At 35.5% G+C, this 72,089-nt stretch overlaps 1 protein-coding gene across 2 annotated transcripts; it reads right to left on the bottom strand.

The window, feature by feature from the left end:
• Positions 1–12,315: 12,315 nt before the first annotated feature.
• On the bottom strand, positions 12,316–60,659 carry EMC2 (ER membrane protein complex subunit 2). Of its 2 annotated transcripts, XM_003256107.4 has the most exons (11): positions 60,550–60,659; positions 51,510–51,623; positions 50,949–51,013; positions 48,293–48,378; positions 45,493–45,550; positions 31,450–31,535; positions 31,240–31,299; positions 25,487–25,568; positions 24,555–24,665; positions 22,295–22,399; positions 12,316–15,004 (listed from the first exon to the last, which is right to left on the bottom strand). In XM_003256107.4, exons 1-11 carry the CDS (start codon positions 60,587–60,589, stop codon positions 14,918–14,920), a joined length of 894 nt encoding a protein of 297 aa, XP_003256155.1. In that variant the 5' UTR covers positions 60,590–60,659; the 3' UTR covers positions 12,316–14,917. The 2 variants fall into 2 exon arrangements, with proteins under 2 accessions (XP_003256155.1, XP_030650932.1); XM_030795072.1 differs by lacking the exons at positions 12,316–15,004; positions 22,295–22,399; positions 24,555–24,665; positions 25,487–25,568 and adding an exon at positions 30,157–30,507.
• Between the last annotated feature and the right edge of the window lie 11,430 nt (positions 60,660–72,089).

Raw genomic sequence — 72,089 nt, 5'->3', positions numbered from 1 at the left:
ATGGGGAAAGGATTCCCTATTCAATAAATGGTGCTGGGAAAACTGGCTAGCCATATGTAGAAAGCTGAAACTGGATCCCTTCCTTATACCTTATACAAAAATTAATTCAAGATGGATTAAAGACTTAAATGTTAGACCTAAAACCATAAAAACCCTAGAAGGAAACCTAGGCAATACCATTGAGGACATAGGCATGGGCAAGGACTTCATGTCTAAAACACCAAAAGCAATGGCAACAAAAGCCAAAATTGACAAATGGGATCTCATTAAACTAAAGAGCTTCTGCACAGCAAAAGAAACTACCATCAGAGTGAATAGGCAACCTACAGAATGGGAGAAAATTTTTGCAACCTACTCATCTGACAAAGGGCTAATATCCAGAATCTACAATGAACTCAAACAAATTTACAAGAAAAAAACAACCCCATCAAAAAGTGGGTGAAGGATATGAACAGACACTTCTCAAAAGAAGACATTTATGCAGCCAAAAAACACATGAAAAAATGCTCATCATCACTGGCCATCAGAGAAATGCAAATCAAAACCACAATGAGATACCATCTCACACCAGTTAGAATGGCCATCATTAAAAAGTCAGGAAACAACAGGTGCTGGGGAGGATGTGGAGAAACAGGAACACTTTTACACTGTTGGTGGGACTGTAAACTAGTTCAACCATTGTGGAAGTCAGTGTGGCGATTCCTCAGGGATCTAGAACTAGAAATACCATTTGACTCAGCCATCCCATTACTGGGTATATACCCAAAGGATTATAAATCATGCTGCTATAAAGACATATGCACATGTATGTTTATCACAGCACTATTCACAATAGCAAAGACTTGGAACCAACCCAGATGTCCAACAATGATAGACTGGATTAAGAAAATGTGGCACATATACACCATGGAACACTATGCAGCCATAAAAAAGGATGAGTTCATGTCCTTTGTAGGGACATGGATGAAGCTGGAAACCATCATTCTCAGCAAACTATCGCAAGGACAAAAAACCAAACACTGCATGTTCTCACTCACAGGTGGGAATTGAACAACGAGAACACATGGACACAGGAAGGGGAACATCACACTCTGGGGCCTGTTGTGGGGTGGGGGGAGGGGGGAGGGATAGCATTAGGAGATATACCTTATGCTAAATGATGAGTTAATGGGTGCAGCACACCAACATGGCACATGTATACATACGTAACCAACCTGCACACTGTGCACATGTACCCTCAAAGTATAATAATAGCAAAATTTTAAAAAACATACTGTTTTCTCAACTTTAAGATTGATGCATAAGTTGCTCCCTCTACTGGGAATGCCAACACTCTATCTAAAACTATCTTGACTTTTGGCCAGGCGTGGTGGCTCACGCCTGTAATCCTGGCACTTTGTGAGGCAGAGATGGGAAGATTGCATGAGCTCAGGAGTTCGAGACCAGCCAGGGCAACATGGTGAAACCCTGTCTCTACTAAAATCCAAAAAATTAGCCTGGCGTGGTGGCACGTGCCTGTAGTCCCAGCTACTCGGGAGGCTGAGACAGGAGAATCGCTTGGACACAGGAGGCGGAGCTTGCAGTGAAGGGAGATCAGGCCACTGCACTCCAGCCTGGGTGACAGAGCAAGACCCTGTCTCAATAAATAAATAAATACTATCCAACTTTCAATATCAAGACCAAGCCCCTTCTCCTCCCTTGTCTTTACAGAATCCTCCAATCTTTAGTGGCATCTTCATCTGAAGATATACATCACAAACATATTAATTCACTAGGCAATTAAAAGTCACTCTTCCAGCCTGGGTGACATGGCAAAATCCCGTTTCCACAAAAAAATACAAAAATTAGCTGAGCATGGTGGCACCCACCTGTAGTCCCAGTTACTCAGGAGGCTGAGATGGGAGGATCGCGTGAGCCCAGGAGGCAGAGGTTGCAGTAAGCTGAGACTGCACCACTGCACTCCAGCCTGACTGGACCCTATCTCAAAAAAAAAAAAAAAAAAAAAAAGAGTAAGACCCCATCTCAAAAAAAAAAAAATCACTTTTATACTGACCTACTGGAAAGCTATAGGCTGATTATACTGAAGTAATTTTCATTCTTATGCATTGTCTACAAACTAAATCACAAGCTCCTTGAAGGCAAGATCTAAGTATTAGATTTTTGTCTCCATGCAGCCTTCTGTTTTGTACATACCAGGACCACTGGTATATTCATTTTATAAGCTTCCAGAAACCAGGAAATATAATTGTGTACCATAGAGCATATACAATGCTTTACATTAAGTTAGTAGATATTTAACTAAACTTTGCCTCTGAGACTGACGTTATTCAACAGATAAAAAGAAATACACAAATTACAATGAACATAATCTGCAAATCTACAAATTATGGAGAATATAATTTAATATGTGAGCATTTGGGAGTTCATTCCTCATATTTAGAACCAATACTAAGAGGGTGCTTCTATGTCCTTAATATTAAAAAGGCACTCTTAGGATGACTGAAGATAATCTTTATAAACATCATCAAGCATTATAGGTCAATGTAGTAGATGCAGATGAATTTAGAAGACAAGCTTGAGCTAAATGTGTAGTAAAATGAAATCTAAAACATATACTGAAAAAAATTTTAAGAAGAAATACCAGATATTTATGAGTTTACTTTTTATTCTGTTTCTCTCATAAAATTTGAAGGGAAACAATTTTTAAATTAGTTCATTTAGATTTTCACTTGTTCTAATGAAACTTACACAATGGTATAGGTGATGATAATTTTTCTTTAACTAAAAAGAAAACAAAAAACATCATTCTACATAGTTGAATTTCCCATATTAAAATTCCACTTGAAAAAATGCCATGTAAACTGACAAAGCATAATTAACTTTTGGGTTTTAACATTATCATAAAATTTTATTATACTGCAAATGTAGTCAGGTATATGTAGAGTAAGTATGGCACACAACTGCAGTTGCATTTCGTGTTCTTGGAATATAATGATGCAAGTAACAAGAAGCTACTGCTTCGTTACCAAGAAGTCAAGTTTAATTTGCTTTCTTTTCCCTTCTCTCTTCAACTGGCCAAAATACAAGTTCCACTGCAAATGCAACAACCAGAAAACACAGATGCCATCATAAATACATAATGCTGCCAAGTAGGAAACCCTACATTGACAAATAACAGAACTCCCCATAGCAACTGGAAGACATTCTAGGCAGCATATTCAGTCCTGAGGCTATACTATAAATAAAATTTATGCATCCCTTAAAACTGAAAAATACATTTTTTGTTTTTTGTTTAACACCAACATTTACTGTTACCCAATGGGTAATTTTTCTGTCTGCTTCATATTCTTAATGGATTGAGAAATTTCCCAAGTCTTTCATTCTGAACTGCTGGAATAGATAACTGCTATCACAAAGTTCCTGCTGAGCCTTAAATAAAATTGGCCACATTCAATTAAAAAACAAAACCACAAACAGCTTTCCAACTTTACTAACCAAATTCATAGTCTGATAATCTAATTTGAGTGTTAAAGTTTAGCAATTGAATGACACTCCTCACCATTAGCTGGCTTGGAGACAAAATATGAAATCAACAAATATTCATAAGCATTCACTGTGGGCTCAATATATGTTAGATGTTGTAGGGAAAAGGAAATTGAAGACAAGTTCCTCTCATGTACAGGAATTTTTCCTCTAGCTTTTAGAAATTATTAATTCAGGAGACACTAATAAATCAAAGCAGTACTTCCTCAGATAATCTGATTTCTCGTGGGCCATCTTGCAGGAAACAACCTTTGCCTATAATTGTTCTAAAGTCTGAACATCTAAAAGTAAAAATTTCAAGCATTACATATCAACAGATATAAAAACCAGAAGAGAACAGAATCTTTTAAAGCAGGAATAAGATAAAGGCTGTTTACCTCTGCAAATAGCTTTGGTTTTAAATCCAAACAAAGTTTTACATTTTTTTCAATGATATCTTTCTCCATCATAATCACTATAACATCTCAATGCTTGCTGACACTGCCTAGTTGAAGAAGCCTATAGGCTTCAACATCTTATTCATTATCTTCTCAATAAAGATATTTAGGTCTATGGATAAATTATAAAACCAATTCTTTCTAGATTTTTTCCCAAGAAATACGCATGTATCATGTCCACTTGAAAACCATAAGAAGCCAAATAAAAAGTTATTTTCATCCACAGTTTATTAGCATTTGAAAAACGTTACTTACTGGTATGTTCGCATCTCCAGTATTTAAGCTTACTCAATGGCTATGTCATCTGCAACTAAACTTTTTAAAAATCCATTGAACACAACAAGGTTAACATACACTGTGACTGTATTTTTATACATATATACAATGCTCTGTTTATATCTTTCAAGTATTTATATATATTTGAATTGGCACAGATAATAACATATTAAAATTAGTCCTAATATCATTGAATCAGACTTTAAAATTCCTGAGCATGATTTATTATCTATCTTATGTGGGCATACAGGTGAATTGTTTAATCTGGAAATATTAAAAAAAAAATTCTATCCCCTGTACAGCAATCTCGAGAAAGTTACATGTAAAAACCAAGAATACATTTATGATAAAATTCCACGATTATTATAATATTTGGCTTGATTTTGATTAAAATATGCTACTTTTAGTTTACAATAACAAACCAAAAAAAAGAAGAAAAAGAAAAAACCAGCCTGCAGTTTCTATAATTTAAAAAATTTAAAACTCTAGGTGGCGCACTTCTACAAGCTTGTAGGAGGAAAATTATCCAATTGAAAAATCAAACTTTATTACTATTTCTAATCAATGACTGTTAAAACTTTGAATTGAAAACTTGTCCACTGACATTTGAGGTTTGTTAATAGAAAAAATTAAGTACAAATTCATGGCCGGGCATGGTGGCTCACCCCTGTAATCCCAGCACTCTGGGAGGCTGAGGCAAGCAGATTACCTGAGGTCAGGAGTTTGAGACCAGCCTGGCCAACATGGTGAAACCCCATCTCTCCTAAAAATTTAAAAATTATCCAGGTGTGGTACTGCATGCCTGTAACCCCAGCTACTACTTGGGAGGCTGAGGTGGGAGAATCACTTGAACCTGGGAGGTAGAGGTTGCAGTGAGTCGAGATTGTGCCACTATACTCCAGCTTGGGCGACAGAGCAAGACTCAAAAAAAAAGAAAAAAAAAAGATAAAATAATTAAGTACAAATTCAAAGCCATTAAACAAAATTAGGCCATAATTTAAGCCACAAAATACCTCATTATGAGTCTTTTTAGACTAGTAAATATTTCCTTGTGGGGAAATCTTTATTATTTAGAGAATAATAAAGTAAAACAATGAAATATTTAGCAGTATACACCCCCAAATTAAAAGAATATTGTTTTAAACTATTTTTACATCTTTAATGTTTATATTTTCAGAAATTCCTTCTCTAATATTTGAAAGACTGTGTTTGTGTAGGCATTGAAGTCCTTTGCAAATATATGTATTTCATTGCCCTTAATATTTGAGAACAATTCTGCATACATAAAAAGACAGCAATGTTAAATCTGCCAGGTGACCATCAGATTACTCTCCCCAGAGCCAGCTGATACCACAGGGCCTGTTTCTAAGTACAGCTCTGACTCCTGGGTACCACTTAAGAGGCAACCATTTGTTTGGTACCATGTCTATGTCCCAACTGCTATTACTTTCCTTAAATCATCATATCAGTGGTGCTATTTGAAGTTTGTTTTAGTAAGACATTCTTATACAGTCTTTCCCAATGCTTTTATTTGGAACTAACCAACTTTTATTCCTCTCATAAGAACTAGAGGCATATTTATCTGTGCAGTTTGGTTTTGGTCAGAGTAAGTGGGCTATTAGAAAATTGCCAGTCAATGGGGCTGTGTTGTCTCCTATGTTCTCTGGCATACTACGTATGACAGGTACATCAGTATAGTGAAACTAAATCCAAAATCAGCTGTCATTTGAGTACAACTCTTGAAATCACTGGCTATTGTTACCACTCTGGAGACCTCCAATTTCATTTCAAACAGATATGATGCTGATAGTACACATTTTTACCTATGGTTTTCAAAAGATACACATACATTTTCACATAATTCTTACCCATGTTTTCATGTAATATTTAAGTTGCCTAATTATATCTCTCAAATTAGTTATGCATAAGCTCAGATTTCTTCAGTTATGAATCCATTCTGTCGGTTTGGAAATACTCACCATTACTTGGTCTATTGCAGATAGATGTTTCCCCAGTAGTGACTTATTTGCAAGATTAATGTCTCCAAGTTTATTGTTGGTGGCATCAGTTTGTTGAGCTGAAAACATTTTTCAGGGTTCTAAAGATTTGAATACAAATCTTATTACTTATAATGTTTACACATTCTTATATGGAGTAGTAGAGATGTAATGACCCTATTGGAATTCACCTATTTATTTGTGGCTGCAAGTGGTTTATAGCAATATGCTTCTAATTTAACTTTTATTGGCATCCAAATCTAATTATTAATCGGTTTTTTATATTAAAAAAACAATTTGTATAAAAGTCTTTATATTAAGACACATGCACACGTATGTTTATTGCGGCACTATTCACAATAGCAAAGATGTGGAACCAACCCAAATGTCCATCAGTGATAGACTGGATTAAGAAAATGTAGCACATATACACCATGGAGTACTATGCAGCCATAAAAAAGATGAGTTCATGTCTTTTGTTGGGACATGGATGAAGCTGGAAACCATTATTCTGAGCAAACTATCGCCAAGGACAGAAAACCAAACACCACAAGTTCTCACTCATAGGTGGGAACTGAACAATGAAAACACTTGGACACAGGGGCGGGGAACATCACACACTGGGGCCTGTCGTGGGGTGCGGGGAGCAGGGAGGGATAGCATTAAGATGAATACCTAATGTAAATGACAAGTTAATGGGTGCTGCACACCAACATGGCACATGTATACATATGTAACAAACCTGCACATTGTGCACATGTACCCTAGAACTTAAAGTATAATTTAAAAAATAAGTAAATAAAAGTATTTATATTATTCTTGTCTTCTACTATGCTCACTATAATACAAAGTTCCTACTTTCTGTATCCACTGTGGTTATTACAATTGGGTTCTTAAATAAATACAAATATGCATATATATAGAGAGAGACGCATATATGAACATATGTGTATAGATAAAGAAATAATTTCTTTTTCTAAAGACCACAGGCCCAGCAGGGTGTAGTGCCTCACACCTGTAATCCCAGCACTTTGGGAGGCTGAGGCAGGTGGATCATGTGAGGTCAGGTGTTCAAGACCAGCCTGACCAACATGGTGAAACCCCATCTCTACTAAAAATACAAAAATTAGCTGGGTGTGGTGATGGGCGCCTGTAATCCCAGCTACTTAGGAGGCTGAGGCAGGAGAATTGCTTGAACCTGGGAGGTGGAGGTTGCAGTGAGGTGAGATCATACCACTTACACTCCAGCCTGGGTGACAAAGCTAGACTCAGTCTCAACAACAACAACAAAACAAAGCAAAACAAACCAACAAACCACTGGCCCACCTTCACTCCCTTCTCTTAAGAATTATAAGTTTTTTTAAAAAGCTGTTGAAAGCAGTCAATATAAATCAAGTGAATTCACCTTGGCTTCTGAGAAAGAAAATAATAGTATAATTCTCTGTACTAATTTTAAAATTATTAAGAGAAAGATATTCAATACACAAAACAAACATGGGTAACTCAGTTCTTTACTATAGCATCTAGGGAGAATATTGCTGCCCCCCACCAAAAAAATAGAATAGGAGATGGGGGAAAACATATAAATCAGAAGAGGGGACAACTTAAAAAATGCCACACACAATCACAATGTAAGAAACAAAGTAACATGCAGATCTCCACGAAATCATTTGCTTCTTTCAGTCATTGTTTTCAAAATACAGTCTATTCGACACCAATGGTTCTCAAATTTTAGCGGGACTCAGAAACACTGGACAGGCTTATTAAAACACAAAGTGAACCCCACTCAAGTTTCTCATTCAGTAGATATGGGGTGGCACTCAACAGTTTTCATTTCTAACAAGTTTCCAAGTGACCAGACTTTGAGAACCACTAACCAGACCTTTCTATAGTCCATCAACTTCTCTTGGCATTCACATAATCTTTAGAGTTGGGAAAAATTGGGGGCTAAGAATGGCTCCAGTTTACATTTCTCAAACTAGTCAAATTTCTAATAATTATTTTTTCCTATTCTTTATGTGTTATATATATGATCCTCTTAGTAGTTTTACTGTGTTGTTCATGATATGCAGATTAGATTTTTTTTTTTTTTTTTTGAGACAGTCTTGCTCTGCCACCCAGGCTGGAGTGCAGTGGCACGATTTTGGCTCACTGCAACCTCCGTCTCCCAGGTTCAAGCAGTTCTCCTGCCTCAGCCTCCTAAGTAGCTGGGATTACAGGCATTAGCCACCATGCCTGGCTAATTTTTGTATTTTTAGTAGAGACAGGGTTTCACCATGTTGGCCAGGCTGGTCTCAAACTCGTGACCTCAGGCAATCCACCCACCTTGGCCTCTCAAAGTGCTGAGATTACAGGCTTGAGCCACCACACCTGGCCTGCAGATTAGATTTTTGAAGTGACTTCCTGATTGCAGTTTCTTTTACTAGGGAACTAAGTGAAGAAGTGGAATTAAGCTACTTCTGGAAGTAGGGTTTGTTAAATAAACTATACCTAAATGTGCATAGTATTTTTAATTCATTCAAATACATACCATATGCAAGCATCATGCTAGAAACTAAAAAGGTAAACATGGACAAAAACATATAGGGTCTCTGCCCTCATGCAACTTAAGAATCTACTGAGGGAGACAGATAATCACCTGAAAATATAATTAAATGATAAACTCTCCAAATGAAAGGTGCATGATGGCTGTAATATAAAAGTGTATGATAAACTGATTTCCAGGGTAGCTAAACCTGTGTAATAAGTAATTCAGTAACTCTTATAGCTGTCTGCCTTAGTTTCACTTTTTTCTTTTTTTTGAGACAGTCTCGTTCTGTCACCCAGGCTGTAGTGTAGTGGCGTGATCTCAGCTCACTGCAACCTCCACCTCCCAGGTAGCTAAACCTGTGGTGGAAATGTAAAATTTCCAATTTCAGACAAAATGTCTGAAAGTGGCTCTGCATATCTCAGCATGTGTTATTACCAGCTATTCTAATGGGTGTTCAATGGTATCTTGTTATAATTTGCACTTCCCTATTAATAATGATGCTGAACATCTTTTCATGTGCTTATTAATCTGTACAGCTTCTTTGATGAAGTGTCTGTTCAAGTCTTTTGCCCGTTTTCTAATTGGATTATTTCTTCCTAATAAATTTTGCAACTTCTTTATATATTCTGGACATAAGTTTTCTGTTGAACATGTGTTTGCAAATATTTTCCATTTATGGCTTGCCTTTTCATCCTCTTTAACAGGGTCTTCTACAAAATGTTTTTATTTTTTACAAAACTCAATTTTTTTTAAGGAATTTTAATGTCAGTTGGCCTAACCCTTGCTCAAGATTTCCTGTTTGCTTCTAAGTTTCAGTTTTATATGTTACAGTAAGAACCATGATCCATTTTGAGTTAATTTTTGTTTTAGAGACAAGGTTTTGCTCTCTCACCTAGGCTGGAGTGCAGTGGTGTGATGACAGCTCACCACAGCCTCAAACACCTGGTCTCAGGTGATCCTTCTGCCTCAGCCTCCCAAGTAGCTGGGACTGAAAGTATGTGCCATCATGCTCAGCTAATTTTTTAAAATTTTAGAGAGAGGTTCTCACTATGTTGCCTACCCTAGTTTCAAACTCTTGGCCTCAAGCTGTTCTCCCACCTCAGCCTGCCAACTAGCTGAAATTATAGGCACGAGCCCCCCATGCCTAGGGAGTAAAAGTTTTTATAAGGTAGAAGTTTAGGTTAAGGTTTTTCTTTCTTAGCTATGACTGTTCAATTGTTCCAACACTCTTTGTTCGAAATTCAATTTTTCCAACACATCTATGGAATTGCTTATGTACCTTTGTCAGAAATTAGTTTTTCATACTTGTGTAGGTCTATTTCTGTACTCTATTCTGCGTCTATCACTGAGCTATGTGTCTATCACTACCAAAACCACACAACCAGTACCAATATCACAGTCCCGATTACTGTACTTACGTGTCTTAATATCTGGTAGCATGATTCCTCCAACTACATTGTTTTCAAATTGCTTAGGATATTCTAGTTCCTTTGCTTTTTAATGTATTTTAGAATGAGCTTCATTCTGATTCTTTAGAATCAGAATCATTCAACAAAGAATCCTTCTGGGATTTTTATAGGAATTGTATTAAACCCATAAATCAACTTGGGGGCAACTTAGTTAATATATTGTCTTCCAATCCATATAAATGATTATGTTTCAGACTCTTTTAAGTCTAGACATTTACAATCTATTATCTCTCTGAAGCCTGCTACCTGAAGGATTCATCTGCATAAAACCTTGGTCTCCACAACCCCTTACTGTATCCCAGACATCACTTTCTATTGATAATAACTGACTGCCAATCAGAAAATCTTTGGATTTGTCTATGACCTGGAAGCCCCCACTTCCAGTTGTCCCACCCTCCTAAGCTACATCAGTGTACATCTCACCTGTATTGATTGATGCCTTATGTCTAAAATGTATAAAGCCAAGCTGTAACCCAATCACATTAGGCACATGTTCTCAGGATCTCGAGGGCTGTGTTACAGCCCATTAGTCACTCATATTTGGCTCAAAATAAATCTCTTCAAATATTTTAGAGTTTGACTCTTCTTCAATGTCCTGTAGGTGTTTTGTTGGATTTATACTTAGTATTACATTTTGAAATTGTAAATGGTGTTAGCATATTGAAATACAATTTGATTTTTGTGTGGTTGATCTTGTATTCTGTGATCTTACTAAATTCACTAGTTCTTATAAGTTCTTGGAGATTTCTTAGGACTTTGTATGTAAAAAATAATGTTAAATGCAAATATAGTTTTTATATATATGAATTTATATATATGAAATTTGTATATATGAAATATATAATTTTTTCATTTCCAATCTCTGTGCCTTTTATCCCCTTTTCTTACATTATTGCACTGGATGTCAAGTACTACATTGAATAGGAGTGGTGAGTGTGCATATCCTTATCTTGCTCCTAATCTTAAGAGGAATGCATTTAGTCTTTCATCATATTATTTTGTAGATGCTGAATGTTCGTGGAAGAAGGAAGTATAACAACTTCATGGACTTTAAGTGTAGCTGAATTCAAAGTGTGAGAAAGTGGAAGGACATCATTTACAATTAAAGAAATTCTCTCCTTGATTCTGATACTATACGGACCCTCGAAGGCCATGTTAAGAGCCAATAAATGGAAAACAACAAGAGTTTTAATGGTGGGGGCAGCGGGGGAGGGAGCAAAATGGCATTATATTATATTCTAAATATTTTGAAATCGTTCTCATATTGACTGTAAATGAAATAACATCTTAATTTAAACACAATTTAAATTAAAATATAATTTACCTTTTTATTTAATTAAAAATTGTTTTACAAATCAGAACATCTGAATGATAATCCCTGATCTGCTAACAGGCTATGATCCCTGCATATAACTGGTTCTCATTTTTGTCACTCTAAAACTGCAACATCACAAGACAGCCAGATGCAGCAGAGGATACCAGAAAAAATGCTGACTTGGAAACCCCTGACATCCTGGGTCTGGTCCATGCTCTGTAACACAAGAGGTTAATTTATCTGAACCTCAGATCTCCTCATCTTAAAATGAAGTACAACAAAATCATCTCCAAAGTCCTGTCTAAAATCCTATGGTTCTATGAAATGAATTAAAATGAAGTTACTTTGATGATAAGTGGGCTACAGTATATAAGACAAAAAGATTAATTGAAATATTTGACAATAAAAAGTTGAAGCATATGCTTGCAGCATACTAAAATACTGGTCTTCCTTTTATATTTTTCTCTACATTCTCTTGTGCCCCCAAATCAGTATTATTTTTATGGTTAAGCTGTGTAAATATGTCCCCTTTTCACCTCTGTTGGCTTAGAATGCTAGGAGCTGAGCTGCAATAAGACATTCCTTCTTTTGTTATATGTAATTACCTCCTTGCTTTAAATGATTAGATTCTGAAATAGTACTCCTGACATGTCTAAAATAAGTTTTACACATTAAAAAATGTTGAAGAGTGGATAAGTAGATACATTAGTCAGAAACATATATGGCTAAAGTAATAGGAAACCAAACAGTATCTTAAACAATCAGGAGTTTATTTTTTCTCATGTAATAATTGGGGAGTTTGGCAATTGCTCATCTTGGTTTGGGTGTTCAACAATGCCATATCAGGGACCCGGGATCCCCTTAATCCTCCTTCAGTTCCATCTCTGAAATGTAACTTTCATTCTCACATTTGCTGTTTCATGGTTGTTTGATGGCAGCTGCACCTTTAGGCATGTTGCTGGCCAGAAAGAGGAGAAAGAGGCAATGACTGTTACCACACAAAGCTCTGATTTTTTAATTTGAAAGGAAAGCCCTTCTCAGTAGGGTTCTGTTCATTTCATTCAATTTCTCAATTGCAGTAGCCACATATCAAGTACTCAATATCACATATGGTTAGTAGCTACCACAATAGACAGACTAGACGGTTGATTTCCTTCACTGCAAAAAGTTCTGCCTCGTACTAATCAGACCATATGGAATAAAACTACCACTTCTGTTTCAGATCAACGCAGGTGCAGCCTCTGGAGTTGGGGTAAGGTCCTAATCTCTTTGAGGAAAAGGGATCCTTGCCACTATTGGATCAAACTAAGGTACTGTTAAAGAAGAAATAACGGTAATAGCTGTAGGCAACTGTCTGCTGTAACGGATTATCAGTACATTTAAGTTGAAGTTTATAAATTACTACGGATTGGCAATGTGCTTAACAAATATAAAATCTTGGCAAGAAGTTATTAAAATTTTGAATAAATAAAGTGATACTGGCCAGGCTCAGTGGCTCATGCCTATAATCCCAGCATTTCGGGAGGCTGAGGCGGATAGATCACTTGAGGCCAGCAGTTCGAGACCAGCCTGGCCAACATGGTGAAACCCCATCTCTACTAAAAATACAAAAATGAGCCAGGCATGGTGGCACATGCCTGTAGTCCCAGCTATTCAGAGGCTGAGGCACAAGAACCGCTTGAACCTGGGAGGTGGAGGTTGCAGTGAGCTGAGATCACGTCACTGCACTCCAGCCTAAGTGACAGAACGAGACTGTCTCAAAAAAAAAAAAAAAGTGAAACTAAGGCAGACAGCTATAAGAGGCACTGAATTACTTATTACACAAATATAATTGCTAGAGTAAACACTAATCCAGTGACTGACGGGGAGGAGGTTTGAAGGGGAAAAGGTAGTGAGACAACGTGCAGGCACTATTTTCTTTACAGAATATGTAAATTTCAAATGGTTCAATGTTGAAAATGCAGTTACTAATTTCATGTGTACAAAGACGGGATCTTTGTGGTAACAAAGATTAGTAGAGAATTACCTTCAGATGAGAAGAGTTCTTTCAGAGAATATATTAATTAGCTGCCTATTACTCATGGCAGAATAAAATGAAAATGACTGTAATATGAAAGATTAGATATGGAGAATAATTTATTAGCAGAACTATTCAAAAGGTTAAAAGAAGCTGATATTGACAATACTTTTCTTTCTAAACACTTCTAGATTGTCAATTCCTCCACAATCCCCACTTCTCCAAAGCAGCAATGACAAGTCTGCAGATGCCTCTGTATATTTTTAGTAAAAATAAATTTAAATATATTTATTATAAACAAATACCATAAATATTTGCTGTGAACAGGTGCTATTTTAAAAACTGATTTGTGTCTAAATGAAATTTAACTTTCAAAGTCTCTTCTATTTTACTGAAACATGTCAAATACTGTTGAAGGTAGCATAATGGTTGTTTATTATGAAAAGAGAAAAATAAAAAATTCTAACTAAGGTAATGATAGAATAAGAAAATTTTATCATTTTTGTTTCTAAGGATAGTTTTAATTTTCTTATTTTTTCAAAATTAAGAATAACTCAGCCACTACAACCCCTTTAATCCCTACTCTATATGATTCTTGAATATTCTTTCATGTAATTTACTATTAAAGGGTTCAATAAATATAACTTGAATAAAAGTTAAATTTAAGTGTCATAACACATATTTACCTTAAGGCATTTTATACGTAAAAATCTCAATTATGTCCTATATCAAAACAAAAACTTTACAAAGAAATATTGCTGAACTTTGGAGAATGACATTTTAAGCAAGACTCATCAGAAGGATATTACAGCAGATAAAACAATTCAAATAGCCCACTGGAATGTACGGCAAAATCCAATTTGACAATATAAACGAAGTCAAAATAATCTGCTTCAGTCAGCTACACATGCTGTGTCTTTGCTATTACCAGTAAGGAGTTAACTAGAAACTGAGTTCTTAAACAATATATCCACTGTGAATATAACAAAATGAAGTTAGAATCTTCATACGCAAGTTTAATAAATCATCGTGGTTTATTTAACAAGGTTATTCTACATTAGAGTTTTTTATATATATATATATGTATATGTGATATGAAGAGACTGATGTACAATCAGTAAGTCTTAAATCTCTCTTCCATGGATTTACCCCATCTTCCCACTTAGCAGTAAAAGGCATTTTTAGGTTTATATAAACACATTCTTTACAACTGCCTTCTTAACAGAAAATTACTGTAGTATATAAATAGCACTGGGCATTTAGTAAATAAGTTACAGGCCAATAAGTTCAATTGTGCAGTTGTGAAATCTAATGTCAAAAAGTTTTTGAAACCTTAAGACTGGGTGATCTGCAATGTTTCCAACATGTCTTCAACAGCCTTAAGAGAATATTTGGTTTCCTTCTTACTTCGACCTGCAAACTAATTAAAAAAAAAAAAAAAAAAAAGCTCCATTAGGCTCAATTTCAGTGGCAGGTTAAAAATGACAATCTTACCTTCACATTGTTAATGAAACTTAACATTGACTATTTTATCACTAGTAGGAAATCAAATATATTCTTTGCTTTTTCAATAAGAATAAAATTTAGGTATTAAGGACATTTTCCTTTAAGGTCGTAACCTTCAGTTGAAGTGTACAGAGAGTTCACTGCACACTTGGCCAGTTTAAGCGTTTATGTAATATAATGACCTATAAAATCATGTATTTGAAACTATCCTATTCAGACCAAAATCATATGAAAGTGTAATTTTAAAATGCAATTTAGCTTATATTTATGTAGTGTAGGAGTATGAACCATTTCTACTTGTCTGATGTCTAAACAGATTTTTACAATTTCAAACAAAGGTACAATATAAATACAAGTTACTTCACTAAACATTCTAAAGTTGCAAGTACTCTCTAAAATTATTTAAAGTAGCTCATAATTTTTTTTAAGTTTCCAGATTTACTAGTTAACTAAATGATATGGTTCTGCAAAGAGCTGTCAAGTAAAAACCTATGCTACACATTAAAACAATGTAAACATGTGTTAAAATATGCATTTCTACTTTATTAATTGTAATTTATTTACATTATAAAACTAATTGGGGTTGGATTTTACTATGAAAACAAAATAAATACATCAATATATACACAAAATATACCCTATATTTGTGTATTTAAAAGCAAATTCCTGGCATATTAAATTCAATATCGTACACATAACTGCTGGAGGGAAACACTGGTGAATACCACATGCTGATTTCAAAATGAGTTTGTTAACTGGACTGAATTACCATCATTTATCAGTCTGATTTAAAACAAAAGATTTACTAGATAAGTAAGTGTTCCTTGATGGAGATGGGAGAAAGTTTATTGTGTATGTGTGTGTGTGTGTAACCATTTTCTCCCTGAGAAAGTTTATTTTGTGTGTGTGTGTGTGTGTGTGTGTGTGTGTGTACCATTTTCTCCCTGGTTAAATATGATTAAAATACTTGGTATTAGCAACATCTCCACTCAATACATTTTCAAGTGACTGATCATTTCTTCAAATAACAATGCTGTCTTAAGCACTTAGTACTTGATTTATGATGTGTTTCTTGTCTTCTGTAATTAACTTAATTTGGCAAACTTCTCATGACCTGTTCAGAAAGATTAAGCGATCAAGCACAGGTAACATCATAGAAGCAACAGGCTTTAGGAATTGGTAACCTGTCTCTGACCCCTCTGGCTACAGCTTAACATTATGATTCCCTCACTTCCTACACTCTAAACCATTAGATTAGTTTCTGTAGTTGAATCCTGATTTGAAAAAGTACATAAGGAATGTTTCTAGGGGAAATGCCAGAGGAAAAAAAAAAAAAAAAGCTTCTCATAAAAATCAAAATCACCTTGCCTTTCAAAAGGCATCACGAATTTAAGGAATTCATATGTTATTAAATATGGTAACAGCAATATCACATTTAAAACTTTGTCTTTTTATAATTTCCCCTGAGGACTAAAGGCTGTGGGGCATGCTTATTACTTCTGTTATCCAGTTAATAAATTCACTTACACAAGGATTTACCAGAAACAGAAAGCTTTTTCTTTTACCACCATTTATGAAACATAAATAGGAATGGTCCTAATCAGATACTTAAAGGTCTAATTCTGAGAAAAAGTTTTATGGGTTGGGGGAGGTGTACAGAATAGGACATCACATAGTAACATTACCACATAACATTTATTCTAATTGCTTTTAAATAGCAAAGTAAAAATAAAAAAAATTATGTAGAGCTAAAACCATAACATGTATTTTTAAATACAGTATTTTTCTTGGTTTATACTTAAACATAAAAATAATACAGTGTGATCTTTTAAAACTAGCTAATTGTAAAGAGTCACCTGAGATGGTGTCAACATTACTCACAACCAGTGCAATTTAGAATAAACCAAATGAATTTATTTGTGTCAGAACAAATAAAAGAAAGTTGGAAATACAAATCTATCACTTCAAATTTAATCTGACATGCAACTATTCTGTCTATTCCAGAATTGTATGGCAATTTAACTGATTAAGTCAGAATCATTTTTTCCCTCAAATCATGATTTAATTTTCTGTTTCCCAAAAGGATAGTAATAGAATCACTGCTGCAATCATAAATATCATATAAATCACTAGCACAGATTTACCAGTGCAGCAAAGAAGCATTTATCTAGAAAACCATTGTAAGTAGGTTCACATTAAAGTTTTTCATGTGCATTAATCAAATGTGTCTGCTTCTACCGAACATGCTAAACCAATTACCTAATTGAAGAGCAAATAGTAGCCATATTCTGTTTCATCATTAAGTGGAAACACAGAAAGAAAAGCAGTTCTTGAAACCTAATTTTCCCTAATATATAAATATCTAGAAAAATCACATACGAAATATTATATACTCTACACTGGTTTATATTCCTAGATACGATTAAGAAATTCTCACTGAGATCCCAAAGATTTACCTAGTTATCAAGAATGTCATTCTCTGAAAGTTATACTCTTTTACATTATTCACAAATACTGTATTTTTGTTTTCATACAGTTAGATTTTGCTTAAGTAAATCTTTCGTAATTCTCTGTAAGATCTATAAGAAAACTCACCAGAAAAAAACACAAAAACAACCAAATAATAAAAACTTGCTTATCAAATTCAGAGGTCAGTGATTCATGCATTGTAATAACTGAGATACCTTGCTTGGGCTTAAATTTACCTTCATATAATTTGTGGAAAATACACGGGTAGACAAAGTAATAGGAAAAATGAAATGGATTGTAAATGAATGAATCTCAAAAACATGCTGAGTGAAAGAAGCCAGACACAGAAGCGCACATAACCTATGGACTCATTTATACAAAGTTATAGTACAGGCAAAACTAATGTTTGGTGATAAAAATCAGATCAGTGCTTGTCTGTCTCCCAGTGGGGGATGAGGTTGACTGCAAAATGGCAAAAGGAAACTTTCTTGGGTGATGAAAATGCTATTTTGAGTGGGGGGCTGGTAAGGGGATGTACACATTTGTCAAAACTCAGACTGTATACTTAAAATATATGCACTTGATTACATGTAAATTATAACTCAATATACCTCAAGGGGGTCTTGTCACATTGAAGAGACAGGGAAAAGGAAAAACATAATAACTTATGTTTTAATTTCTTTAATTCTCAGAATATTTCATTATGGCCATCTTGCAGAAGAAAAGATATGGCGAGATGTTAGGTAATTTATCCAAGTTTGCATAGCTAATAATTATATCAGTCAAAATTTGAACCCAGACAACATGGGTCTAGCATCTGTAATCTTCTCTTTACTACACTGAACTAGCTTCCATGGACAGGACTCATGATAGAATACAAAGATGGACAGAAACACTGGATATCCATATGGGGAGCAACTGACCCCCTACTTCACATTATACATAAAAATCAATTCCAGGCCAGATGCGGTGGCTCACACCTATAATCCTAGCACTCCATTGGGAGGCTGAGACAGGATTACTTGAGGCCAGGAGTTTGAGACCAGCCTGTGCAATACAGCTGGACCTCATCTCTACAAAAAATTTAAAAATTAGCCGAGCACAGTGACATGCATCTACAGTACCAGCTAGTTGGGAGGCTGAGGCAGGAGGATAACTCAACCTGGGTGGTTGAGGGTGCAATGAGCCATGATCATGCCACTGTACTCCAGCCTGGGCAACAGAACCAGATTCTGTCTCAAAAAAATAAAAATTAAAAATTAAAAACAAATCAATTCTAAATGGGTTGTGGATTAAATACGAAAAGTAAAAGAATAGAAATTCTGAAGACACACAGAATTATGACCATGAGTAGCAAAAGATTTCTTAAACAGAGCACAAAAAACACAAATGACTGAGGCATTTGAACACATTTCATTTCAGAACTTCTATTCATCAAGATCATATGAGCAAAAAAGTAAAAAGTTATACATATTTGCTTATACATATAACTAAAAAAGGGCTCATAAGCAAAAAACTAAAGAAATAAGTCATGCAAACCAATGAGAAAAAGATTTCACGAAGAGGACATCCAAATGGCAACTGATCATCAGGGACATGCAAAATAAAACCATGAAGTACCACTCTACACATGTACCAGAATGGCTATAATTACAAAGACTGACAGAACCATGTGTTGGTGAAGATGTGGGACTATTAGAACTCTTACCGCTGATGGGAGTAAACTAATTTGGAAAATTGCCTTTAACTACTAAAGTTAAATATACATATATTCTATGACCCAGTATTTTCACTCAAAGGTATACAGAACTGCACACACATTCCACCAAAAGACCTGTACAGCAATATTCAGTATAGTTTATTGAAAATAGCCCAAACAGAAAATATTCCAAATGCATAGCAATAACTGTCTAAATTATAACATTCATACAATGAACTACAGAAGAAAATGAATGAACTACAGACACAAACAAGGATAAATCCCATAAACTGAATAGTGATAGAAATATGCAAGACAAAAATGAATACATACTGGCTGATTCCATGAACTATAGGGTTATAAGTGAGTACTCTTAAGGAATACTAAGAGAAGAAATTAAGAGGACTTACCAAGAGAGCTTTGGGATGCTGCAATGTTTATATTTATTAGCCTGGATACATTTACCTTATATTAGTCACTGAAAGGCACATTTATGACTTGCATCCTTTTTTCTGTTATAATTCTTATTTCTATGTCATTAATTTAGTAAAAATTGATTTTAAAATAGTTATGTCAAGAAAGCACTCTGAGTAGCTGTTTCTCATAAATATCTTAAAAACAATTATGTAGTAGGCATAGCGTTACTTTTATATTACGCAAATCTTTTTTTTTATATATTACATAAATCACACACACCCACACACCCCCAAGCCTACTCTGTGTGTAACTCCATTACAGATCTGAGCTATCCCAAATTACATTTGAAGAAGCACAGTCTCACTAATATTTATAAATACTCTGACTTACAATATGCCAACAAAACTAACATGCTCTATAACAGACAATAAAAATACACAAAGGTGACTTTCAATGATGTGATTATGGAGGCACTACATTTGTAAAATCTCCTCAATTTTCTCCAACCAGAAGGGCAAAAATGAACAACAAAAAGCCAGCACCAAAACCAACATAATAGAACCCACGCCCACAGATGACATTTTTCAAAAAAACTAGGTAACAGTCAATTTTCCAAACCCTAGAATGTGACTATGTCATCAAGAGCAGCATGACCTACAAAAGATTAACAACTGTGTGGTAGGAGAAATAGAAAGTAATAGAGGACAACCTGCTACTCTACAAGAAACCAAAAACCAAACAAATTATGAATTCTTAATCCACTAAACAAGAAAACCTGAGATGATGCATCTGCCAATGGCCTAGAAGTCTTCATAAGCTCCAAAACAAAGATAAGTGTAAAAAACTGCTCATAAATGTGAGATTGGACAAGTCTAACCGTCTAATATCTTAAAATCTCTAAAATATCTAGCAAACATTCTCTTCCAGAAGGACAAAACCTCACACCCTGAAGAAAAACAATTAAAAACTGAAACCAAACTCAACAGGGCAGAAACATCAGGGCAAGAAGGAGAGATGGTTCAGAAAAGGAGGGGTGAGGAAAGGAGTGATGCCCAGAGGCAGCAATCCCAGAAGAAAACAAAACAAAAAGGAAGAAACACAAACTGTAACAACAGTATGTAACATTTAAAGCTGAGAGCAACACCTCAGATTTCAAGATCTTGATGGCTCTAGAAATAGAACAGAGGGCTGAAGCCAGAAAATCTTTCTGAGTCACACTGAGTTCTAAGACAGACTGGCCATTCGCACTCAGTTCTAAGAAAGACTGGCTATACAAAGAGGTCATATTTGAATTCTCTTTAGCAAAAAAGGAGACGGCCATAGAATAGCCAAGCTGGGAAAGCTACCCTAACCTATCTCCAACTCCCTGCCATTCCATAAACATCGCCTGCTAATCGTCCAGGAAAACTACCTCATTTAAACATGGAGGAAAGAAAAATATGAATCAAATTCATATTTTTATAAAATACAGAAAATGACAAAATAATTTGAAAGAAAATGAATAATAAAGGACATAGAAAAATGAAGTCTAATATACTTACTACTGAAACCCTGAAAAAGAAAACTAAGCAGAGAAAAAAAAATTCGTAATTCTAAAAGCAACTTTTCTCAAATAAAAGGGCTAAATTGATGTACTAAATGGGTGTACTGCGTATTTGGGAAAACTGACCCAAGAATAATCAATAAAACAAATCATAGTAAGACTACTGGATTTTAAAGATAAAGAAAAAATTTCTTTGGGTAAGCAGACAAAAAGTCACTTATGATAAAAAGCAAGTCAAGATGGCATCATACTTCTTGACGGCAACATTTTATTCTGAAACAGAATGAAATAGCTGGGCATGGTGATGCCCGCACCTGCAGTCCCAGCTACTTAGGAGGCTGAGGTAAGAGGATCACATGAAGCCAGGAGTTCATGGCCACCCTGGGCAATATAGGAAGATCTCATCTATAAAAAAAAAAAAAAAAAAAACTGAACAGTATGCTTAAGATACTTAGGTAAAGTATCAACAGGTATATAAAAAGCCAAATTGTCCTTTAAATATAAAGGCTATAGACAAATAAGGCTAAAGACATAAGAAGATGTGTTTTCCCATGAGCAAATTTCTTATGAAAAATAATTTCCTAAAAAATCTGCTAAGGACGAGCTTTAGAAAACTAAGATACAAATGGAGAAGTCTCAGTAAAAGATCTGAAGTGTAAGCAGACTGCACGAACTTTGTTATGTAGTTTGATTAGTTTAAGGTTTTCTTCCTTCTTTTCTATTTCTTCAGATACCTATGATTAATAATACACTCCCATACCCAATCTGCTTCTGAAATGTGACATGATATTTATTTATCCTTTCTGAGTTTTTAGAATTACTTTGCGTTTGCCAAATGCAGAACCACTGAGATTTCCATATGGTAAGGCTAATTATGAAATAATAATACTAACAGATTCCTCTTGAGGGGAAAAAAAGGTAATCTTAAAACTACAAATTAATTCTTAACAACACATTTGATAAAGCCCCAAAGGCATATAAGTCCAATGCTAGACATACGACTTTGTAGTTTGTAGAAACAAAACTGAGAAATACATTAACTGACCTACATAGCAAAATGATCAATAAATACTAACCTGATAAGCTCTGTTTATTTGACTAGCTGCCCAACTAGCATATTTCATGTTGTCCTTTTTCGTTTTTGCACTTGCTTTTGGATTAGAAGCAATATGACTTGCCGACTAAAAACAAACAAATAAAAACATCAAAAGCAAAATTCATTTTTTGCTAGTCAAGATAATCAAAAACATAAGGGACATAGTTGCAATGGGATAATAAAGAATTTTTAAAAACTGTATTAAAATAATTTTTAATATAAACATAAAGTTGAATATTAGTGCTTAAAAATGAAAATATATTTTAAAATATAGTATAAATCCAAAATAGTGGAAAGGGAAAAGATATTTTAAATAATACCTAAAATTATTTAATTATGTACCTATAACAGCTCTTAAAGGTAAAATTCCATATCATTTAAATAAAGAAGCTATAGAAGAACACTTTATGAACCAAAAGCACTTTACCACTGTAGGATATTACTGGTGTTATTTCTTATTATTGAATTACATAACTTGCCTATGTCAGAATCATAGAATTACTGAATATTTATAGAAAAAGGAAACTCAAAAATAATTTAGCCTGACATCCTACATTAATAGGTAAAAGAAATTTAAGTCCAATAAGAGAGATTTAACTTGACCAAAGCAAAATAATGGGTCTTCGAAATAAAGAAGATCCTTATCTCTAATCCATTTCTCTTTTCACTATACCATGAGTTTTCAAACTGTGTTTCACAGAACCAATTAGTCCCTGCAATTTGATCCACCCTCTCCTTTTTAAAAATGTATTTAAATGAGCGGTTCTTAATCTGGGATCTGTGAAAGAATCCATAAAACCCCAAAATCATATGCTAATTACTAAATGTATATATTACTGTGAAGAGTAAGATATAACTTGATTCCTATTCTTAAATATATTTTACTCTTAAAAGAATATGACCATGGACCATGCGATTCAAAAAAAGGTTAAGCCTTTGTTTTATGCCAGCCTGTGCTATAGGCTCTTTCACCTATGTCTCCCTCTCTGCCAGTGAAGAATCTATATCCCCAAATCTGATTTTTATACCTCTATGACTTTAATGTTACCTTCTTCTTATGAATTTTAGCAGATGCAGTGGTTACGAGAAAAACTGTGGAGTTAACTTCCTGGGCTGGAAACCCAACTCAATCATTTAGGAGCTCTATGCCCATCTTTGGGCAAATTAATTAAATCTGTGTCTCAGTTTCACCACCTGAGGATAGTATTGCGAGCACCTACTCAAACAGTTGATGTGCGGATTTATTGATTTAAAATAAAAAACAGAGCTCAGAACAATGCCCAGCACATAAAGTGCCATGTATAAACTATTAATAATTTGTTGTATATTATATAGTTTTTAAAATTAGTATTTATTTGATACAGAGATACTTCTACTATAGTGTATTTTCAAGCCATTGCAATTGGCTTTGCTAGAATCCAGGAAAACTTTCTTGAAATTCATTTGAACCATCTTCTAACCATATTTTGCCATTCCTTTTGAAAAACTATTTCATTTTTGTTTCTTCCTATCTCCATTTCTTCAATCAGTTCTTTTTCACTGAGCTGCAACAAGAAGACACTCATCAAGAAGTCAAAGGAACAGGATAAATAAAAAATTCAAAGAACTAACTGACATATTAAAGTTTATTTCTCCAAGCCTTTCTTATTGTAGAGAGGTGCTCACTTTATATATATGTCTTACAGGTCGGCAAATTCTTCCTCTATTTCCCACAGCTCTTATTAATTGACTTTTCTAAGCTCTGCATTTGGCATACCTAAACAATAGGTCATTACATACTTCCCACAATTTCCAAACTGTTTTTCTACACCATAAAAAATGTTTTAATTTGATATGTTAGGGATTTGATTTCTAATGTATTTTATTGGCACCGTTTAAAAATACCTCATACAACTATAATTTAGGGAAGAAATACAATAACGTTGGGCATAAACCCAAGAATATCAAAACAAGAAATCATGTTTTTTTCCTGTCTGTCACTATTTAACTTTATAAGGGCAGATTTCAATTCTGATATGATAATAGATAGTTTACAAAAAAAGAACGTCAAACAGCTAGGCTGTACTAACATTAAAAAATAAAACTGGCTTACAAGCTATTGCTCAGAATTAATTACAGAAAAAAACATATGCTTATCAATAAAATATAAAAAACAGGAGAGGAGTGACTGGAGGGGATAGTTAAATGGATTTTAAGTGACAGATTTTTAAAAATAACATTAAACATGCACCTCAACTCACCATATAAAGCCCAAACAAAGCTCTCATATTTCTGTTGTTCAGTTTCAATGCCTGTGCAAAATACTTTCTTGAAAGTTCGAGGTTTTCAAGTCCACCTTGGGTATACTTAACCTGTTAAAAATTGCAAAGTGCTGAAAACTGTTTATTTTACTACTTTGAAATATAGCATGGTTTCATCATACCACAGGCATTAAGTAATCGAAACAGATATTCTCTGTAAACAAATACAAGATGTTAAAAGAATTCACCTAAAGGTTTTTAAAGCTAATCTAAAATTTCAAACACAACCTTCCCCAAAAAAGCTATTCTGTTCTACGAACATTGAGATGACTGAGTAGTTTCTAAAACAAAAATGCTGCCACAACAAAAAGCCAGGATAATTTCTATTTCAGCTGCCTCGCAAATGCTTCACCTCACATTGTATTTTCTATTACTGGCATTATAAATGTGGACTTAAATATTGAATAGTCCTTTTATAATCTGCACGGACATTCTTTAATAATGAAGTCCTTCTAGCCTTATAGCATTCAGTTGTACTGCTATTCTTAATAATATGCAAATTAAATAAATACTTCTTATGTCCCAATTGGCTTTAATACAAATTTCCCAGAATATGGATTTAACAATCATAATCACTATAAATGTCTCAGAAGCCATTAAGTGGTGACATATGTGATATAACTTATAATTAGGAAAGAAAATAGTACACAAATATAAAAATACAAGGAATTTCACTGTTTTAAGTATGTCTTAAGTCAGTATTACCACTGCAATGTTAAAAATTTTAAACTTTTATTGCCACAGTTCAATGCTCATCAGATGTTTTAAATATTTATACACTTGTTTAATATCAAGGAAATATTCTTAGTTCCATAATAACACCGAATAGTAACCAAAATAAAATTATATGCCATTGTTCTGAAAACACTTACTTCAGCATACTGCTGACAGTATAAGTGGTTGTGTGGATTAGTCATCATTAATTCCTCTAAACAAAAGGCTGCTTTTGCATAGCTAAAAACACATCAAGAGGAGAAATTAGTTTTAAAAGTCACAAATTTTTATCTTAGTTAAACCTTGAAATAATTTAAAAACAACTTTAGTCATGTTAAACAACTTATTCCCAAAATAATTTACATAGCTTTATTAATAAAGTATTTGTCATCTGAAATTCATAAATATCAATGACATTAAATTTTATCATGAAATTAATAAACACAGACTTAAATCGTAAAGCAGCCTGTAAACAATCAATAGATACTGCATTTCAAAAATTGGGTCACTCCTACTACATCCCATCACTACTAATAAGAAAGGCTTCAAGACCTTGGATCAAGTTGTATATAAAACAACTTCTGGAAGTTGACTGATCATTTAAAAAAATATTCAAACAGCTAATGTGTAAGAAGAAAATAAACATTTTATTAAATATTCTCTACTCACTAAAAATTCTTCACAGGCATATATTTACCAACATATTCTATTACAAAGATTTCTCTCATTACTTAAGTTTACTGTCAAATACCAAATTATAATGAAGTTATAAATTTCTAAGCCCATGAAAAACAGATCAAGTTGGTTTTGATATATACTGTACTACTATTTAATCCTGTGGTAGAATAAACAAAAATCTTGCTGAAAACCTAAGGAAAGAGAACTGCCAGAAGGAGCTCTGGAAAAACGTTTTAAAGCATGTGACTATAATTCACTAAATATATTTTAAACGTTTAATGCCATGTGACTATCCTCACTATCTACAGGAAATCCTAATGAACACAGGTGTTACAAGATTTCTTCCCAGTGAGGAAGCGATGACGCTACCCAACAAAAAGAGGTTACCTAAAGTTATTTTTGGCATTTGTTACCAATATACAAAGGTATCTACCTTTACACTAAAGCCTGATATACTTTTAAAAATTATTTTCCTGTTTCACACATGCATACTAATAATAGCTAACTTTTACTAAATGCTTATTACGTGTCATGCATTGTCCTAAATGTGTTACACGTATTAACTCATTTAATCCTACCAAAACCCTAGGAAGAAGGAAATTATTATCACCATACTAGAGCTGAGAATACTGAGGCACAGAGATGTAAACCGAATCCCAGGCTGTGCCACTCCAGACAGCCTGTACTCTTTAACCACTACATATGCTGCTTATATGCATTACACATAACATTGAAAAACTGAAGATGTCAATGGTAACATGAAAATGTGTACAGCAGTCACACCCGAAGGGACTGAGGAAAAAAAAATACACCCTGCAGATTACCTAATAATTACAGCATTTTAGATTTATGAAGGACCGTATATATACGTATATATACACATATATAGGTATTTAATAAGACTGAACAAATGATTGAATAAATGTCTAAAACAAATGTATTATGACTATCTACCTAATATATATTTATCACTCGAAAAGGGAAAATTTGTCTCTACCTTAAACACTTTATCAAAAGACAGTTCTCTTCTAAATGTGTTCCTTTAATTATTAACAGTATGATGCCAAAAATTCATACTGAGACTAAGAATAAAAGTTCTTAGAGATTTAAATGGGTTGAGCACAACTGTGACACTGGTGCATAAAGCAAGATAAAATGGGCAGGTAGTAGCAGCTCTTAGGGTAAAATGAATACCAAGATATTTTCTCAAAAATCAATTAGCATCATATGAGAAAAGGATTCCTTCCCCCAATTTTACAAAGTACGGTATCAAACTAATTTTGTGGATAAAATATGGAATTAAATAAAATTAGAGTTAGAAGGAGCTCAAGAGATGGTCTAGTCCAGCTTTTCTAGGCCATTGTTAGGCCACACAGAAGGTGCCTATTTCCTCAGTCTTGTCAGGGATAATACATAGCCAGTACTATTCTAGGTGCATAGAGAAGTTAATTCATTATACACAGTGACTCAACAAGACTAAGAATAGAGAAGTAAAAATAATTTGAATCTACTTAAAACAGAATAACAATTGTTATTACAATGTTAGAGTCAGTACTAGAACTAAATAAAGTTTTCTTCTCTTCCTTACAAAAGTATATATAACTAAAGGTTACAGTATTTGGTACTGTGTATTACTTTACCAACATCACAATTTTTCCTTATAGAATTGTGGTAATTCCCCTCGATATGGAATTTTAAAAGGCTGGACCTATGAAAAGGAACTACAATCACAATCGTAATTAATGTATAATACTAACTGTAACTGTTCCTTGCTGTATAGTATCTAGTTTCAATTACAAATGAAGTAAAAAAATTTGTCTTTCATAATGTGAATGTATTTTTGCTTACAAAGGTTGAGTATCCCTTAACCAAAATGCTGGTACCAGAAATGTTTCAGATTTCAGAAGTTTTCAGATTTTAAAATATCTGCATTATCTTACTGGTTGAAAATCCCTAACGCAAAAATCCCAAATCCAAAATGCTCCAATGAGCATTTCCTTTGAGCATCATGTTGGCACTCAAAGTTTCAGATTTTGGAGTATTGTGGATTTCAGATTTTCATGTTATGGATACTTAACCTATAATACATATTGGTAGTGCTGACACAAAAAAATTAACTGTAGTTTTAAAACTTTAGAACAAGTGTCTCAATATGGTCAATGGATGTAACATATATCCCTGGAATAACTAAAAACAAACTATAAATCAGAAACAAACTTATAAAAGTAACTTAAAAATATAAAAAGTTTATATGGCACAATTCTATATCCCCTTTTCTCTCTATAGAAACATTAAATAGGGCTATATGAAAATTATACTATAGATATTTATTTGGAGTTAAAAATTCCAGAGCTGGGCACAGTGACATACCTGTAGTGCCAGCTACACAAAAGGCTGAGGTGGGAAGAGTACTTGAGCCCAGGAGCTCAAGTCTGGCCTGGGAAATGTTGTAGACTCTGTCTCTTAAAGAAAAAAAATAGTTCTAGATCTAGGCTACCAAAGCTGCCTGTGACCTATTATACTTAAAAAAGCTTATAACTGTTTATATGCAGAAAAGAATATCGCATGTTAAATATATCTAATATTTTCGAAACTGTTACATTTTTGCCACTGTGTTCACAAGACTGGTGCTAAAACTGATATCCTACGATAATTTAACATTCCTCCAAAAAATTCCTGCCTCCTATAATGACTTGCTCAGACATGTCAAATGAATCAAGTGAACTGATTGTAATTTTCAGTTTCAAAAAAATCTGTAGATATGTATTTCCAGTCACCTAAACATAAATATTCCTTCTAAGTGTTCGATTAGAAAAAAAAAAATGGTCATTTTGTAACTAACTAGCTTTAAGACCAAAAAGACTTTTGTGATACTAGATAAAAGGGTAGGCTGACCGTAATTATCATTTTCTCTAAAAAAATATTTTTTAGGTGCTCCTACATCTTTGTAAATCTTCATTTTTTGAGATTTCTCAGTTCATTTCTCTTAAGTGTACATTCACCTCTATTTCAATAAACTCTTTAGATTCCAAACAAAGCAAAACTGAAGGTGGTACCACATGGTGAAGAAAATAAGTAAATTTAATGGTAGGTTAAAAATAAGGTATAACCTAAATCTGATGATGAAATAAATATTAGAAACACATGCAAAAAAATAAAATTGCAAATGAAGTAGGGGAAAAAGGTGATACATTTTTAAGCTATTAAAGGATAGCAGACATGATAATGTTAAAAATTGATGAATCTGATTTTCTAAAAATGTAGTTTCTATAATTTTAAGAAGTCAGTATTTAAAAAGCATATAACAAGGATATACCTTTGACAAATGGTTGCTCTCTTTTATAAAAAGAGCTCTTAAAAATGAACTAAAAAGGTAGAACCAATTTCACCTATCAAACTTGTAAAGATTAAAAAAGAATCACAGTATCCAGTGTTGTTAAAGAGGGACTCTAGTAAATGCTGGTGTGCAAGTAAATTGATGTTACCATTCTAGGGAACAATCAGGAACTATTTATCAAAACCACAGAAAATGTACGTCTTATTTAATCAAGCAATTTTACTTCAAAGAATTTAACCCAAGAAAACAAAATAAAAATGATCACTACAGCATTATATATAAAAATATAAAACAACCTTTATATCTCCCTAGGAAACTGTTTAAAAATACTAGGGTAAATTAGTAAGATGAAATAATATAAAGCCATTCAAAACACACTGTAGATTGTTATAGTGACAAGAAATTTTTGAACAAAATATAAGAGAAAGTATAAACTACGAAAGATAATTTTATTTTGGGCTTTTGTTTTAAAAGATAAGGAAGGATAAAAACCAAACAAACTATAGTTAACTTAGGATGCTGGAATTACATGTAATTTTTGTCTTGGTCTTTATGCTTTATTGTGTTTCTCAAATTTTCTGCATTAGGTATTCCTTTAACTTGAAAAAAAAATTTCCTTGTTGATTTGAAATGTTTTAAAATGCTTTTAGTCAGAAAATCTTTAAAAAGTACAAAAAATGTTAAATGACTGTCACCTGTTTTAGAAACAAAATAAAATTAATGCTAATTATTTTTACTATACTCTAAAAATTCAATTTCATGTATTTAAATATAAGTACTATATACTGTCTCACATGCATAAGAAATCATGAGTATGTTTACACATGTGTATATACAAGCATATCATCTATACTGAATGTGATTCAGGAAATAATTTCCTAATCAAAACCAGAATATCTGTTTCAGAGTATAGCAGAGAACTTGAAAAACAGTTCCTAGAATATAGTACACATTCATTAAATCACAGCTATTACTTTTATTTTAGCTCCCACTTTTCTTAGACTTATGCAAATAGACTACCTCAATCCTCTAGATCACATTATATATATAGACCACAGACAACAGACAAATGTCTTCATTCTATTTCTCATCAGTTGTTTGTAGTATGAGAACAAGGTTAAATATTCATGCACAAGAAAATGTGCATGAGAATCTGATTCTATTCTGTCAAAAAGAAGGAAAAGAAACAATGTCATATACTTCAGATTTAGAAGAACTAAGAAAAAAAATATAAAACACGCCTCTAGATGGAGGTTAGCATTAATGCTGTAATATTAGAAAACTTGCACTAAGACTCTGGACTAATCCTCTCACACTGGGATTTCCTCCTGTCACTACAGCAATAAAAAAGCTAACAAAAACATTAAACATCCAATAAGCAAGATCCTAGAGCATTCAACATTCTTGATTATTCTCAGTTTTTTACCCAGGCAACAGAACGCTTCTACTTTGGAAGAGTTGATTCTCTTAGTACTAAGGCTAATACATGCATACAACTGACAGAATTTTTAAACAGCAGGGAGTATAATACTCTTTGTATATAAGAACAATTTGAACTCTAAAAATTCACAATTTTGATTTACCAAAAATAAACTTAGCTTAGCAAATGCAGGCCTTTTTATTTCCAAAGAATGCCATCTCTATTTGGAAGAAAAACTTATTTCCTAAACATAAACAACCTGGCGAAACACAAATGACCCAGTTAAAGCTATTCACATATTATGACCAGTGAATTATTGATTTGTTATTTTTCATTTAATTGTTGATTTGTTCTGTTTTTCATTTCAAATGACATGATTCACACCCTCTCACCAATCCTTTGGAAACCACAGTGCTTTCTGAACTTACAGTGATGAAAACTGCACTCAACAAAATGTTGTGTGTTTAATAACTTACTCATGTTCATTGATGTAAAGTTCTGCAAGTTCATGCCAGGCTTCTTGGTCTCCTACAAATCTGGTGAGAGGAAAAGAAAAAAAAGTAAGTGTGTAGATATTCTGTAAATGAACAGCATGAAAACAAACAGGAAAATCAAATGCAAATTCCATTTTAATTAAAAAAGATTTATCAGAATAACAAAACACGATCCTCTTGTAAAATACTCACTGTTCCAGATACTCATTCAGCTCCCGAATGGCCTCCACATTTTTCCCCTGGGCTTTTCGAATGGCAATCTTACGCTTTCTTGCAGCCTGTGGGTTGACATTAATAAAGGATTAGGCCCTTATGATTCCTTGGGGTTTTGTAAAGAAGGTAATTTGACTGTGCAAATTATTATCTCAATGCCAGAGAAATTCCATTGTAGAACTACTGCTTAGTGGGAGTTTATAAACATACCCCATGACATCCCACTGGGGAATTCAAACATTCCTCTAACAATCACATATGCTTTACTTTTGATGCACACAATGTATGCATCGTTTCATCCAAATAAATAACCAGCCAGATTCTGATAATTACTAACCAGCAGGGAATCTTAATCTTTATCCAACTTAAAGCCCTTTACTCTGTCTCATTCATAAGATCTGTATCCTAAGAAGGGGAGGAACAGTGGAGATTAGGGGGAAAAAAATCTCACCATGGCATGGCCTTTGAATATCATTATAGAAATATGTCTTCTGACAACTTTTTCACAATTTTAAGAGAAAATCTACCCATAAGTCTTTCACAAGAATAATACAGTCCTGAAATAAATATTATATAATACGCAAAACAATTAAAAGTTGTATTCTAAAGTTTTTAAAATGATAAACATAAAAATCAATGCCATTTATTGTGCATTTATCAAATATGTACCAGACTTCTACTGTTTGCCAATATTGTGCTACACAATGAAAATATAGAGATAAAAAAGAAATGATAATTCCTTGCAGAAGCTCATTCTCATGACAAAAACATATCAAATAAAAAAGTTAATGCAGTAAGAGCAATGAAAGGGATATCTAGGGTGTTAGGAAAATAAGGAAGAGATTCTGACACATGTTGTGGCAGAGTGGACGAAGTGGAAAGAGAGAAAGCAAAGGCGGTCCCACATGTGATACCTGTACTGAAACAAAGAGTAAGTAGACATTAAAAAACAAAACAGGAAGTTATTTATGGAAACTGCATAGTGGGGAAGAACACATGAGCAAAGGCCTAGGAGAAAGCAGTACTGGCTGAAGTAAACAGTCAGGGACTGGAGCATACTGTATAAATTACTAAATTTATATCCTCTCTATTTATGTTTGCTTCAAATACAGAAGGATAAACAATAAAACATACTATAACTGAGGCCAAGCTAAACTTAATTATGAATAAAGTTTCTTATTGTTGATATAATATTCCACAAGATGCAGACAGAAGTAAAACGGATGTGGTCTCTTTAGAGTATCAAGAGCTACTCATTACAGGGTGGTAAGTGAGTGATTTGGCTCTGAAGAAATGAAAGTGAAAGTTTAGAGAAATCAAGACACAAATAAGGGTCAGAGAAATGTTTATAATAATTTGGGTAATTAAAAAATGATGTTTTAATAATATATATCCCTAAGCATATCCTGAGAGTAAAAAAAATAAAAAATAAAAAAAGAATCTATATCCTTAATTAATCAGGTCATAGCAAAGGCCTTAGCACGCCTGTCACACAGTAGGCACAAGCAAATATTTTTAAAATAAGTTTACTAAGTAAAACAAAAATGTGCCACAATAAATGCAAAGTTTTAAAAGTCTCAAGAACTCAGAAGAAAAGTAAAAGTAAAGCTCTGAAAGTAACTCAAACCTTAAAGCCATTAAGAATTTTAGACTTAAAGTGGAAGCATTGTCCCTAGACCTCCAAATAGATGAGGGATAAATTAACATATAATCAGGAAACTTTCTTTCGGCCATTTAATATCTGATTTCACCAAAATTTGAAACATAATTTAATCTTTCATTTTCCATGACATTACTTCTTCCACAGACAATATGCAGAGCATAATGTCTGTTTTGAAATCCAGAAGACAAGAAACTGAATTCCAACTCTTATCACTTACTAGCTTTTTTAACCTCTGCAAACCTCAGTAATACCATCTACCTTCAAGCATCAATATGAAGCAACTAACACAGCATATAATATTAAATAAATGTTATCTTCCTTTTTTTAACATTTGGTTCTGGACTTAACGTTTATGTATTAAACCTTGCCACAAAATTCTAACTAAGCAATCTTTAAAGGACTGGCACAGACTTGCTTTATTTGATATTTATATCTTGCCCCAATCCTTACAGGATTTCCAACAGCAGAGATGAGATACTGTATGCAGTGAAAACTTGTTGAAAACAACTGGATTCACCTGGGAGCAGTGGTGCATGCCTGTAATCTCGGCACTTCGGGAGGCTGAGGTGGGAAGATCACTTGAGCCCAGGAGTGAGAGACCAGCCTGGGCAACATAGTGAGACCCTGTCTCTACAAAAATAAAAATAGACATTTTTAAAAAAGAAAATATTGCATACAAATGCCACAAATCAAACAAAAAAATCAGCTAAGCATGGTGGTGTGCACCTGTAATCCCAGCTACTTGGGAGGCTGAGGCAGGAGAATCACCTGAACCCGGGAGGTGGAGGTCGCAGTGAGCTGAGACTGCGCCACTGCACTCCAGCCTGGGCGACAAAACGAGACTCGGTTTCAAAAAAAAAAAAGCCATTTACAGTCTTAAAGTTTTGCCACATAATTCAAAGCATATCTAAAATTTTAAACAAACAATATACAAGGTATCATACATAAAATAACCAATTATAATAACAAAAACACTGGTTCAAAAACTAAGACAAAAATAGAAACGCACATCTTAGTTTCTGTGCATTCATACCAAACAGTACTGGACACTGAAGGAAGTATCTACTGCAGATCGGTAGCTATCTGCAGAATAAATGAATACATCACAAATTTTACAATTGGAAAGAACTGCGGAGCAGGCAGTGATAATTACATCTCTTCATTTTATGTAAATAAAAACCAAAGCCCAGACTTACACTGCAAATCCTGGGACTCCTGAATCTGTTCATGTCTTTTTTTTGCCATAGTCTCTTGCTCTCTGGACACTTACTACTCAGCTGTCCAACTCTTTATTCATATAATGTCTAACTGTGAATAAAGAGTCAAGCAGCTTATCTCCCAAAAGCCACACAAAGCCGTAGGTTTTGAATGATTATCAAGCAACCAGAATGAGGCTCAACAAGGCTTCTTGTGGCTTTTGGGTCTCATTTAGAGCACACAAAAAAGGCTTGTAAAAAAAGACCAATTTTGGCCAGGGACAGTGGTTCATGCCTGTAATCCCAACACTTTGGAAGGCCAAGGCGGGAGGATCATCTGAACCCAGGAGTTTCAGAACAACCTGGACAACACAGCAAAATGTTGTCTCTACGAAAAATTTTAAAAGATTACTTGGGTGTGGTGGTACGCGCCTGTAGTACTAGCTAATCAGGAAGCTGAGGTGGGAGATTGCTCGAGCCCAGGAGTCAGAGGTTACAGTGAGCTATAATCGCCTCACTGCAATCCAGCCTGGGCAATAGAGCGAGATCCTGTCTCAAAAAAAAAAAAAAATTCTATCATAGCTTCCTTAGCATAATATTCTATAAAATAAAAATTATCCTTAGACTTTTAAAAATAAAAACAAGTTATTAGTCTTCACATACTCTTCAATAGTGGCAAGTAGTCTTGTTAAATGACTAAATTTAAATAATAAAATTTCTGTAGGGGTAACAGCTGGTTGTCATGCGTATTAACTACTTACTCTCAATCCCATTTATTACCATTGCTTCTTTCCTCATGATAAAGAGCCTTAATTTCTGAAATCAAAGTACCTATCCAGAATTTCTTACTAACTGTACGATCTTGGGCAAGTCACTTAACTTCTCTATGATCTTGTATGCCTATAGAATAAAGACAATATCTGAAAGGATTATGATGACAATTAATGAGATAATATATGTAAAGTGTTTAGCTCAGTGATGGCCCATAGTAAATATTTGATAAACATTACCTTTCTTCATTATCACAGTATCATCATTTTCTTCAATTCTATCACTCCCTTTCACCATTTTCCTCATATTTATACTCTGCTCTGTAGAAAGCTGCAGCTTTTTCTCAGTTGTAAAGTAGAAATCTGGATGACCATATAAGTTGTTCTTTTAACTGAACATGCTCTACTTAAATGTTTTTTAAAAATTAACAAAATCAGAGCTCACTAATCAAATTATATCATCCCTTAATAAATGCTAATAATTACATTTTTTGACCTCACAAAGTTTAGAAGATTTTTAGCCAGTATCAATTCAAATAATTTGCGGCCCTAATTGATGTTCTGAATAAACAATCTGAAGGCATTAAGAAATGCAACAATAGTTCTGAAGAACCCATGTATGATAGTGAAAAACACGCTACTAAAAGAATACCATGAACCACAAACAATTTACTCCATTATTCAAAAGTGAATCAACTGGCCAACAACATAGATCCTATTCTATTTTCTTCAAAGAGCATCGAATACATAAGGTTCAATCCCTGGCTTCAGAGAATTCACATTCTTTTAAGTGAAATACGTGTTAAATATAATATAAATAAAATTGAGAAGGAACAATTAAAAAGTACAGTATTGTTTAAACTTTGGAATGAGCATAAAGGTTATTGTGATGTTTACTAAAACAATCAAAGGGAAGGTGGCTACAGGACAGCTAGACCCTGAATTAAGTCTAGAATTGGAAGAGTCATGCTCCTGTAAGATTTTTCCAACTAAAGATATATATACACTAGTGCCAAACAATAAATGGAAACCTATATAATTTGTTTCAAACTTTTAAATACCATGAATAAATCTTCATCCAACTGGCTACAAGCCTTCTATAATATTACACAGAATAGGGCTAGCTAGCAATTTTTTCTGAAAGACACACATTTTTTTATTTTAAATAGGCTACCTGGGGAAGAGATACTACCTAGAATAGGATTAAAGGATTAAGGCCTACCAGCAAAATACAATCTAGAACCTCCCCCCTGCCTCACTCCAGACTCAGGGACTCAGAAGGAACTGGAGAGTTGACTAGCAAAAGGAAAGCAGAATCCAGGTTCCCTGCCTCCAAGGTTTATACCTAGAAGCCTGGAAAATGCAGCATTTTAAAAGCATCTTCTGGAGCAAGATACACTCTCAAGATAATTGGTCTTACACATTTACTGTTTATGGAACACGTCTGACTGTGCACTCGGGTGTATTCAGCAGCACTGTTGCCTGCAGTTCCCTGTGTTCACCAGAGATGCTGAGCTCAAAGTGGAGGTTTTACTCTACTCATCACTGCAATCTGCACATTGCTCCACAGTCACACAGAGGCCTGTGTTCTGTTCCCGGTAAATGGAAACATGTTCTGAGCCTATCTGCCTCCCGTGGCTGCACCTGGTTCTCCGTACCAACCCCTGGGGGTGTCCACAACCACTTGGGACAGAAGAAGGTGGAATTTCAGACAGGAGCTTGAATGGATCTCCAATGACAGACTTGGACTAGCTGTGGCCCAGATGTCGGCCCCGCCCAGGATTGTCAGGAGGAGGCTTTGCTGGCACTGGAGGTAGCTCAGGGCCTATCTCCCTCCACTGAGTCCAAAGGGCACAAGCAGGCTGGCATATGGCCAGAGTTGGCCAGAGTGTGTCAAAGCCCTCCGATGCCTTTCCTTTACCTTTTTTAAAGAATATCAAATAACTCATTGAAATGACTCAAAGGTGAAAAAGTTTTACCAAAAGGAACCCTTTTTCAGTTAACTACTAATCAAATGGATGTATTCTGACCCTCTCAAGTTTCTTTCCCCAGTTACAGTGGGGAACTGGCTGAGTGTTAACTGTGGGATTCACTGCAGCATCTTACCCTCAAGGCATGAGAAGATGAAAAAGATGAAAATGCAACCTGCAGAGCTGGGCTTAATTCCCACATCACGGTCTGGCCCCTGCTACAGGAGGCTACCCTTCTCAGAGAGAGATTTAATAGGGAATTGAAGGAATAGTTAGGGGGCCAGGGAGATGTGAGTGACACTGGTGTTCCAGGTGAATGAGGGGTTAGTGGAGGGTTTGGTGCTATAGCCAGTCAGGATATTTGCAAATGTAAACACATTCGCAAACACATTCCTGTGTGAGGCATGTTACCATTTATCAGTTTTTGTGAATACATGTATTTTAAGCAATAAGATTTAACTGGTCAGACTTTTCTAGGCAGTCTCAGTGTTGTATTTCCTGTGTTGTGACTGTTCTGAAGATAGAGTGACTCTAACCACTGTGAGAAGCCTGAATAAAAATTGACCCCCGCCCTCTCCTCACCGAAAAAAAACATCTTTACCCTTGGCACAGAGGAAATTACATCTAATTCATAAATAAAACTTCAAATATTTGATATATCACAATAGGCAGAGTTCACAATTCAGGATAAAATCTGATCTTCTGAAGTATGAAATCAACTAAAAGACAGTAACTACTCTGCTTTCTGAAAGGCATTCCTTCAACAAGTATTCACTGGAAGCCTACCAAATGCTGGGCACTCTCCTACTCAATGGATATAATTTTTTCCCGATAAGGAAGATTCAAAGTATGAAAAGTCAATCATTTTCAAAACGCAAGCCAAAAAAAAAGTGCCAAAACTGGTACTGGAGTAATACAAAAAATAAAAGCTGACAGTAGCCCAGTCCCCTCCAATTCCATCTGTCTTAGTTTTAGATTCCCATAATCTCTAGCCTAAGAACAGCCTCCAAATTACTTATCTCTTCTCATCTCCTTCAAAATATATCCTATTTCGATGACACATTATCTCTAAAACTAACTGATATTTACCTAATCAAAATTTGACTTCATACTCCATTCTCTAAGAATAAAAATTAAAAATTACCAAGCTGTTCACAAATGTAGACCTTCTTTTTGTACTTCTAGCTACTCTGTACAAAGAATCAACTCAGAGGTATAAAATACTGTCTTCCTCAGAAGTACATCAGTGGAGGAGAAGGTTAACTAGGCAGAGCACCAGAACCTTGCCCTCTCTTTATCAGAAGAGAAATGAAATTTGAAAAAAGTGTAAAAGGAGACAGCTCAGAAAGAAAAATACAAATGGCTGTTTAAGAATATTAAAAGATGTTCTCACTCCTGTAATCCCATAGCTGTTTAAGAATATTAAAAGATGTTCTCACTCCTATAATCCCAGCACTTTGGGAGGCCGAGGCAGGTGGATCACGCGGTCAGGAGATCAAGACCATCCTGGCTAACACAGTGAAACCCCATCTCTACTAAAATAAATACTAAAAAATTAGCCGGGCGTGGTGGCGGGCACCTGTAGTCCCAGCTACTTGGGAGGCTGAGGCAGGAGAATGGCGTGAACCCAGGAGGTGGAGCTTGCAGTGAGCCAAGATCGTGCCACTGCACTCCAGCCTGGGAGACAGAGTGAGACTCTTTCTCAAAAAAAAAAAAAAAAAAAAGAATATTAAAAGATGTTCAGCAGTACTCATAATGCAAATTATAACAAAATAACATTTTTAACCAATTAGACTGGCAACTATTAAAAGAAAAAAGCTGATAATATACCACGTGGCAGGATATGGGGAAAGTGGCACTCGCATATGCCACAGAAAGTGGGTACGGATGAATAAAAAGCCTTTTCAGAAGGAAACTTGTAACATCAATCAAAATTTAAAATCCATGGACCTCCTGACCCAGACATTTCACCTCTAAAGATTCATTCCACCAATGACATCCACTGAAAAACTGTTTCTGTGAGGAAATATCAGAATCATCCTAAGGGTTCACCAAGGGGACTTAAACTTTTTCATCAAGACAAGGGACTATATATCCATGCAATGCAATCCTACTCAACAGGATAATGTAAAGGATGTGATGACATGGCATGATCTTTAAACTATATCGTTACATAGAGTATACCACATTTGCATTTCTAACCATTCTCCCTGTCAGAGGAATACACACACACATGCATGCATGTGCACGCACGCCTATTTGTGCATGAACAAATATCTCTGAAAGATCACATAGAAAAATCATTAACAGTGCTTGCCCGGCTGGGCGCGGTGGCTCATGCCTGTAATCCCAGCACTTTGGGAGGCTGAGGCAGGCAGATCACAAGGTCAAGAGATCAAGACCATCCTGGCCAACATGGTGAAACCCCATCTCTACTAAAAATACAAAAATTAGCTGGGCATGGTGGCACGTGCCTGTAGTCCCAGCTACTCAGGAGGCTGGGGCAGGAGAATCACTTGAACCCGGGAGGCGGAGGTTGCAGTGAGCCACAGCCTGGCGACACAGCAAGACTCCATCTCAAAAAAAAAAAAAAAAAAAAAAAAAGGGCTTCCCTAACAGAAGGAGGACCTGAGCTCAGGGTTAGAGGAACAGACTAATTTTTTTTTACCATATCATTTTATATTGTCCACAATTTTTAACATGTGTATGACTTTCTCAATAGAGCATTTCAGAACTTTAAAAAAGATGGGAAGAAGGTATGCCATTCCACCATTCTTTCAAATAAAAAATTTTGAAACTTCCATTCTAATTACCTTATTCTTTCTTTCCTAAGCAGGCCTTGTACTTTAATAATGCTTGTACTTTAATAAAGGCTTATTCATTCATTCACTTGGGATACAATGTCTTTGTATCATTTAAGTCACACTCATCCTTTAAGGCCTTCCAGACTCAAAACTCATGCAGCAAGTCATCAAAGAAAGAGAATTTAATAAATCAGTTTCAAAGTCTACAGGATGTTCACCACATCATGCTACCTCACTGGAAGCACAGAAAAGGCTAATTCATCCTTGTGTTTTTTCTCACCACCATGCACACTGCAAGCATAACAAATGTTCTCTGAAAGAATAATGAATGCATGTGAATAGGAAGTACAGCTGCTTAAAGCTTCAATGAACAACTTCATTTCTATACTGGATATCCAGAAACACAGAGGCATAAGACAAATAAAAGGTCATGTGATCACTTTTCAACAATGCAGGGAGCAACAGTAAATGAGAATAAAACTGGACTTTCCCGCCTCTGAGATACTAAGTTGCTTTGGAAAAAGAGATGGTGATGTCTTCTACGGAGTAACCTTAACTGTTGCATATTAGTGAAGTCTACTTATAGACTTTATTAGTTCTAGGTCTTTTATGGCTATGTTTTCTCCTTCAATGTCTAGCACAGTGCTTCCTAAGGATATAGGAACAGAAACAGTATCTCTACTCTTACTAAGAGCAACTCTGATGGTTCATGAGAGGTATTCAATACATGTTTACAGAAGGAAAGAAGGGACTGAAAAAAGATCAGATCATGTTTGATAAAACAATAATACATTTAGCAAAGCTGAATTAAGTCACCTTGCTCTCAAATGTTTCCCTAACCACTAAGGGATTTAGTTACTACAGGGAGTATCCCTTATACAAAATGCTTGAAACTAGAAGTGCTTCACATCTCAGATATTTTCAAATTTTGGAATATTTCTGTATACCTGAGATATCACAGCAATAAGGATCCAACTCTAAACACAAAATTGGTTTACATTTCCTATACACCTTACACACATATCCTGAAGGTAACAATTTTATACAGTATTTTAAGTAATTTTGTGCAGAAAACAAAGTTTTCATTGTGTTTTGACTGTGACTCATCACGTGATCAGGGTGAAATTTTCCACCTGTGACATTATTTCATTCTTCAAAAAGTGTTGAATTTTGAAGCATTTTGTATTACAAATTTTCAGGTTAAGGATGTTCAATCTGTACCACTTCACACATATTCTATGAGGGGAACCATTTGGATTTCTCTTTTAGCCAGTTTTAAAAGTCACAAAAAGCCATAAAATATGAAAGATACTACAAAGACAGAGCAGTAATTAATTACATATTATCTTATATTCCGAAGAAGTGAAATAACTTACTAAAAATTCCCAATGTAAACTGAGACAGAATTAAAATATTGTACTCCTAATTCCAAAATTGACTTAAATTACACTTTTTAACCTGGGATGCGAAATATAAAATTCAGAAGCTGTTTTCAGAAACTTGATTTCAGTTTTTTCAATCTATGGCTACAAGAAAAATGAGTTATCTCTGAAACCACAGTGAAATCTTATAAATTAAGAATAAGAAATAAGTACATGAGAAAATCTTCAGAAAAAAATGGGTGCTTTTTCTAAGAAATTGTTGAACTAAGACAGATAGTAAGCTATTAGAATTGTTAGATTAGGAAATCATTCAAAAACTTTACAATTTTAACTTTTTATTCTCAGTATCTACATAAGCTTATAGAAGTTATTTCTTATTTTTATTTTTTATTACAGATAGGTTTGCAGCTGTCAAAACTTTTCCTTGAACTTTCTATATTCTGAGAACCTTCACAAAACAATGAAAGTTCTCAGCTATCTAGAACAAAACAAACACATCACACACACAAACACACACACTCACATGGCTTGGCTGTGTCCCCACCCAAATCTCATCTTGAATTGGAAATCCCACAATTCCCTTGCATCATGGGAAGAACCCATTGAGAGGTGATTGAATTATGGGGCGTGTCTTTCCTGCACTGTTCTCATGATAGGGAACGAGTCTCACAAGATCTGATAGTTTTAAAATGGGAGTTTCCCTGCACAAGCTCTCTTTGCATGCTGTCATCCATGTAAGACGTGACTTGCTCCTCCTTGCCTTCCACCATGACTGTGAGGCCTCTCCAGCCATGTGGAACTGTAAGTCCAATACACCTTATTCTTTTGTAAATTGCCCAGTCTTCTCGGGTATGGTTTTATCAGTAGCATGAAAACAGACTAACACAGTAAATTGGTACCAGTAGAGTGGGGTTTTGCTGAAGATACCTGAAAATGTGGAAGCAACTTTGGAACTGGGTACTGGCAGAGACTGAAACAGTTTGGAGGGCTCAGAAGAAGATGGGAAAATGTTGGAAAGTTTGTAACTCCCTAGAGACTTGTTGAATGGTTTTGCCCAAAATGCTAATGACACGGACAATGAAATTCAGGCTGAGGTGGTCTCAGATGGAGATGAGGAACTTGTTGGAAACTGGAGCAAAAGTGACTCTTGTTATGTTTTAGCAAACAGACTGGTGGCATTTTGCCCCTGCCCCAGAGATGTGTGGAACTCTGAACTTGAGAGAGATGATTTAGGGTATCTGGTGGAAGAAATTTCTAAGCAGCAAGGCATTCAAGAGGTGGCTGGGGTGCTGTTAAAGGCTTTCAGTTTTACAAGGGAAACAGGGCAAGTTCAGAAAATTTGCAGCCTGACAATGCAATAGAAAAGTAAATCCCATTTTCTGAGAAAAATTCAAGCCAGCTGCAGAAATTTGCATAAGTAACAAGGAGCTGAATGTTAATTCCACAGACAATAGGGAAAATGTCTCCAGGGCATGTCAGAGGTCTTCATGGCAGCCCCTCCCATCACAGGCCTAGAGTCCTAGGAGGAAAAGGTAGTTTCATGAGCCAGGCCCAAGGTCCCGTGCTGTGTGCAACCTAGAGACTTGGTGCCTTGCATCCCAGCCACTCCAGCTGTGGCCGAAAGGGGCCAACATAGAGCTCAAGCAGTGGCTTCAGAGGGTGCAAGCCTCAGGTCTTGGCAGCTTCCACCTGGTGTTGAGCCTGTGAGTGCAAAGAAGTCAAGAATTGAGGTTTAGGAACCCCTGTCTAGATTTCAGAGGGTGTATGGAAATGCCTGGATGTCCAGGCAGAAGTTTGTTGCAGGGGCGGGGCTACCATGGAGAACCTCTGCTAGGGTAGTGTGGAAGTGAAATGTGGGGCCGGAGCCCCCACACAGAGTCCCTACTGGGGCACTGCCTAATGGAGCTGTGAGAAAAAGGCCACTGTCCTCCAGACCCCAGAATGGTAGAACCACTGACAGCTTGCACCGTGCACCTGGAAAATCTAAAGACACTCAACACCAGCCCGTGAAAGCAGCCAGAGGATGTACCCTGCAAAGCCACGGGGCGGAGCTGCCCAAGACCACAAGAACCCACCTCTTGCATCAGCATTACCTGGACGCGAGACATGGAGTCAAAGGAGATCATTCTGGAGCTTTAAGATTCCACTGCCCCGCTGGATTTCAGACTTGCATGGGGCCTATAGCCCCTTTGTTTTGGCCAATTCCCCCCATTTGGAATGGCTGTATTTATCCAATGCCTGTACCCCCATTGTATCTAGGAAGTAACTAACTTGCCTTTATTTTACAGGATCATAGGTGAAAGGGACTTGCCTTATCTCAGATGAGATGTTGTGACTGTGGACTTCTGAATTAATGCTGAAATGAGTTAAGACTTTCAGGGACTGTTGGGAAGGCATGATTGGTTTTGAAATGTGAGTATATGAGATTTGGAAGGGGCCGGGGCAGAATGATATGGTTTGACTGTGTCCTCACCCAAATCTCATCTTGAATTGTAACTTCCACAATTCGCATATGTCATCGGAGGAACCCAGTGGGAGGTGACTGAATTATGGGGGCGGGTATTTCCTGCACTGTTCTTGTGATAGTGAATGAGTCTCTGATAGCGAGAGCTGATGGTTTTAAAAATGGGAGTTTCCCTGCACAAGCTCTTTGCCTGCTGTCATCTACAGTAGATGTAACTTGTTCCTCCTTGCCTTTTGTTATGATTGTGAGCCCTCCCCAGCCATGAGAAACTGTAAGTCCAATAAACCTTTTTCTTTTATAAATTGCCCAGTCTCAGGTTGTCTTTTATCAGCAGCACGAAAATGGACTAATACACACAAACACACACACACACGCGCGCGCGCGCGCACACATCCCTACACAAACCCCCACACACCCACTCAAAAAGAAAAACAAAAACCCTAGGGAATTTCCACAGAAAATCTCCCTAGGGTGGGAAAAGACTAAAAGTAAGCAACTATCATTTAAGAAACATACCAACTACTATAATACATAAGTATTATTACAGAATATCAAAAGAAATAAGCAGAGATAAGGGATTTATGATCAATGCCTGAGATAAATGTGCTCTACAAACTACAGACATCAAGTTACTGTTGTTAAATAATTAACCATTTACATCTTAAAATCTACAGTCAGACATTATATAAGATTTTTTTAATGTCTATTTTTAAAGAAATACTTGCCAAATAAGAGAGAAACTTCATGTATCTTTATTGTGTTAATACAACAATTTCTCCTTCTATAAAAGAAAAAAAACCTGGTTTTTGTTTAAAATTTTTAAAAATACTTATTTTCTTTTAGCAGGCATATATGTGTGTGTGGAAATAATGACATAAAACATTAAAATGACTGATGTATTATCTAAAGTCTCTCTGTAACTTTTTAGTTAAAAGGTTAAGTCTGAGGGAAGCTATTATGGCAATAAACTATAATGTTCTCAACATTAAAAACAGAATTCAACAGGGTATTTTTCAAACAAATACTACTACATAGGTATTTTTAGAACAAATATTCTAACCAATAAACTAATATACTTGTTCAAAATTACACTAAATTAAAGGAGTATGTTTCTTCTTATTCATGTATAAGGCAGAAAAAAGCAAAAACAAAATAAAATGCCTTCATTAATTCCATATACTAATTATTGAAATGCCTTTTTTTCATTAAGACAACTAAAAAGTAACTGCACAAATTAAACAATTTAGTATTCATAAACTTCAAAATATTTTATGCAAACACACAGTGTACTCTTTCCAAATCTCAACTAGCCCCTTCTCTCATCTCTCATATGGTATCTTCTAGAAGTCTTTTTTTTTTTTTTTTTTTTGAGACGAGGTCTTGCTCTGTTGCCCAGGCTGGAGTGTAGTGGCATAATCTCAGCTCACTGCAACCTCCGCCTCCCAGGTTCAAGGGATTCTCCTGCCTCAGCCTCCTGAGTAGGTGGGATTACAGGCACTGCCACCACGCCCGGCTAATTTTTGTATTTTTAGTAGAAATGGGGTTTCACCATGTTGGTGAGGCTGAGAAGTCAAATTTTATTGGAGAGTCTTAAATCTATTTAAAATAAAATGTGGCCCATCATGAACTATTTAAAATTAAAAATAGTTTTCAATTAAAAATTAAAAACATAAGACCTAGTTCCTTATGTATCTTTCCATTATTTCCTCAATGAATTAATTTTATCTTTTAAATTAAACTTTAGATTTTTTTCAAGACAATCTGCCAACTTACAGTGTTAGTTGGATCTTCTTGTAAAATCCTATCATATAGCTGTATAGCATCATCGTATCTATTTAAAAAGAAAAAGAAACATCTACAATTATTACCTTAAAAATATGGTGATAAATAGTAAATACAGAAAAAAATTAAACTGGCTTTAATATTTTAATTTAAATGCATTTATAATTGCTTTAAATGCATTTATAATCGTTACCAAAGTCTTCCATCTTCATGTAACAGTAAACGTTTACCACAGTCTTATTTTGTTAAGTAAAGCAAATCATGTATACAGTACTTACAGAAAATTTCCCTTAAAAAAATACTAATTCAATTTGTCCAAAGTACAAAAGTAAAAAGTAGCCACACAAGTTGAAGACAGAACAAGCATCAGGACCAGATGTAGATACGGCAGAAGTATTGGCATAAACAGACTAGGAATTTAAACAATGATATGTATTTTCACAACTCTAATGGAAAAAGTAAACAAGATGCAAAAACAGATGGGTAATGTAAACAGAGATGGAAACTCTAAAAAAGAATCAAAAGAAAATACTAGAAATCAAAAACAATGCAAAAGAAATGATGAATGCCTTTGATGGGCTTGGGCTTATCAGTAGATGGGGCATAACCTATAATCCAAAAGAGTCAGGAGGTTGAAGAATTATCCATACAAACTTTCAAAACTGAAATAAAAAGAGAAAAATAATAGAACACAATATCCAAGAAGTGTGTATGATTACAAAAGATGTAATATATATGTAATGGAATACTAGAAGGAAAAAAGAAACATAGAAAATGTTTAATGGTTGAAAATTTTCCTAAACTTATGATAGACACAAAACTACAGATCCAGTAAGCTCTAAGAACATCAAGCAGAATAAATAGCAAAAAATCTACACCTACACACATAAAATTCAAATTACAGAAAATAAAAAACAAAGAGAAAATCTTAAAAGATGCCAGAAGAAAAAAACACATTACTTATACAGGTACAAGGATAAGAATTATATCAGACTTCTCTTCAGAAACCATGCAAACAAGAAAAGAGTAGAGGGAAATATTTAAAGTGTTCTGAGAGAAAACCAACTTAGAATTCTGTATCCTGAGATACTGTCCCTTAAATGTGACAGAAATATACTCCAGACAAAAAAAATTAAAGCAATTTGTTGTCAGCAGATCTGCCTTTCAAGAAATGTTAAAAGCTGCTCTTCAGAGAAAAGGAAAATAATATTGATTAGAACTTTTGGAAGGTTCTAATATATAAAGAAAGAAAGAGCATTAGAAAATGAACAAATAAAGGTAAAATACAGGCAAAATAAAATTTTACTTATTCTTAATTGATCAGATAACAGTTTGCTCAAAGTAGTAACAGCAACAATATATTTGGTGATTATGATTTATGAATAAGTAAAATGAATGAAAGCAGTGTTACAAATGACGAAAGAGAAGAATTAAAAATACTCTGTTGTAAGGTATTTGCCCTAACTGTGAATCAGTATATTGTTACTTGAAAGTGGATTTGGACAGTTCTAAATATATATTGCAAACTCTCAGACAGCTATTTAAAAAATTTAAAAAGAAGTATAACTAATATACTGAGAGAGAGAAAATATGAAATTCTATAAATGCTCAATTAAATCAAAGAAGGCACAAAACAAATGACAAAAGAAAAAATAACAAGAACAATCAATAGAAAATAGTTATGAATATGGCAGATAATGAAACAACTTTATTAATAATCACTTTAAATGTAAATGCTCTAAGTATACCAATGAAAAGACAGAGATTATCAAAGTGGATTTAAAAACATGACCCAACTAAATGCTGTCTACACAAAACCCTCTAAATACAAAGATACAACAGAATAAAAACAAAGGGAAGGAGAAAGATATGCTGTAACACTAATCAAAAGAAAGCTCAGGAGCTACATTAGTTTCAGACAAAGCAGACCTCAGAGCAAGAAAAATTAGTAGCGATAAAGACGGGCATTACTTAATATAAAGGGCTCATTCTCAAGAAAAACACAACAATCCTTAATACTATGTGACTAACAACAGAACATCAAAATACGTGAGGCAAAAACTAATAGAATTGCAAGGAGAAACAGATGAATCCACTATTAAAGTTGGAGACCCCATACTCCTTTGTTAGTAATTAATAGACATAATAGGCAGAATATAAGGACACAGTTAAAACTGTACAGCACAATGAATTATCTAGAAGTACTGAACATAAAATTTTAAAAGACAGCATAAAGAAAAATAGTCTGACAGCACTCTTACAAACTAAAAATAATCATAATTTAAATGTTCCTATTGTCTAGAAAACACTACTGAATATTGTTGAGACATTAGAAAAGAATTATTGGACAGGACAAAAGAATGACTAAGCATTAAAAAAAAATGATAAACTGAACTTCATCGGAACTAAAAACTTCTCTACTTCACAAGGCACCATTTAGAAAATAAAATATTCAAGCAAGAGAATAGGGAGAAATATTCACAGCACATATATCTGACAAAGTTTTTATCCAGAATATATAAAGACCTCCTACAAATCAGCAGTAAAAAAGGTGAAATAACCCAATTTTTTTAAATGGGTAAAGACTAAAGAAGATACTTCAAAAAGAAGTTATTTGAATATCTAAGCAGGCATGACAAGGTTTTCAACCTCATTAGTAATCAAAAAATGTAAATTAAAGCCATAATGAGACAGTATTTCACACACTCTAGAATGTCTGAAATAAAAAAAAAAAATTAACACCACTATGATTAACAGGCTCCATGCCTACCAGCTGACAAGATTTGGTTACCTTTCCATGGCTTCAAATCTCATGCCTGTTAATCGCTTGACTCTGTGACTACCAGGGAACTGTCTTCTTAGCTCTTGAAGACAAAACTGAAAAAATAAGGGTTGAGTAGTAATTACATTATTTATACTAAATGGGCTACAATGAATGGCCTATATAGTCTTCAATGTGTTTTCTTGAATAATTTCATTAGTGTCATCTAATAACATGAAGTGAAATTAATCAGTAATAAATAATGGATTGAAAGAAGAACTATGACATTACAGTGAAGGCAACAATCAGTTCTCAGAAACTGATCATGCTCTTAACCAGGAAAATGAGCAGATTATGAGAACCACTAATAACTCTTCAAGTACTAATATCATATTATTCCTCCTTAAAAACTACTTCTATAATGTGTCAGGCCCCTACTTAAATGACAACAGCACTTGGCGTTTTCTTCCTAATTACAGCATAAGCATTCTCCTGGTAAGAACTAAGTTTTTTAGTAGTCATCTCAAGTTCCTAGCAAATAACATAAACACTGTTTAATTTTGCCCTGTTGAAATTTTATATTAATCAGTCAACCTTTTTTTTTATATTAAGATGGAGTCTTGCTCTGTCACCCAGGTTAGAGTGCAGTGGCACGATCCTGGCTCACTGCAAACTCCACCTCCTGGGTTCAAGCGATTCTTCTGCCTCGGCCTCCCAAGTAGCTCGGACTACAGGCGCCTGCCACCACCACACCCAGCTCATTTTTGTAATTTTAGTAGAGACGGGGTTTCAACATGTTGGCCAGCCTGGTCGTGAACTCCTGACCTCAGGTGATCCGCCTGCCTTGGCCTCCCAAAGTGCTGGGATTACAGGCATGAGCCACCGCACCCGGCCAATCAATCATCCTTTCAATCAACATATCCTGATTTGGGGTCAGAAAATACAGACATTAAACGGATAGAATACCAATTTTTTTGAACAAGTATCTATAATTGACTCGTCAACTTGACTAAATAAATAATCAAGTATTTATTGAGTATCTACATTCTCAGCAACAGATGAAAGATTCTAAGTTTTGGAAGTCCTAGATATGTTAAAGATGATACAAATGGTCCACTGAAGCATATTAATGCATGTGTGACCAAAACAATGCCATTAACTACTGATGAAACTATTAACTGGTAATAAAATAAGTTTTAATATGAATTGGAAATACAGCTTCAAAGTTTGTGGCTGAAATCTGCCACACTAAGAAAAATATTCAAGTTAGTCAAAAGTGAAGATATGTTCATTTATTTCTTTGATATCAAGCAAAATCATAATACATGGTCAGTCAAGCAAGCTAACTGTATAAATAATCTTAACCGTTAAAAAGTTACTGTTTAATTGGATATACTGCTTTATTAATCAATAGTGTTATCTAATTTGACTTCCTACTTTATCAAGTGATATTTGGCTATTTCAAAAAAAATAAAAATAAAAACTTCTCTCAAGATATAAAACTGCCACCTCTATGAATATCCAAAAGACTATGTCTCACAGGTTCTGACGGTAATCCAACAAAGGTTTTGTGGAATGTTTTCACTACTAACAGCTCCACTAGAATTACATGTATAGCCAACCCAACCTTGAAAAGGACAGTACTAATTCAGATGTGAATTTTTTTCAGGTATTTCAATTTTTTGTTTTTGCATATTTTCTTTCAGTTTAAATACAGAGGCAGCATGAAGTGGTACTTAAGAATTCAAGATGATAGGAACAACGTTAACAGATGCCTCTGCTTTCTGATTTATAAAATAAATATAATAATAACATCAAACACAAATCAAATCAAGAAATAATTATGAAGGCTCAATAAAATCATGATGTAAAGCATTTAGCTTCGTTCCTAGCATGAGTCCAAAAACATAGCTACCATTACGGTGTTATTTTAAAAGCAGTATTAGGTTTTTTTTTGGGTTTTTTTTGTTTTTTTTGAGATGGAGTCTCGCTCTGTTGCCCAGGCTGGAGTGCAGTGGCACAATCTCAGCTCACTGTAATCTCTGTCTTCCAGGTTCAAGCGATCTTCCTGCCTCAGCCCCCAGAGTAGTTGGGACTAGAGGCACGCTCTACCACGTCTGGCTAATTTTTTGTATCTTTAGTAGAGACGGGGTTTCACCATGTTGGCCAGGCTGGTCTCAAACTCCTGACCTCAGGTGGTCCGCCTGCCTCGGCCTCCCGAAGTGCTGGGATTACAGGTGTGAGCCACCTCGCCTGGCCAAACATTATTAGTATTTTAAGTTATGTTCTATACGTCAGGATTTTCTTATGTCAGATATGTTTATAGTATTGTGTAACAGTATTGAACATTACATTCTATGAAAGTCATTCAATAACACAAAATATAAAATTGTTTTAAACTTTCTTATTTTGAACTCTATAAAATAGGATAAGTCACTTACTAAGCAGATAAATTTCAGTAACTAAATCTTTTCAGTAAAACTGGGATACTAAACAGCTACTTCTCAGGACTAATAAAAAGATTTAAGATACTTTATCCGAAAATATCTAGTTAGTTCCACTTACTGTTCAGAGTAGCACTCAAAACCAGCTATAGAAAGCATTCCATATAAGCCATATATTAAGTCTTAACTACGGTATACAATTCATTAAGCAAATTAAATATATACTTCATTTAAATACCTACCAATGCCAAGTCATCCCGACCATAGTCTAGTGCTGCAATCATCACCTGTTCATATATGATCCAAACTAGATACACATAAAGGGGGAAAAAAACTGAATTTAATATTAAAACAAACCCAAATGGAAATTAATGAATTCTAGTTTCTGATATTTCTAGAGAACATTACTTATAACTGAAAACTGATTTATTGTATTATCTCTGAAACTAAGGAAAGAATGCATTCTTACATGTTTCAGCAGTGTAAAATATGTTAATGTAAGGTTAAAATCTCCAATTATTTAATACTTTTACTGTTTTAAAAGAGTCCGTACACAATACATTTTGGCCAAACATTTGGCAGCCCTGTGAGCTTTAAAACAAAATGCCTACTTGATAGCTTACTACTACCAAGCAATTATAAATCCCTCTCAAAATAAACTATCATTAAAATTCTTGGGACAAAAAGTCACAGAGAAAATTAATATGACAAGTAGAAAAATCATAAATGAAAGAACAGTTAAAAAAAAAAAAAGGCCCATGAATGCAACATGTACTGAGCCTGAATGTAATAAAAGAACTTACTATCATCTCCCAGCTTAGAAGCATATTCGTTAATTAATTCTTCTCCAACTTCCACAATTTGCTCACTATTTCTTGAGTTTTCTTCTCTCCATTTTCTCATTTTATCTCGCATTTCTGAAAAAAATAACATGACATTTCAGTGTATATGTACCCAGACACACACATACACATCCGCTAGATGTCAAAAACCTGACATGACAAAATCAGCTTTTTAGGTCAGGAAAATAAACTCACAATCATGTAGAAGTCTGTGGTATCTCAAATTTGATAAAGCAGAAAATTAATTGAACAAGGGCAACAGATCCTTTAGAAGACTGAAACAGGATTACAACTGGTATTATGACTATCTTTAGAAGTGATGAATGGGCCAGGCACAGTGGCTCATGTCAGTAACGCCAGGACTTTGGGAGCCCAAAGTAGCACAATCACTTGATTCAGGAGTTCAAGAACAGCCTGGCCAACGTGGCGAAACCTTGTCTCTACTAAATATACAAAAATTAGCCAGCTGTGGTGGGACACACCTGTAATCCCAGCTACTCAGGAGGCTGAGGCAGGAGAATCCCTTGAACCCAGGAGGCGGAGGTTGCGTGAGCTGAGATCGTGCCACTGCATTCCAGCTTGAGCGACAAAGCAAGACTTTGTCTCAAAAAAACAAAAACAAAAACAAAAACAAAAACAAAACAAAAAACGCAGCATGGTGGCACTCGCCTGTGGTCCCAGCTACTCAGGAGACTGATGTGAGAGGATCACTTGAGCCTGGAGGTTGAGGCTGCAGTGACCTGTGATTGCACCACTGCACTCCAGTCTGAACAACAGAGCAAGACCCCTGTCTCTTAAAGGTTGAAAAAGGAGTTCAACAGGCAAATAACAAAGTAAGTTATCCTATACAGCAAGAACTACTGGTAGTTGAGAATTAAATAAACACGCTAGGATCAGGAAATGAGTTTATAAGAAGAAGAGTGAGTTTCTTGGAAGACTTTTATTTCATACTAAAGAACTTTAAAGTTTGTTTTTATAGGTACAGAACAACAACTTAAAAATGCTAAACAAAAGAAAAGCAACACAATCATAGCTGTCTGACAGGAAAATCATTCTGGTGCAAAAAAAAAAAACCACTAGAATTTTAAATTTTATATGTCAATTTTAAAAATACATAAATTTGAAGCCAAAACAAAAAGCCCCAGAAGATAAACTGGAAAGGAGTAAACAGTTCAAAGAAAAGAAGTCGGTTGTATTAGTCCGTTTTCCCACTGCTGATAAAGACATACCCGAGACTGGGCAATTTACAAAAGAAAGAGGTTTAACTGGACTTGCAGTTCCACGTGGCTGGGGAGGCCTCACAATGATGGCAGAAGGCAAGAAGGAAAAAGTCATATCCTATGTGGATGGCAGCAGGCAAAGAAAGAGAGCTTGTGTAGAGAAACTCCTGTTTCTAAAACCATGAGATCTTGTGAGACCCATTCACTATAATGAGAACAGCATGGGAAAGACCTGTCCCCATGATTCAATCATCTCACAGTGAGCTTCCTCCTCAACACATGGGAATTATGGGTGCTACAAGATGAGATTTGGGACACAGAGCCAAACCATATCACCGGTCATGGAGGACGTATAGTATACTGGAAAGAACATGGACTTGATACACTTGGTTTGAATCTAAACTCCATCTTTTACGTGACCTTACATAACTTACCGGATCTGTACTTAGTTTCCAATACCAATGAATAGAGATAATATTACCTTTACCTCAGGGATAAGCAATTAAGATTACATAAAATATATATAAAGTTGCTTGGTTCATACAATAGTTTGGATATTTTTGTTTTTAAGTTGATTTTGATTGCCCTTAGATAAGGGTATACACTTACCAGTTCTTCATAGGCACCACTATTGTCTTTCACCCAACTACATGTATTTTCCTCATCTGCTTGCCCCTTAAGTTTAGGACACCAAACACTAGAAAATTCGTGTAAAGTATTTTACAAAATGTGAAGCCCTACAAAAATTCTAGTTACTTTTATTTTTTAAAAAAATCTGGTAACTGTTTCAGCCTCTCACAAGAAATAAAGGCTCTTCCCTCACTCTTTCCTCAAAGGTGGCTTAAAACTTTCATTTTACCCTTTCACCTTCCTGCAAAAGGCTCGCTCCTCAAAGCCAAGGTCATTTTATTACATACTATGTAAGTAAGATTCTCACTGCTTGCTTGTACATTTTATTAACTACTGTGCAACCCTGTGAGATGAGCTAAAGGTCAAAGGTTAAGAGAGTGGCTATGATGGTTGTTTATTCCCTCCATGACAACTTGCATGAGGTGTCACTGCAGTGAGGTGGCCTCTGAAAGATGGAAAAATATGCCTGCTACTTAATTCTGATTTCTTTAGTCCAAAACTACTTCCTCCAATCCTGTATCTTTTCCACTTCATTTTGTTGTATATTCGGAAATACCACTTACATATTCATTTACATAAACCAGCATATTCTTTTAAAAGGTTGATAATTATAGGATAAGAAATTTAAAATTATTCATGGTCCCATAAAAGTATCTAGTCAGATTGGCTGCAGGCTGTTGGGAACAGCTATTCTAAAAGAAAAGGCAACCTGATTTGAAAAAGGAAAGGGTTAATTTATTTTAATACACACAGAGCTCCAGGAGACATATTTTTCAAACTGTGTATTACAATCCATTAATAGGGTATAAAATCGATTCAGTGGATTTCTTCCAGCATCTGTTGCGGGGGGGGCCGGCGCCCATGGGGGAGAATGAAACAAAATGAACAGAATGGAAGCAATACTCATAAGAATACTTTGTAAATGAAATTTTTGTTTCAGTTTATACATACACTCAGATTCATGTATATGTATACTTAATTGAGTATGAGTTAATTTGTAAAAGGTATTTCTTATTGTGGAAAAACACTCTCAGAGGAAAGAGAACTTTTTTTAAAGCATAACTTCTAAGAATGACAGTCTGACACACAGTCACAAACATATTAAAATATAATAGCTGAACAAAAAACAAGAAACACTGTTTGTGTATGCAAATATAACTTTTACAAAACAAGCAACATTTTACCTATAAACACCTTAAGCTATACACCATACATAGCTGACCCTGCCACACTCGAGTGCTGCTGCAATAAGTACATTTGTAGCACCATTAATGACATACTATTTTTAGAAATGCCTTAAATACATTTATCTAAAAAATTATTTGTAAAAATAAAACCATCTTGAAGAAAACATGTTTTCACCTTTGATAGCTCATTACCTCAAAATCACAGCATCCAAAAATCAAGTCATCTTCACTTCCTAAAAATATGGTTTCCCTTCCCAATGTTCACATTTCTGTTAATTCCACCTTCTGTTAATACTACCTGACATACCATTTTTTAGTGGTGTTTCTGACTCCTACTTTGGTTATCTAAGTCCTGTGGATTCTTTTGAAGTATTTTTAAGATTTACATCTTCTACTCTATTTCCACTGCTATTATCCATGCCCAGGCTTTCATCACTCCATGCTAAAATTGCTAGGATAGTTTCCAAACTTATCTCTCAACCCGAATTCAATCTGTAAATTACTACCAGATATTTCTAAAGATTTACTTCATTACAATTTAAATTCTTAAGATACCCAATGATTCCTACCTTCTTTGAGGCAGTATAGTGTATGACCAGAACTATACTTCATTATTCAACTAATATTTACTTCTTGGAGCAAATATTGGAGTTCTTCATCACTCAACTAATATTTCCTAAATGCCTACTATGTGCCAGGCCTGATCTGGGCATTGAGGATAAAGAAAGAAAGAAAAAGATAAAGTTCCTATATACTCATAATGCTTAGAGTATAATAGGGTAAAAAGATGAAAATCCACATAACTTCGGATAGTGAAATTATACAAATAAAACTAAAAGACAATATGATAAAGTCAGGAGATTGGGAGAAAGGAGGAGCTTTTGGAAAGGGTGGTCAGAGAAGGCTTCTTTAAGAAGGTCATTTTCAAGCTAAGAGAAGAATGAGAAGGAGCCAACCATAAACAGCAAATCTAAATTGTGGAGAAAGAAACTAATTTGGCCTGTTCCAAGAATAACAGAATAACAGCCTAGGTGGATGAACTTAATTAGTTAATAACTCAGTGGGGGAGAAGTGTATAAGAGCAGCTCAAATCACAGCACTCCCTTTTACTAGCTGTGGGATATTAGACAAGTCATTTCACCTCTCGTTTGCTTCCTCATCTGTAAACCGGAAATAAAGCCTATCTCATAAGATACATGTGAGGATTAAAAGAGATAACATATACAAAATGTTTCATATACTATTTTCATCATTATTATTACCATTATTACATACAATAATGGATCAAACTTCAAAAACAAGCTTCATGTCCTAGCATTCACTCACTGAACAAATGAGCATTTACTGAGAGCTTGTTTTCTGATTCTCACCACTATGGCTAGTCAGCAGAAGGACTGAGATCTCTGTGTGTAAAGAATGTAAACAAGTAATTAAAATATGATGGAGAGATTAATGAGGTTCAGTAAAAATTCTCTTGTTCATCTTCCTGTTAGAATCAACTCAAATAATTGCTTTCTGTAAAACATAATAATCACGGCCACCAAGATTTTAGAAGCTCTTAGCTAGTAAGTCACATCAGCTAGCTCTTGGTTAGTTGTTTTCAACAGTTATTACCTTTTAAAAATTTAGCTACCTGTATCCAAACCAGTTCATGCCAGTTAAATTTAATGTAATTATACAGTATAATGAAATATTATAAGCCAAAGAAAACTTAAGTGCGAAAAGAGACTAGTTTCTAAAAAACAAAGTTGGATGCTTTGAAAAGACCCCATAAAAACAAATAGCTCTGAAAAACTGCTGTCATATTAAATATGGGGACTTAATTTAAAATATTATGAGAAAAATAACAAAAATCTAAAAGACTTGTGCACTGAAGCTTCTATATTAAGGACTTTATGTTCCTGCTCCACGTTAAAGAAAGCAAAACCAAGAATGGTTTATTAAACATGACAAGGAATTTCAATCAGGAGATCTCTACCAAAGAAAAGGCCCTGTTCTATATCAACATGCAAAAGTTTAATGAAAGGAGCCACTGATTTTTTTCTTTTTGAAGTTAGGACCTTGGCTCCCATCTATATACAAAAAAGAAGTGTGAACTCCTTAGTCTAGCATTCAAGGCACCAACCTACCTTTCTAGCTCTTACCTTTCATAAGTGACTTTTGCAAAGCATATACTTCATTCCCACACATATCTGTACTTTCCAGGCTTTGAAGTCTCATAGATCTGTATCTTAAAAGGCGAGCAGAAGTTGTTTATGAATGAGGGGAGATACACAGTGCTATCTACTTTTCTAGGGAAAATGCAGAAAAGAGTAAGTGGTGACAGCGGTGGTGCTGGAGGCAGAAGGCAAAAGGAAGATGATGAGTTCAGTTTTGAGTTTTATTAATTGTGAAACATCCATTACATGTGCCCTGTAGAACACTGGAAATATGGATATTCAGTTTACGAGTGAAATTTCAGGGTATGTCCCTTGAAATCTGGGGCCTTGCCTGTCTTACTTAGCACTATACCCTCAAGAACTAGAACAGTGCCTGGTGCAAAGTACTTAAATTATGTTAAATGTGTTATTTACTATATAGGCTAATTGACAGCTAAAGCTGGATGTGGATAAGATTGCCCACAGATGTCATTTAATCTATTTTAGGTATCTTCAAAGCTAATGAGAACTTTGAACCATCTTTTCCCAGAAATATGTATGTTTACACACGCACTAAATTTTGCACGATTTCATCAGACCACACGACAGATGCTTTTATCAATTTAAAGTCTATTGATCTCAAACTTACAAACCACCAATAACAGATTAGGACGACGACTAAGAAACACTGAAACACCAAAAAATGAGCAAATGGATGTAGAGAACTCAACAAAGGAAAGGCCCAAAAAGAAATAAGAAAACAAGAAGAATGTTATTAAGAAAGCAAAGAAAGACTTTTTCACAGAGGAGTGATCTACAACAGCAAAAGTAGTAGAAGTATACAAAATACATGTTATTATTAGGTCTCCTAGAGATCTTAGTGGAGCGGTAGGGCATGGAAACCAAATTGAGGTTGTTTGAAGGACAAAATAAAAAGAGAGGAAGTAGGGGCAGTGAACATAAACAACTAAAATGCTCTCAAACATTTCTCACACTTTTTTTTTCAACAAATACTAATTTAATACCTATTATATGCCTGGCATTGTTCTAGGCATCCTATCCATGTCCTGCCCAAATATCATATTCTCAGGAAACTTGAATATACTCTCCTTACAACTCTAAATTCTCCTTCCCACCTCCAAATATCTAATAACTTCCCTATGTAATAAGTATCAATCACTTTCAATTGGCTGAAGAAACAAACCAAATAGTCTATTAGTAGAGTCTAACACAGATGTGGAAGTGTGAAACTTACTACGTAAGTCTTTTATAAACAAGTGATAAATTTTCCTATCACAAGAATTATAGCATTCCGAACTAACCAATTCACAACACTGTTCAGTAGAATTCCTAAGGACACACCTCTGACACACACCCCCCCTCAAAAATCTGAACAAAACACTAGCCCTGAGAATCTTCCTATCACCCTTCATCCTAAAAATTTGTTATCGTAAGTCTCTGAAATAAAAATCTAGAATACTCTTTTCTTTAAAGTTCCTTAAGTTAGAATTTTAATTCTGGAAAGGTCTAAACCTTCATTTTACTAGTGAGCAAACTGTATCCTATTACTTAAGCGAGTTGCCTAACTTCATCTAAGATACTAAAATCTTTATCTAAGATACTAAAGAAATTATCGCTAGAAAAATGGCTTATAATATTTTCTGACAATGTGTTAGTGTTTATTATTAATCCCATTAACAATTTATTTAGTCATCAAATAATTACTGAGCTCCGCCCCCATGTGTCAGGCTCTAGGGAAGTGACAGTGAAGAAACAGGCCTGGTCCCTTTCATCTTAGGAGAGACAAAATTTTAAAACAAAACACAATTGGGTAAGTGCTTCAATAGTATTAGAATAGAATACATAATCGAAGGATTGCAGGTGTGTTTTGTTGCTTCATTTTGTTGTTTGGGTTTTTTCTTTTTTCAATTTTGGTGGGGGATGAGGAAAGGCAAGGCGGTAGTAGAGTGGTCAAGTAAGGCTTTTTTGTAGTAGGTGAGCTTTGTGGGGAATTGATAAATGATAAAGTTTAATGGGGGCAAGAGTGAGGCAAGGAGGGAAGAACACTCCCAGTGGAAGGACTAGCATGTGCCTGCTTTAAGAAGCAGCATGGCAATTTTGGGTATTCAACAAAGACCAGCATAGGCAGCTCACAGAGTGAGAGGGAGAAGGGCTCAAGATAAAGCTGGAGACATGGGCAACGGCCAGATCATACAGAGGAGGCACATAATCATATTAGCACTAGCTAATAATAACACATCCTTTTATATAGTACTTAACAGTTTACAAAGCACTTTAAAATGTTTTCTTTGTTCCTACAAATTTGTGTAGTAGTTATTATTTATTATTCCAAATTAATTACATCAATCCTTTTTAGAATGACCACAGGGTAAGGTCCAAGTTACTCAGTTAAATCACCTTGTCTGTTGGTAGTATACAGCTACTCGTCCCTCAGGATTTTATATATGCTACTATCATCTAGGAAACCTATAATGAACATACCTTCATAATAGCGCTTTCTGAAAATTATGTAATATTTAAAACATTTTTTAAAAAGCATTAAAAATAACAGCCATTTATCTACGATCCAGCTTACGGAAGATACCCTGGCAGAAGCCTTTTAAAAGTGTGTTTACAGGTTTGTTTTCTCCATTAGATTGTGAATTCCTTGGAAGTAGGGACTGTGTGTTGATAGAGCCAAGATTTTGCACTAAGAAATCAACACTGTTGTTTAATATAATGGAATCCCTCAATTCAGGTATAAATGCTGAGATTCACAATGTGCTAGAGGCCATAAAGTCAATAAATCATTTAATTCAGTTCAAGTACAAAGAAATTTTGCTTTATTTGTAACGGATTTACAACTTTATAATAACTGATATATTTATTCACGATAAAACAGAAAATATAACTTTCGGTCCACATGTTTTCAGGTCATTATTAAAACATCCCAAGAAGGCATTCGTTAAGCAAATTAGCTACTTAAGTCTCCTGTATTACGCTAAATGCTGGGAATATGAATTCCAATTACACAAATTCCACGCCTTAATGAAATTCAAGTTTCTTAAGCACACAGAATTGATCCAAGGTTTGGCTGTTCCCAGATTTAAAGAACACATCCCACTCTAGATCAACTAAGGATAGGGAAAAGTGACCATCACACGTAAGCACTTACGTAGCCCAGAGTTAATCAGTTATTTTTCCCCTCAGAAAAGTAACTACTAGTAGGGAGTAAGAAAGAAGTTGTGTTGTGTGTGTAAATGTGTTATGAGGAGGGGTGGGACAGAGACTAGACTAAAAGGAAAAGAAACTGGAAACCCGGGTTTAAGGAGAAAACTAAATGTAGAGTGGCATATGAGAATCACATTTGTTCACGCATCTTTTACACAGCTTTTCTGCACAGAGCTATAATCCTTACACATCACTTAATAAAGGGCCTTACAGGCCCTGTGTTTCTTGGCTCCAAAGAAGCTTCAGTAACCACCTATTCCGCCTCTTCCGCACCGCCCAGCAACCAGTTAGAGTGTGACAACCCCAGTCCCAAGTCCCTCCCGCCCGCCTCATAAATAAAAGCGGCCCAGGGACGCTGGACTGGCGCGGAGGAGGGCAGGTCAACCGAGGAGCAGACACCGTGGGAAATACCGCAGAGTACGCGTCCGGGCCAAAGAAGGGGTCAGCCTCAGTCTCCACCTCAGCTTGGCCCGTACAGTGAGGGCTCTGGTACCAAAAAGAGACCGGAGAACCCAGCTCCCCGAAAGCAACGGGTACTCCCGAACGGCTTCCCTGCGCTTTTAGTATTTCCGCACCCGCCCCCACCTGAAGTTACCTTCCCAAGTGACATCGTAAAGCTCTGAGACCTTCGCCATCTTCCCAGAACCTACAGGCAGCGGAGTGAGAGGGCGGGGAGACGCAGTCACGTGACCCGCCACCGGGCGGTGGCGAGTTACGTAGCTTTTTCTCATTGGCCAAGAGAGTAGAGGGGGCGGTATCCGCCAAGCACGTGCACGCGGCTCTGCGGAGGGGCTTTCGGGGAAGGGGGCGGAGCGAGCTGGGCGGACCGAGCTGGACGGTGGGCGGAGCGAGGTGGGCGGTGCGCGGCGCTCCCGGAATCTCAGGATACCCTGGCTGCTGGCGGGACTGCGGTGCTGGCTCGGAGTGAGGTGTGTGTGTGTGTGTGTTTTTGTGTTTGTGTGTGTGTGTGTTTTGCCGTGGATTTTTAACAAATGCTGGGTTTTTAGTGTCCGTCAATCCTGGCTTTTCAGTTTTTTTCTACCTAGGCGTGTTCATTCTCTTCACACTCCGTTAAGTACCCTTATTCTCTTCATGGCCGGCCGCAGTGCAGCCTTCTGCATGAATCCCTTATTTGTCCCCAACTTTCCTCCTTCCCTAATGGGATTTGCTTTCCGTTCACTTTTTAATCTACTAAACGGATAAACTCCAAAGTTTTGAGGGACTAAGTGGGATTCTTCCTTTGCGCTCTGAAGTTCCCTTGAATGCCCTAGCGCTAGCTTGTACCCTTCATTAACGCTCGTCGTGCCTGTCATTGCTTCATCCATGTCTGCATGCCACACTAGGTTTGAAACTGTCGCGAGTATGTAAGTACTTATAAGGAATGAATGTACGAATGAGACCTTCACAGTTCCAGAACTTCGCTCCTCATTACACCTGGGTGGATGGGGGAGCCTCCTTTACCACCAGACTAATTGCTTTTAGGAAACTTTGCACGTCATCTCCTAGACTTAAGGAGAAATGTCTGGACAGGAAGCAAAAAATTTGAGGATGATAAGCGTATATTTAGTATTTGAAGCAATGGGGACATGAGATTGTAGAGGAGGAATATGTAAGCTGAGGAAAAACTAAAAATCACTGCAGTGCAGCCGAAAGTTATTGGTCAGTGAAGAAGGGGCAGTTGATTTGAGAAGTAGAAATAATCCTATCCCACAAGTCAAAAGAGTGGAGGGTTTTTTTCTCAGCTTTATTGAGGTATAATGGACAGAAATTGTGTATACTTAAGGTATACAAAGTAATGATTAGATGTAAATATACACTGTGAAATGATTACCACAAGCAAGCTAATTAACACATCCATCACTGTACGTATTTCCCGTGTGTGTGTGTGTGTTGAGAACACTTAAAAATTGCTCAGCAAACTTCAAAATATACAATACAGAATTATAACTGTAGTCACCATGCTGTACATTCGATCTCCAGAACATATTCATCTTACAACCAAAAGTTTGTACTATTTGACCAACATCTCTCCATTCCTCACCTGTCGGCTCCAGTCAACCACAGAGGTTTTGTTTGTTTGTTTAAAAAAAGAAAAAAAAAATCAAGCCATATACCCCAGAGAAGTCACTTAACAACAGAAAAGACTAGTGAATGTATACACTTGGATTGAATTCTAATGAGCTGGCATTCTTTCTAAACAGACTTTTTAAAAATCTTTCATTCAAAAAGTTAAAAAATACTCAGAAATGCACATATTTTAATGCTCCAACAAAACAACCTGGTGCAATAGGAAGAACAAGAACTCCCAGATCTGAATCCAGGCTCTACCTTTTAGTAGCTGGGTGACTTTCAGCTTATTTCTCTCTAAACATCAAAAAGGCCCATATATAAAAATCTAACAATATCTGTGTAAAAAGAAAATAGCTACCTTGTGTTGTTAATCAAGATGAAAACAGATGCTGCAGCTAAAGCCCCTGCGTGGCACCCTCATGGAGGTACCTACGTCTAGAAATACTGTTTATATGCTGATCAGTCCCAAACTGATAAACCTTCCCAAAACCCAGTCTGGTTGCTTGACATACTCAGATAGCTAGCTGATACGCATCTCAAAGTTAACATATCCCACACAGAACTCCGGATTCCTGCTGTCACCTTCCGCATTCCCACCTTGTTTTCCCTGTCATAGGTGAGGAAACCATTTACCTAGTTGCACAAGTTAAAATTACAGGAAGTACCTTTGATTCCTTTTTTTGACACCACCCGCCATATCTAGTCTATCAGCAAATTCTATATTGCACTTCCCAAAGTTCATCTACTTTTCGTATCTATTGCTATTACCTTAATCTAAGCCACAACTGTGTCTCTCCTGAATGATTGTGACAGTTTCCTAGCCACCTTTGTTTCATTCTTGCTGTGTAAAATCTGTTTTTTTATACAACAACCCTACTGGTCTTAAAAAAAAAAATCAGACTACAGAAGTCCCTTGGCGATAGGCCTCAAATGGCTCCCCGTGGCAATAAAAATATACTTCAAACACTTTACCATGGTTTACAAGGCTTTACTCAACCAGGTGACATTTGTCTACCTCTCCTACCTCATCTCCTACTATTCTATCTCTCCTCACTAGCCCCCAGCCATTCTGATCTACTTCCTATTCCTCAAACAGACCAAGATCCTGTCTGCCTTGTATCTGGCATTTGCCCAGCTGTTTCCTTTTCCTAGAAACCGTCTTCCTTTTGTCATTCATATCTCAGTTTTAAATGTATCTACTCCTAGACCTCTCTTGACCATCCAATAAAAAGTAGCCCTTAGGTAATGCCTATCCATCATCATGACACTTACCACTATTTGATTTTTTTGTTTGTTTACTTGCTTACTTTCTGTATTTTACACCACTTTAAGCTGCTTCAGAGTACCAACTTTGTTATTTTAACCTTGGAACATCCAGCCTAGAAAAATACCTGGAGACAGTAAAAATGTTTATTGAATGAATGAGTCAGATTAAAAATGACAGCTTATATTAATGATTATTAAGAATAACATTTCTTAATAGTACACATATGAACTCCAGTTAAGCATGGGATATTTTCTTTTTATAGCCGATACTTTCCTAAAAATTATAAATTCAGTGAATTCAGGGACCATACCAATTCATTTTTATATCTCTCAGCCCTTACTACAATATGTTGCATACAAGAGCCACTTAATATTTTCACGAAATTATTGACACTTAACATTTTGTTGATTTGTTTGAGGGGTCTAAAGCCTCTAGGAAAGCTCAAGGAGGTCTTTTTTAAAGCCTTGCAATGGATTTTAAAGTTTACAACTAATTGAGGGAATACATATTCTCTAATCACTTCAGCTAAATATCCCATAGCTAGCTACTATTGTCTGTCAAGCAGTAAGCCATATGACACTGAGTTAAAAGTCATCATTTTCAGAATTTCTAAGCTGGAAAATGGAGTAATTTCATTTTTGAGTTAGAATGGGCTGATGATTCTTGAGAACAATATTTTTCAAACTTCTTTTTCCCGCAACTCATATTAAAAGACTATGTTTTGCATTGTTACATAGTGTGTGTACGTGTATTTAAAACTGAAACAAAATTTACAAATTAGCTTTGTCATGTGTCTTGTCCTCTACATTTTCTATTCAAATTCTGTCAGCTACATTTTTTTTTCTAAAACTACTGGCGTGACACAGAAATGAGGTCATGACTCATAGTTTAAAAAACACCAATGGATATCATATTTCCTAACCTGAGGCCCTAACGTGAAATGATTTGCCCAAGTTTCTGCCACTAGCAGGTAACAAAGATAGGTGATTCATATGGAGATCAGTTGTTTAGATTGTAGATGAAAGATAAAATATTAATGAGAAAAATATATTTAGGAGAAATTTTGTCACCAACAGTACTCTGAAGTGGGGAAAATGATTGCTTATAGATTATAACATTTTACATGTCTAATAAAACTTGCTTTCCTCAGGCACACTTAGGAAAAAACTGGTATGTCAGTGACAAGAATTCTATATTCTTCTTCAACATTGTATAACATGTAATTATAACTAAATGAAAAAATACCTTCTATAAATAAAACTGTAACACTGAAAACATAAACATCAATCTTACCTTCTGTAACTCCTCCTTTACAATACGTCTTCAAAGTTTTGCTTCTCACCCTCTCACTCATTGGGAGAATTTTCATTCACATGTGTTTAAAATATTTAATCCAGTTTTTCTGATTGAACATTGCCCAATATTGGTGACAAATACCAAGGAAATGTCCAAGCAGCCAAATATTAGATTATATTAGTACCCACATTGTGAATAAGATGTGTCAGACACCACGGGAAGCATTATCTCACTTAATGATATCAACAGCACAATGAAAATGTCTATAATTTTTTTATGTGAAGCTAAATTGTGATTTTGTTTTTTTCCTGCAAGATTATGTTTGAAGAGTTGGAATGACAATAAATCGGAATGAACTAGACTGATACAGGAAAAACTTTGAATAAGCCTACATTTTCTTTGAGGTAGGATATAAGCCAAATTAGTCCACAGAGCACTTTAGAGTACATCTTTTTTATAGTTTACTTAAATCAATTATTATCTTCAGACATTGTGAAGGACTAAGGCAACCTCTTAAATTTAATAAACTTTACGGCATTTATACGATGTACAATATTTCACAGGATATAAGCCAAATTAGTCCACAGAGCACTTTAGAGTGCATTTTTTTATGGTTTACTTAATTCAATTAATTATCTTCAGACATTGTGAAGGACTAAAGCAAACTCTTAAATTTAATAAACTTTATGGCATTTTTACAATGTACATTATTTCACAGGATGGAACATAATACTATTCTAGTTGATTTTGCAATATTCAGCATCTTCATCAAACCGTTTACTTAGAATCTTCTGTCTGCTTTGTCTTGGTCTTAATCATAGTGAATTAGTGTCCCACGTTACGTAACACAGCTTGTAACTCCTATTTACTATGACAGTTACCCATCAGAGTAAATTGGTGTCACTACAGCTCTCCTATAAAATTTACCAAAGCTTTTAAATTATGTCAGTTTCTAATTAGTGTATCATAACCATAGTCCCTTTTTATCTAAGTGGAAATATTATTCATTCTGTGCCACCAGAAAATAATCTTCATTCCATGTCACCAGACTTTCATTGTGATGCATCTTGTTCAGAATGAAATTTTTCTTAAGAATTTTATTTACCAAAAACCAGATTAATATGGAATTGTTTTAGGAATCTACTGAACATTGTTTTTATTACATTTTTAAAAGACTGTACAATTAATATGTTTCCTCCAAAAGCAATACCCAGTCCCCCCTTTGCTGGCACAACTGTAGCATTTAGGCATGTCTATTTTTTTTAAAGTTTGTTGTCATTTGTAATATATATGTTTCTAAATGTGCCAACCATCATTTCATACCCAATTATATTATTTTAGAAAGGAAAGGGGAGTCTCTGGGAAACATTTCCAGTGAGATTGCTTTGGTCCTTTCACAGTAGATTTCTCAAACTGATAATTACCCCTCTGTGCTGTGGTTGTAGCAGTGAAAAGGAAAGTACATCCAGAAAGAGTACACCCAGAATTCCCCCACATGGGCTATAAATTAGAGCTGTTTCTTTTTGAGATTTATAACCATACTTAAGAGTCTACTTTTTCAAGTGATATGTATTTAATTTCCCCAAAGCGCATATTCTGTTCTGATACACACATGCATCTGTGTAAATGTAACTCCTTGTGCAAAAATGTATTTTCATAAGCATCTCTTTTGGTTACCAAATATCCAGGAGTCCCTAAATACTATTAATGTGAACTGATGGTCCCTGAAGACCATCTAGACTCTACTTTCTACAGTAGGACTATAACTGAATCCTTTATTTGAAAAAAAAGTTCAAAAAGGTGTTTATTCACAATAAATAAATTATGGCAAACTCATGCAAAGATATACTGAATGTCATATTATGCATGTTAGTCTATTATTGATGTAATTTTTATTTTTGAATAGTCCCTCTCTTTGGTAGTTTGGTAGCATTACTCTAGTTACAAGTTGCTAAGTCATTTGTTCAGACCTGTAGTTCTCAGCTATCTTACTCTGGTCACCAGACCAGAATGTCATTTTCTTTACTGGTCATCTTTTTCTATGGTCATGCTGACTACTCGGCTAAAATTGGCTTAAAGGCCAACAGCCACATTGAGCATAATGTGGTCATCTTCTCTTTCAGATCATAAATCACGCTCTCTTTTGTACCTAAGAGGGCCTATTTGGTCAGCACCGTGGTTTTATTTGGAAAAAAGACTAGTTTCCCAGCAGAATGTCTAACAACACTGCCCAACCCCAAATCCATTCTATTAGACCTATGCATCACCATCTCACTCCTGAGAGAACAGCATGATCTCTATTTTTCAAAATTTTATGTAACATAATTTTTTTAAATTTTATTAAAATTGTTTATCTCAAAACTTGGAAGTAAGGAACAATATAGACATGCTTCAAAAGCCGCCACTTAAATTGCTGCCACCTCTCTAGAAATTCTTTCAGCAATAGAATACTTTAATTTCCTTCTGTTCATTATGTTTCTATTACACATTTATTTTGGATCTTTAAATAATGAATTTGAACATGTGTCCAGTGGGGATGGAGGTATGATGGGGGGTGGTTTCAGTTGATAAAATTTTTCTAGCAATATGCAAGATTATTTTAAGTAGAACCTCAATCGAGTTATTAGAAAATGTCAGACAAACCCAATTTGAGAGCCATTCTACAAAAATAACTGACTGGTACTCATCATGGGGTAGCAGTGCCATTCTATATTCCTCTTCTAAGTTTTAGACAAGTGCTTAGTCTTAAGCACCCGTTGATAGATTCTAAGGTCATATATTTGATGAAATTAGAAGAATAGACTTAAATTTATGAAAGAATCTCCAAAATAGTTTGTCTTAATTACATTGTACATACCCTGCCAGAGAGGGTGTGGAGCACCTTTACATTCTAGGTGACAGCAGTGGATTCTTTGCCTACATACATGTACATTCCTCTCATCTATGGAGATTAATGGGTTTTAATCTCAGGTTACACATCCTAGCAATGTACATTAAGTAACTTGAGCAAGCTGACTTCACTGAATGCTAGTTTCCTGTGTAAGATAAGCATGATAATACTTGCCAATTATAAAAAGGGTTACAAGTAACAAACACAAAATTTCTCAGAGTCTGGCATAATAATATTTTCAATTTATATATCAGTTATTGAGTACTTACTGTATACCAGGAACTGTACAAAATGCTCTTTCTAGATTATTTTGTTTAATTGTTAAACAACCCCACTTTACAGATGAGGGAACAGTTAGGAGAGGTTAAATAATTTTCCAAATACCTTGTGATATATTCTGTCACATTGTACGTTCTTAGTAAACAGTAGCTGTGTCATTTTGGTCCATTGGGAAGCAGACTTTGAGATGGAGTTAGAAATGCAAGAAATTTATTGGGAGCACTCTATATGAAATATAAGAGAAAGAGGAAGCAAAATTGGTTATAGAGAGCTTTTACACCATGGCGCATATATAATACCTGTGTAAGACAAGTGGGTAGGAAGAAAGATTGGGCAGGAAGAGCCATAGACCATGATTTAGATCTGACAAAGTATCAGCCAACTCAATGAGAAGCTTCTGAGCAAAGATTGCCCATTAGAAGAGACCCACAATGGGCAGAAATTGCCAGGCCTTGTGTAGTGACATGCACATTTATTGGCTGGGGACTACCCAGAAGGGCATGGCCTCCGCTCAAAAGCTGAGATTAATCCTGAAGGCTTTAATAGCTGGAGGCTGTCAACTTCCTGTACTACTTCAGCAAGTTCTTGTTTGAAGGGAGATTCAAACAGTATACCTCATGGCTGCCACAGTAGCCATTATTATCTTTCCGTTCTGGGTGTGCACTACCTCAACACTATTAGGTAAAGAATTGTTGATGAGAGGTAGGGGTCTGTGTTCTTCAGAAGTCACTAGTGATTTGACATATGGAAATTACCCATTTTGACTGCACAGAATGTCTTTTTCTAGTATATAATAAATAGCTCAGCAATGGTTGCCTTGTGTTGAAGAAAAAACTTGGTAGAATACATATAATCCACAGAGGCTTGTTTTTATGAGATATAAATCAGGAATCATTCATTCTTATGGGTGGAGACTAATACTGCTACCATTGGTAAATTACCTAAAACTTCATATTTCTTCCTCCTTTTTTACCCAGATGCTAAATATATCCAAGTAATTTAGAATTTTAGAAATGTCTTTCCAAGAATAACAGTACAACTCTGAAAAATGGCAGCATTTCTAAAATTCTAGAACTCAAGCTCTCCATGAAATACTAGAAAATTCAAAAGACACTGCACTCAGAATGCCCCTAGATAATTCAATGGCTAGCTGCCATACTATCACTGATGGTTGCTTGTTAATAAACTTAAGCAAGGCTAAATTTTATCAGTATTTTCCAACAGTAGATAATTGATTACAGGTGTGAAATATGAATGCTGCGTAAATATGCAGCCCCTCAATGTCATCTTGCTGTTCTCTCTTTTGAATGCCAAGGCAGCCTTAGTTAGCATCTGCTGTGCTGCACAGATGCTCTTCTGGGAAGGTAATTAATAGTGGTCTGTACTCTGGACTGCCACAAGGAATGATATAATGAAATCAGTACCTAATCGGGGGAGGCAAAGTGCTTCTTAGACTTCATATGACTAGTAAAGTTGAGTTTCAAAGAGAAGGATTCTCTTTTTAAAATTTTAGCAACAGAAGAGGGCTGCTGATTGTCTTTTAAAGAATTAAAGCAACAGAAGAAAACTTTGGCAGTTCTTTTCAGGGAGCAGTTACATGGGACACGGTAGTTATGAATCTCAGTAAACAAACTCAGGTATGCAAGAACAAAATTTGCACTTTTATAAAACAATTTGTTTTCAACTTCTATTTTAGAATTGGGGTGCAGGTTTGTTACATAGGTTTGAAGTACAAATGAATCCAGCCACGACATGGTAAGCATAGTACCCAATAGGTAGTTTGAGGTTTTTTGGGTTTTTTGTTTTGTTTTGTTTTTTAATTTTTTTTTAGACAGGTTCTCACTCTGTCACCCAGGCTAGAGTGCAGTGGCACGATCAAGACTCACTGCAGCCTCGAACTCCCGAGCTTGGGCTCAAGCGACCTACCTGCCTTATACCCTTCCCCACCAGTAGCTGGGACTACAGGTGGATGCCACCGTGCCAGCCAATTTTTTGTATTTTTTGTAGAGACAGGTTTTCACTGTGTTGCCCAGGCTGGTCTCAAACTCCTGGGCTCAAGCAATCCGCCTGCCTCAGCTTGCCAAAGTACTGGGATTATAGATGTGAACCACTGCACCCGGCCCAATAGGTAGTTTTTGTTTGTTTGTTTGTTTGTTTCAACTCTTACCTCCCTCCCTCCCTGTCCCCTTTTGTATTCCCCAGTATCTGTTCCCATTTTTATTACCATGTATACCCAATGTTTAGTTTCTGCTAATGAGAACGTACAGAATATGGTTTTCTGCTTCTGCATTAGTTTGTTTAGGATGATGGTTTCCAGCTGCATCCATGTCACTGCAAAGGACATGATTTTATCCATTTTTGTGGCTGTGAAGTATTCCATGGTATATATGTACCACATTTTCTTTATCCAGTCCACCATTGATGGGTACCTGTGTTGATTCCATGTCTTTGCTATTGTGAATGGTGTTGCAATGAACATAGGGGTGCAGGTATGTTTTTGGTAAAATGGTTTATTTTCCTTTGGGTATATACCCAGTAGTGGGATCTCCAAACTGCTCTCCATAATGGCTGAATTAATTTACATTTCCACTAATGGTGTATGAGTGTTCCCTTTTCTCCACAGCCTTGTCAACAACTGTTTTTTTGTTTTTGTTTTTGTTTTTTGTTTTTACTTTTTAACCAAAGCCATTCTGACTGGTGAAAGATGGTATCTCTTTGGTTTTGATTTGCATTTCTCTAATGATTGGTAATGATGAACATTTTTTCAAGTGTTTGTTGGCTGCTTGTATGTCTTCTTTTGAGAAGTGTCTGTTCATCTCCTTTGCCCATTTTTTAATGGGGTTACTTGTTTTTTGCTTGTTCAACTGTTTAAGTTCCTTATAGATTCTGAATATTAGACCTTTGTCAGATGTATGCTTTGTAAATATTTTCTCACATTCTTTTGGTTGTCTGTAAAGCTCAATTTTTATTTGAGGTACCATTCTTTGGGGAAGACAAAAATTTAGTCTCATTTTGGGGTTTGCCTCATCCTGCTGCCTCCACCTCTTTCCAGACTACTCTGACTCATGTGTGAAAGTGATATTCAAAATATTTAACAAGCTATAGGCAAGGTTGCCAACTGTCACAGGAGCCTTCAAGATGGTTCCCAGTGATTTGCACCTTCTGGTCAGTACCCCCTATGTAATCTCTCCTACACTGAATGGGAACGGCCTGTGTTATCAATAGAATATTTTGGAAATGATGGAGTATGACTTTCTGAGGCTAGGTCATAAAAGACATGTGGCTTCTGCTTTGCCCTCTCTTGGATCACTCATTCTGGGTTATGAGGACACTCAAGCAGCCCCACAGAGAGGTCCATGTGGTGAGGAATGAGGCTTCCTGCAAAGTCAGCATTTATTTGCCAATCATGGGAATGAGACATTTTAGGATTGGTCCTCCAGCCCCAGTCAAGACTACAGACTTAGATGACATCTCGACTGATATACCTTGAGCTAGAACCACCCAGCTAAGCTGCTCCCAAATTCCTGACTCACAGGAACTTTGTAAGATAAAAAAAAGTGCTTAACATTGCTTTAAGCTGCCAATTTGGGGAGTAAAATGTTGTATGACAATAGATGAGCAATATACCGGCCAGTCAGAAAGAAAGCAGACACTGGCTTTAGTGCTTATACGGGGTCCTGGAGGCTCCTCATCTATTCCAGGCATTAATCTTTTAGTTTGGGGAAGGCGAGTGATTCTGGGTAATTAATATTTATCAGTTTTGGCAATTTATCAACCAGTACAGCCATACCAATTATATCATTCATTTTTATATAGTCTCAAGGCATTGAGAAGTCCACATGGCCCTCCAGTTCACAATACAGCCCTTGTTTCTCTCCACAAATGTCTCTGGGTCCTGTGGCTCTCTTAACTCAGTTTGGATCACATGGGAATTTGGGTTTCCCTCCCTAGTCTCACTTTCCAGACTTTTTTTTTTTTTTTTTTTTTCTGGATGCTGTCACCTCTCTGAGACTCTGACTAAACTTAGGGCCTGTCTCACTGGGAGCCACTCTGCTTTCATCAGCTCCCCTTGGGTCTCTCTTCTTCCTCTCTACTCCAGCCTCTCCTACCCAGTCCCTGAGAGAGCACTATTTTAATCTCAGGGGAAGTTTCCCCTCATCCTCAGTGTTTTATTCTCTAGGTGCTGTCTTACCTGTGATTTATCCAGAGGCACCTACATATATCCTCTTTGATGCGTTTTGAAAACCCAAACCAGAGAGATACAGTTCACCCCTTCCTAGTTTTCCCCCCTGACACTCTCTCCCTCTAAAACAGTGATTCGGGTCCTGGAGAA

The sequence above is a fragment of the Nomascus leucogenys genome, chromosome 16 (genome assembly GCF_006542625.1).
Source record: "Nomascus leucogenys isolate Asia chromosome 16, Asia_NLE_v1, whole genome shotgun sequence".
NCBI classification, from domain to species: Eukaryota; Metazoa; Chordata; class Mammalia; order Primates; family Hylobatidae; genus Nomascus; species Nomascus leucogenys.
Note: the sequence above shows the minus strand (reverse complement) of the source record. Positions and strands in the feature narration are given on the sequence as shown.

Coding starts and splice junctions, on each gene's coding strand:
- EMC2 (XM_003256107.4), bottom strand. CDS start 60,589: ATGGCGAAGGTCTCAGAGCTTTACGATGTCACTTGGGAAG. Junction 45,551..48,292: donor AGATTTGAAGCCATGGAAAG/GTAACCAAATCT, acceptor CTTTTTAAATAG/ATACGATGATGCTATACAGC. Junction 25,569..31,239: donor CTTTACATCAATGAACATGA/GTAAGTTATTAA, acceptor ATGTGTTTTTAG/CTATGCAAAAGCAGCCTTTT.